The sequence below is a fragment of the Pezoporus wallicus genome, unplaced genomic scaffold, assembly GCF_028554395.1.
Source record: "Pezoporus wallicus isolate ANWC-B61680 ecotype Strahan unplaced genomic scaffold, APGP_CSIRO_Pwel_v1 contig_3815, whole genome shotgun sequence".
NCBI classification, from domain to species: Eukaryota; Metazoa; Chordata; class Aves; order Psittaciformes; family Psittacidae; genus Pezoporus; species Pezoporus wallicus.
The window spans coordinates 3,305,061-3,368,907 of NW_026637911.1; the positions used below are offsets into that span (position 1 = coordinate 3,305,061).

Below are 63,847 nucleotides of genomic sequence, written 5' to 3' on the forward strand. Positions count from 1 at the left end.
ATGAGATGCAGTGGTCGTGCCTTGCCTTTGCAGCAGCACAGTGCTGCAGGGGCCAGCCAGACCTACATTGAAACTCCCTGCAGAAAAAAGGCAGCCTCACAGCAAGACCTCCTTAACCTTGCAAAGATAAGTGCTCAGCACGAACCTGCCTCCACTCCTTGCTTCTGTGCTTTGTTGAGAAATGAAAGCTGAAGCCCATTCAGGTATGCAGAGAGAAACACTGAATAATTTTGGTTGGAAGGGACCTCTGTGAGCGCCCGGTCTGTCTCCCTGCTCAAAGCCAGCACAGGGTGAGGTGGAACAAAACTGAGAGGCCTGGGGATCAGGGCTGGAGCTCTGCAACCAAAGGGAGGGAATTGGAGCCCCCTGGCCCTTCAGCTCTCTGCAAACAGCATGGATCAGTTGGAAAGTGCCATAGTAACAAGCACAGCAAGAACCCTTGGGGCTCAGTTCGTTTCATCCAGGGGCTTCAGACACAATTAAGCCTGTTTAATGGAAACAATGTTTTTATAGACACAGCTAAGATAGGGAACATGAGGCCTTTCCTGAATGACTTAAGTTGCAAAAAATCTCACTATTGAAAACTCATGGTTTAAAATTCATCTACTTTAAATAGGGCAGTTTTTCCATTATAGGTGTGCCCTGGGGAATGGATGGATTAACATTGCATTTCCAAATGTCTACAGCATCCACAGCTTCTGTTAATTTCATTTAAGAATAAGACTGCTTAACATTCACGAAAATCTGGCCTTCAGCAATAAGCCTGAGGGGATGGATATTTTTTGCAGCAAGCAAGTGATAGGAATGAGAGCAGAAATTTGGGGTTTACAGCAGGGAAGGGGGCCAGGAAAACTGCCAAGCAGCTCTGTAGGGTGGCTCTGCTCTCCTGCCTTCCCTTTGTTCCACAGCCGGCCACCACTGGTCTTTATACATAGGTATAGAGGGGTGAGCCTGTGCTACCTTTATGAAGTTCAACAAGGCCAAGTGCAAGGTCCTGCACCTGGGTCAGGGCAATCCCAAGCACAAATACAGGCTGAGGGAGAATGAACTGAGAGCAGCCCTGAGGAGAAGGACTTGGGGGTGTTGGTTGATGAGAAGCTCAATATGAACCAGCAGTGTGAATCTGCAGCTCAGAAAGCCAGTAATGGACAGGGCTGCATCAAAAGGAGCATGACCAGCAGAAGGAGGTGATCCTGCCCCTCTGCTCTGCTCTCATGAGACCCCACCTGGAGTACTGCATCCAGCTCTGGTGCCTGCGACAAAAGAGGGACATGGACCTGCTCCAGAGAGTCCAGAGGAGGCCATAAAGATGATCAGGGGCTGAAGCACCTCTGCTATGGAGACAGGCTGAGAGAGTTTGAGTTATTCAGCCTGGAGAAGAGAAGGCTCCAGGGAGATCTTAGAGCAGCTCCCAGTGCCTAAAGGTGCCTACAAGAAGTCTGGAAAGGGACATTTTACAAAGGCATGAAGTGATAAGGCAAGGGGAAATGGCTTTAAACTGAAAGAGCGTAGATTTCAATCAGCTATAAAGAAGAAATTCTTCACTACAAAGGTGGTGAGGCACTGACACAGGTTGCCCAGAGAAGCTGTGGCTGCCCCATCCCTGGCAGTGTTCAAGGCCCAGGTTGGATGGTGCTTTGAGCAACCTGGACTAGTGGGAGGTGTCCCTACCCGTGGCAGGGGGTTTGAACTAGGTGATCTTTAAGGTTCCTTCCAACCCAGACCTGTCTATGATTCTATGATTCTATGACTCTGCATCTCTATGGTGAAGAGGATCGCACGTCTGTGTGAAGAACATATGGCTGAACAAGGGCTGGCCAGCCAGAAAGAGCAGGGCAAGTTTCCGTGTTTCGTTGCTCTAAACCAAAATACTGATAGTAATATGCAAACTGCAGCGCTGTCAGCTCCAAAAACCTCATGCAATTAAAAAAAATCTTATTACTGCATTTTAGAGATATTGCTCCTTTCAGATGCCACTAATGATGCCCACCTGTATGATTTTCCGCACAGCCCATTAGTTTTTCCTGTAATGAACATTCAGATCCCTTCACAGTGGCAATTGGGCAGAAAAGCCATGCAATATTACAGGCTCTTGCAATTCTTTAGCAAGCATTGCAACACTGTGGCTGGCTTGTTACATTTGCAGAGAGACCTTTTGCCTCAGTAGCGTGCAAGTCTTAATGTCATGCTGCCGGCCTGACGGATTAATCCAGACATTGTGATCTGATAAGAGGTGATGCTCACAGGGAAACTGGGGTATTGGAGTGAGATCTAATACTCGATGTGTCCTTTACCGAGGTGGTGCTATGCACAGACTGCTGGGTAGTTCTGCTTGTATGATCAGTTTTAAAATTTGACTTCACACTTAATACCCAGAGTAGGATATTTTTACAGAGAGTTCATGTGTATCTAAATAGGCTTCTTAGAAGTGTCCCTCTGTGGAAAGTGTGGAGGGCTAATTGTGATTGAGAATTAGTATATATCTAAGGCCATAGTTTACCTGTAATCTAAGACATCTGCCTGTTTTTAAAGGGCAGTGAACAAATACTCCTGGGAGCCTCTGCCTCCCATCCAGTCACTGGGTAGTTCCCTCATTAGATTTGACATTTTTCGGATTTTCACTTTCAAGTTATTAATGATTTTATACAAGAAGTAAAACACACAACCAGGTGAGAATGCTTGAAAGGAATGCCACTGTCACCAAGGCTGTAACTGTTACAAAGTCATAACATTTCTTAATGTGACACCCATGTGTATATCACACTAGCTGTTTGCTGGATTAGCCACATGGCTTATGTAGCTCTATATCCTTTCCCTGACAGTAATCAGTAGAGGAAAGGGCAAGAAATGTCCTAATCTTGATTAGCTGAGGATTTGGGTAAACTCCGACTGCTTTCAAAATTTCAAAGTGTTGCAACTCTGAATACCCATGTTAGTATTCATGCCCTTACTGACTCCTACAGAGATTTCGCCTTTGGTAGCAACTAGTAGCTGGGAGTCTCATGGCTGAGCTATCCATCTTGAGAAACAAGCTGACTTCTCATCTCTCCTGAATGTGTCACATTTTAATTTCTCCAACTGTTCATTTCTTCTTGCACGATGAGACAGAATGGAAATCTGTACTACACCTTTTCTATATTCTCATTATTTGATGCATTTCTGCACTCGTGTTTCTGTGCTTAAGCAGACTTTTCCATCTTCAGGCTTATCCACCCTAGAAATTGCTGCTGTCAATTCAGTGTGAATTCAAAATGCAATGCAATTATGCACAAGCTTCTTGTGTGGCCACCCTGGCTCCACACTTGGAGGGCTTTCAGAGTATTTCCAGCTTACTTCTGCACATGGACAGCACATTGCAGAAGTTCCAGCTTGCTCCCCATAGCTCAGATCTTTTCCCACCACACCTCAAGAAGCAGGGCAGATGTGCTGAGGTGCAAACACACAGCAACACCATCTGGGCAGGACAACCATGCCCCCTGGTAACCTCCACCGCTATCCTTGTGCAGGCAGCCTCCCCAAGAGGTTGTTAATGATCACCCCTAAAGCTTCCTTTAACCTCCTCTGACTCTATAATTCCTGAAATAGGGTTAAGTGCCGTCATTGGTGCATAGGGATGGTTGGGCATAGTGCAAAAGGAGGGACAGAGAGGGTTGTAGAAAGATTACTTAGCTGCACTTTTACAAATTCTGGGTAATATGGAAGATTTTGTTTTAAGCAATCAAAAAAGGAGAAGGTAGGACGGAAGTGTCCCTCTGTTTGTCACCTCCGCATTAGTTGTGCAGTCAAAAACTCTTTGGTATCCTGCCTGAAGGAGAATTTTATAATATGGGCAAGTTTGGAAGGAACCTGGGTATAATTCCCTAGCTTTTAGAGCATTAGCATGTCCCAGGAGGGACCCTGCAGAGCTGTCAGCTTTATCTGTTGCTTGATTGGTTTTTTTCATTTACAGATTATCCTAACATTTGAGCTATGAGAGCGATGGCGAACATTCATCCTATAAGGACTTTCCCCTTAAAGGCAAGCTCACAGAGTAAAAGGTCTCCCAGGCTCTGCAGTGGGCTGGCAGCAGTTTCTGAGTGACAGCCAAAAATATGTTCTTGCAGCAGTGTTTCCACATTGATGGCACTACAACAGAGACAGCTCTGCTAGAGACAGAGGAGGCAAACCCACGCTTTGGCAGAATGCAGAGTTCTGCCTGCCTAGACGTAAGGGTAGCTGTCATCTTTGCAGTTTTATTTGTCTTTGCCTAAGGCAGCGATAGGAATTATGTTCATAGGGAAAATAAAAATAGTCTTAGTAAAAATACTCTAGGTCTTTATCCTCTCACTTTTATCCTACCCAAGAGTTAGCCACATCACTTTGAAAAGCTGATACTCTCTGAGCACAGCTCAAGCCCTATATAGTGTTGGGTGCTGTGACTAATTACTGAGTAGTTACAAGTGCTGAAAAGAAGGAAGAAGAGAATCCCCCTGAGCTTCCCAACATTTCAGTCTTGCTTTAGCTGCCATGGATCTAGCACTCTTTTCAGCTGGAGCCAAGAAGAGGTTTCAGATGACTCCAGCAAGCCGACTAAAGTTTCAGGGTAGCACATGCCTGGGAGGACATTCTCTTCTACCTAGCTAATTCCCAAAATACAATCAGCAGGCACCGACTGAGCCCAGGGAGCCTCTCGTGTGTACAGTGCCTTACCCTGCCGGCTGACCTAGTTGTAGATGCAGGGAGTCGCACACAATGCCAAGCCTGTTAAGTGACTGCAGGTTTCTCCACACAAACAAGCAAACAAGAAATTAAAGAAAAGCTTCAGCTGTGCTGATAAGCTTGTAGGGGCACATAGGGCTTGTTTGTTTGGTTCGGGGTTTGGTTTGGCCTTTCTTTGAACCTGGTTAAGATGGAAAGCTATAGTGAGCTTCAGTGAAGAGCACAAGGCTGACCCACAGGTCCCTGGCCATCTGGGGCTTGCAAAAGCCTACACAGCATTAGTCCTGCTCTCTATGTCACATCCTGCAATGCCCTGGAAGTGTTTGCTCTATCATGCTGCTGTCTTAGAGAAATAAAAGGGAAGACTGAAACCACCTGTGTTATAACGCACCCCAAAGGCATCACAAGCTTTCTGCGAGATGAGCAGCACCAGTGACGTTTCCATGCCTGCCTACCTGTGATTTCCATATCACTGAACATTAAAGACACTTTGAGGAACAATAAAGAGACCTGAATTTCAGAGGAAATGTGCATAGCAGTTTGTGAGCAGTTGCTCCGTAAGGACTACATCATCTTTAAAGGATCAGCTACGAACTTAAAAGTGCTGGTCTAAATCATTTCCACTTCTAAAAGCACACAAATACAAAAATGGTCCTGTGCTTGCAAACACAGCTTGTACAAGCCATATGTGCTTTAGGAACATGCCATGTAAGTATTTTAGGATGGCATTTAAAACTAATTTCAGTAATACTAGAAAAAATCTTTTCAGTAATAAAACTTTATTTTCAACATCAGGCACAGTCTGCATAGGAGCTTATGGTAATTTATGGTGATGCTGGAGAAGCAAAGTTTGCCTCTGGAGGAAGCCCTTGTTTGTAGCCTATAACACGGATATACAAAAACTGGTTTTATGTTCTATTTTGAAAGATTATTTGTGAATACTTTAAGAACTGAAGACAGGATTTATGCTCCTCACAGAATGAGAAGACATTTCTTTGCTCAGTGCTATTACTGCTCAAAGAGCCAGGCACTTCATTTGTTGCCCTGACCTTTTTCAGAATATATTTATCATATTATTTGCTTGTCTAAAATATATCTTCAGGCAGAGGGAAGCAGCCTCATCATTTTATTTTATTAAAAAGAAGGCCCATGAATTTTCCTTCTCAGTTTGGCTGTAGATATGAGGTGAATGCTGTGTATGCCCCTTGATACTGAGGAGAAGACTGAAATGCATGGGTAACGTTCAGGGAAGTGATGCTTAAGATGTATAACTGCAATAAGCTGGAGCAAATAAAGCTGATCTGCACACAAATATTCTCTTAATGAAAAGGCAGATGAAGGAAGGCAGATGAAGGAAGATTTTGCTCTGTTACAGATACATTTTTCAGGATCCTAAAGAGAATCACAGGCTCTTTCCATAACATTTTCTGTGAGACATAAATGCTCTAGAAACCATTCTTTCTACAAAAGACGCCAGCATGGATGGAACTGTGGGAAGTGGGAAGAATCTCCTTGTCATCAGCAGGACAAAAGACCCACGCAGAAGTGCTTTTTATTTGTAATATATTAACACTGCGTAAACATTAATGGGCCATGGGTGCTGGAGCCAAATCTTCAGGACCAGATCCAATGACTGCAGGTGTTACCCTGACAGTGCGTCCACCAGCTTCAGCACAAAGTCTTCTACTTGAGCAGCTCCACCATGCTGGATAGGAGAGCCTGGGGTCTCGACTCATACCCACAGACCTACTTTTCCTACACGACCAACTATCATCCTTTCATTCCTTTGCAACACAATTGCACAACCACAGCAAAGGTTTGTGCTCTCCATGACGGTGCTGTCAACAAAATGTCTTTTTGCATGGCTTGCAGGTCATATGCTCAGAGATCTTTAGTGGAACATGTCTCCAAGCCCACTGGTGGTCAAAAAGAGTTGGAACAACACTTAGGTATATGGTTTAACTTTTAGGTTGCCTTGTGTGGAATGAGGAGTTGGGTTCTGTGAACCTTGTGGGTGCCTCCCAACTCAGGATATTGTGTGATTCTATGTTTCTACTTTTCCCACTTCCCAATATGTGACTACAAGAATATTAGTGCAACAGTTTGGTGAAAACTTCAAGATCACTGGGTGCAAGAGATAAGAAAAGGACTTAGGTTATTTTTTGTCTTAGCTTTTAATCATTCTCAAAATACCAAATGACATTGCTCATTTACTATTCAATGGAAGTATCTGTTAGAAAGGAACAAAGAAGCTAATATTCAAACTCAAGCTGTCTTCCTGTGCATGTTACAATGGCTGGTTGGGTTTTTTTACAATCTGCCTTCTCTGCTCTTGCCAGTTCATCCTGCCTTGGAGGTCTCTACTCAGTTCTGTTAGTAACTGATCAATGGCCTGCTGGAGCCTGGATGCAAACCATTTGCAGGATGACCCCCACAGTGCCAGCAGTAGCAGATGGCCAAGGGCCAGCAGTGGGAAGAGGTGTCCCTTTGTCTGTAAAGAAAATCATAAGGCAGGAACAGTGAATCAAACCAGAGCTATTATCATATCTTAGGCAATGTTTTTAGAAGGACATTTATGTTGGAACTAGATGATCTTAAGGTCCTTTCCAACCCTAACTATTCTATGTTGAGAATAGAGAGATCTCTTTTTCTTTTCCCCTCCTGAGGATGTGTGTTAAAACGTATAAAAGTTGTGGCTTTTTGTATTTTTTCATTTGCAAAGTTATTCTCAGAGGAGGGCTTTTTACGCATGAGCCTCTTCAGTACAAGATCTAACTAGAGGGTACTTAACTCTGCACCTCCAGTGAAGAAGGCACTGTTTGTTTTATAGGAGGATGCAATTGCAAGGTTTAGATTTTTCCTAACAACTCAGTAGCTGCATTACAAATAAGACCTCCACTTATATTGCCCATATTTACATAATCTAAATATCACCAAAGAATGTAAGCTGCAAGAATCTGGGCATAAAGATGTCAGAGAAGTTCCTTTATTTCACTTTTTGCAATGCATTAGAAAAACCCAGTCATGCTAAACTGTTCTTTTCTGCATATTACATTTTAAGCACAATTAACATTCAGGGTTCAAATCTGGAAAAGATTCAAAGAACCATTTCTGTCGTGGGCTTCTTTGAATTCATTCTTTATGCATCATCTGTAACCACTAAATCCTCAGTATTTGTCTCGTGTATGTACAAAACTGTAATTGCCCCATTGTGAGCCAAACCAATGTTTTCATACAACACAGAGTACTGAGATGATACTCATTATCACATTAGTACTGATTGTGGATACCACTGAAATAGCTTTCATTAAATTAACCACTTGAGGAAACAAGATGTCATCAGACTTGTCAACATGACTTATTTCTGTAGGATCTGTTTGTAACCTCATGGCTTGCAAGAGATGAAGCTGAAAAACAAGAGAATTCTATCTGCAGCTAGCACCACACATCTGAAAGTATACCTTGAACTTGGGCTTCAATCATGTCTGGATCTGTTATGGCAAGTTTAACTGCAGTGTAGCCTTTTGGGCCAAATCCTATTTCAGTAAAATTAGTGGCTGTGATAGTAAAATGAATGTATCTGAATTTGAGCACTGAGGATCACCTGTGCTTGAGTATGACTTTTCCTTTTTTTTTGGAAAATGTTTCTCTCTATAAGCACAAGTATTCCTATTAACTCCACCTGCAAACTTTTCTGGTTGATACTTTCCCTGCAGTGAGCTGTAACTTTCACATAATTGAGTGAACACATCCATATTTGTTTGCAGAGACAAATATGAGAGAGATATTGCAGAGACAGCTTATATCCCATGTTTAGAGCTTCTTAACCTAAACAATTGCAAAAGGGGAATTTAAATGTTTCCAGTGTCAATCCCAACTGTACTTTCAGGGATCTTCCTCCAAAGGTATACAAAGCACAATGTAGCTCCTTAAAACTCAGTATGCTTCTTTCCAAAGAGCCCACCTGGTGATGCGGGGACATGAATGACTATTAATACATTCACTGCTTCATATTTTATCTCCTGAAAAACTGCATATAACTTGGTTGACTTTGCAGTTATTGTAGTGGATACTAATACTGAGGGGTTTTATTATTGTTATTTAAATAATGTTTTATGTAATAGTGTTCCAGCATGTCAAATTCTAAGCACATTCCTAGCAAGGAGCCTCTGTAGCTCATAGCTCCTCCTCTCACAGCTTAGTTGCTTCAGTTGATGCTGTGACTGCCATTACAGTGACACTTTCAGAGCATCACTCAAGCACATTAATGCAGCTCTAATTACTGATATGGTTACTCTGCCAATATAAAAGCTCCACTGTACCATCCAGATAATTCTTCACGGGCATTTATGTTTATGTATTCACTCACAGCACGAAATCACTTGACCTTTAGTAAAGTTTGTTGCTTTATCTCTCTGTAGCACACTCTATATAGTTGTCTCAAAATTTATTCCTCACAGGTCTAAAAGCCATCATTTCCACTGCCTTACTATGAAAACCTAAATGTCTGATCTGGGGGTTGAGTTGACTTTTTCATTCTTGTTTTCCCCTGCAGCTTCTTTGGAATATCAGGATTCTGATCTGCCTCCAACTCCCAAGCAGTTAAATACTACTTTGGGCAGTCTTTCTGCTTTTAAGGGTATGATTTCAGTTTGCTTGTTCTGAGACTCTTGCAGCACCAGTTGTTATATAGTATGGGTAGATATAACTTTATATTTTCATTGGAATCTCACTCATTTATTCTCAATTCTGCAAGTACTGGAAGCTTAACATGTCATTAGTATTCCCTGAGGTCTTCTGAAAAATATCAGCTGAATTATTATAACACAAGGAAAATGGGTACCTCTCAAATTTGTCTCAAGTTTCCTTCCTATTAGGGCACGCAAACTATGCGAAAACTTCATTTTTGGCTTTAGCCAAAAGCAGTTGCACATAGAGCTGAACATTAGTGAAAACTAATTACACCGTCCTTGGCTTCCTGGCAGTGGAAGAAAAGAGGAGTTATCAGAGGAGGATGAGCCAAGAGAATGACCTGGTTTTCCAACGTCGTGCACAGGGAGAGACATAAGCCGTGGCTGATGAGGAATGCTAATGGTATCGTGCAGCTGGCATCTCACGCTACAGCAAGCAGCCGCAGTGACAGCTTGGTACCGCCATCAGAAGAAATCTGCACCCATCTAGTGGGAAGCAGAGCTGCGTGCTTTCTCATCAGTGTCCTAAGGGGTTTCACTGCAGCACTTTATTACTACCTTTATTTTATTCTTCACTCACTGGGTCATTAAGGATGCCGTCTGAATGCGCAATTTAGGTCTCCCATATGAGACTCTGACAAGCAGAAATAGTACACAGGCCCACAGCTTTGTGGTATCACTGTCCCACAGTTCACCTAAGGTGTGGTAGAACGAGACAATTCGATCCATGGACAGCAGCAGTAACCATGTCTGCTTACAATGATTTATGGCGGAAATTCTAGCTGACCTCATCACAGCCCCATCGCCCTCCTTCTCCACAGCTCCAGGTTCTCTCCAGATCCCCTAACACCCTTTTCCCATGGTAGCCCGCCAAGGGCTGGCTGGGGAGACAGCAGTGCACACTGTGGCTACTCCAAGCCATGGCTGTCTGGCTAAACAGAGCAGATGATCACTGACATCCTGCTGACACCTCATCTCAGTGCAAGGGGCCACTCTGCTGCAGAAAACAATGATGAATCAGAATGTGAGTTTCTTCCAGTGCCCTCCCACCAAAGATGACTCTGTTTGCTAAATAAATCCTTTCTACTTGGAAGAAAACACCTAAAGGCAAGACCTGCTGGAGGGAGGACTTTTAACGTGACTTCTGAGAAAAAGACAGGTACTACTCTGGAGAAATGCAGAGACTTTGGAGTGCTAAAACCACAGAGATGTATCCGGCTGGAGCCAAGGGGAAGGTATAGTGAGTATGATGGATTGCCTTTGCTGCAAGGATGGACTGCTACTGTCAGTATTGGTATCCTTCCCTCAAACTGAATAAAAAGCATCTGCCTGCCACTTTCTGGTGTTTCTGCTGGAAAACTGAAGTTTAGAAATATATCATCTGTCAAAAATATTTATGAATCTTGCTGTGATAAATGCAAGGGTGATGAATAAGTACTATGCAGTTTTGCGACAGAGAAGCAGAGCTTTCTGCTTCAGGCAGCTTCAGGCAGCCCCAGCCCAGTCATGCAGAGTTTGTTGAGGGCTCTTTGATCTAGACAGAGAACCTCAAGGAAGTGTTATCCCAGCTAAAAGATTGTCAGCAGACAGGATGTCATCTGGATGACAGAAATATTCTTCTGATTAGAATTTAGAAACCAGACAGCTTACAGAGACAGCGACGAGACAGAGATTTAGAGTGAAGCGTACCAAACACAGCAGTGTCTTAACTGTGGTCCTGCAAGTGGAATTACCCGTGTCAAATCTCCCTGTCGTGGTTGCTGTTTTCATTCAAGGTGAACCGATGTATGAACACATTGTATGGACAGCAGAATAAGAAGGATGATTTGAATGCCTGGTCCATTTTTCTCCCCAGGAGTCATAGAATCATAGAATAGTTAGGGTTGGAAAGGACTTTAAGATCATCTAGTTCCAACCCCCCTGCCGTAGGCAGGGTCACCTCACACTAAACCATGTCACCCAAGGCTCTGTCCAACCTGGCCTTGAACACTGCCAGGGATGGAGCATTCACAGCTTCCTTGGGCAACCCATTCCAGTGCCTCACCACCCTTACAGGAAAGAATTTCCTCCTTATATCCAATCTAAACTTCCCCTGTTTAAGTTTTAACCCATTACCCCTTGTCTTATCACTACAGTCCCGAATAAATAGTCCCTCTCCAGCAACCCTATAGCCCCCCTTCAGTTACTGGAAGGCTGCTATGAGGTGTCCACGCAGCCTTCTCTTCTCCAGGCTGAACAGCCCCAACTTTTTCAGCCTAAAATGCTAACATGCTCTTACATCCCCATTTCTACATAGTCCTTAGCAGGAAGGATAATACATGGTTGCAAACTTAAGATTTTACTGAGAACAACGTGGTAATTGGGGTGGTATGTTTTCTGAGTTTGCCTTTGTCCCTAGTGATCACCTCCTCCTATCATCTTCAGGGAGATCAAACTGTCGAGAAGAAGCATCCTCTGCACAATAAGGAATACGAGAACATAAAGCTCAGAAAATGGGGGAAGGTACTAGGATCAGGAAAAAAACCATGAGGAAATAGATAAATAGAAGGAAGAAACATTTGGGAAAATGTAAGAAGACTTAGAGATGTGTCTGTGTGTCTGGTGGGGCTGCAGCCAGGTGCAGATGGGAGGAAGTATTGGGAGAGTGAAGGAGGTTTAGAAGGGGGTAGATAAGTGGTAGGGTGTGACTGGGACAGAGCACCCCAGTGTTGGTGGCCCAGGGCCTGGCTTGTCGTTACTAAGGTAACCACAGAAAAGATAATTAAATGCCTCCTTCTATAACCCTTTATGTTAAGAAAGGAAAAATTTTTGTCTAAATAACAACCAGAATTTGCTGTGTTTGCATTATCTTGAAACCAGGAAAACAATGAAACTAAGGTGGAACAGACCTGTCCTTTGATGATAGGAGGAAATTCAAATATGAGTGAAAAATATGAAGATACTACTTTTTTAATAAATCTTACAGTTGAATTTCTAAATTCCCTGTGGCAATTTTGTGTTGCTCCTTTTTGTTTTATTTCTTTAAAGACTTGAGGCTGTTAGGGTAGTTTGGCATGTTAAAAAACTCAATGCTTTTTCCGCTGTAGAAGTTGACTCTGCAGGAAGACTGCCCAGAGTCTTGGAGATCTAGTATTTTATGCGTGCCCTGCTTTTACCACCATGGAATTTCAAAATTGAAATATCAAAGCCGACATTCACAAGGTAGCTTTAGTACCTTGAAGAAATGGTAAAATTTGGGCAAGCCATTTTTAGTTAAGTGCAGGCACTTAGGTTTTCAGGCAAGGAAGGAAAAGGGGTGGTAATGGAAATTCAGAGTGCAGAGCAGTTGAGTAAGCTCCACAGCAAGCAATGTTGCAGTATAAGGGCTAACAATTCATAACATCAAATATTTGTATTGTCAGGGACTGCCTCACTTCATTAATTTGCAATTACCATGATAAGCTCATGATAAATTGGGGGGGGGGGGCAAATAATCATTGTCCTGTTAACCATTAGAAGAGGGATTATGTTAAAAATGCCATAAGAACATTTAAATTCAGACATTTTTCTTAAGGTTATATATTCATTAGGTGACTGTAAATCACTAAGAGGCAGCATAATTAAGATTTATTTAGTTATGTAATGATGAGAAATACATAAAAAATTCTTAGAGTTTAAGATTTCTTTGTGAAAATGATGACTTGGGAATTGACAAGGATTTATTAGATGAAAGTCATTCATGGAATGATTTTTTTCTAGACTTTAATATCTCCTTTTGAAACTTATCAGTTTGGCACAGTTTAAGATATGTTACACATATTAAATGCAAGAGTATTATTATAACCATTAGCATTGGATAATAAATGGTCTGTTGTAAGAAATAATTTAGTATATCATCAAAGCAAATAGTGGTACTAATTGCATTCCATTTATCATTGGCCATGTCAAATCTGGTGTGGCATTTAAATGCAGACTGTGTCTGAGAATTAAATGGAAGTCACTGACATTGATTATGCTTATGATTATGTTTACATGCAGCAAAATCTCAGAAACACAGTGCCTAGATATTATTATAATCATTCATTTCAACTCTGCTTCTATTACACAAAATGGTAAATATTTCTTAGGTTTCTGAGAGTAAACCTCAGCCCAAATCCCCGTTCCATAACTAGAAAAATATCAGGATGTCTTGAGTAAAGGACCACGTGGGAGGTGGTAACCTTAAGCACACACTGCTTTAGGCATTGTTTTCAAGTGCAGCTACCTCTCCCTCCAGCTCCAGTGGTACCTGAGCTGATGTGGGCATCCATCTCAGCCAGGGGAGAGCAGCAGCTTCCCAGATGTTGTGCTGGGTCCCTGCCCCACACTTCCAGGCAGTGGAGAAGGGGAAACAAATTCTAAATTATGTAAGAAAATTATACAAGAAAATTAAAACAAGAAAGTTTTATTTGGTTGGTTTGTTATTGTTTTGTTGTTTGGTGGGGGTGGTTTTTTTTGTGGTTGATTTGTTTGTTTGTTTTTTGGTTTTAATGAACAGCGTTATACATCCCTTTGGAAAACCATCTTTGACACACACAAAAAAAATATCCAAATCCCAGTCTCGGAATGCCCGGCAAAGTTAATGGCCCATGACTACTTTCAGTGGTGTTTTTCATGAGCAGATGCAGAGTAAATGGGCAGGGAGCAGCTACTGCACTATGTTTACTGGTACCAGTAACTGCTCCTCAAATCAGACCATCTCTCCTCATTGCAATGGTTGAGCTTGCTGGGGCTGGATGGTTTGCCGGTTTTCAGTCCCCTGGCCTGGAAGCTCTCTGCAGGGGCATGACCCTGGCCTGACACCATTGCTGGGACCCCCAAGGACTGCCTGGGGCTGAAGGCTGAGCTCAGCTCAGTTCAGTGGCTCTCAGCAGCTCAGTCCTCCTGCTCCATCTGCAGCCCCACACAATGTCTTCCCTGGGATCTTGCCTTGGGGTTTTAGAGATGTTAAAATGAGTTGAGATATCCTGGCTTAGCACTTAAATCTTCTGGTTTGAGCGTGCACACTGGGCCGAAAGTTCTTGCTGCTGAAACCAGGCATGACAAAGAGGATCAAGTACTAACCAGAAGTACTGCCCCAGCCTTGCCTGGTACTCACTTCATGTTCGGCTTTCACTTGCATTTCGAGCTGATTAGATCTGGAAGGTACTATTTTGACCCACTGCAAGGAAATGGAGTGTAATAAAAATAACCCAGCCCCGGCTGCTTTGCTTTGCTGACCTTCCTATTGCTCCTGCAAATCTGGCTGGCAATAGCAAAGCCCAGGGATAGCACTGCCATGGTGTCCTGAGCAGATGATATCTGTAGCTACTGTTTCATTTCCCAACAATGTTATGTCTGATTTGGGACATATCCCCACATTCTTCAGCCAGGGATGGCTAAAGTCCTAAATGAGATCAGGGGTCTTAATGCCAGCAAAATTAAAAAGGGATTTCCTTCCCTGTTTTTGAGGACCACAGAAAAAGAAATTGCAAGCCACAAATCTTAGAGCTAAGGGCCAGTCCCTAGAGGGAAAGAGCAGCAGGTACATAAACACAGTTTTCTAGAGGTGAAGCTCAGACTTGGTTGCATGCAAATAGGGTCTCAAAAGCATGTTGACAGACAACCCATTTGAAGGCCCCAGATACCAACAGCATCACTACTGTAGTGGTCTAATGACCAAATGCAGAGGTCCAGAGCCTGTTCATTACTGTAGATAAGTGACATGGATCCTGCAGATCCTTCTGTATGCCCTTAACTGTGTTACATTGGTAATTATTCCATGCTGGTCACTACTGCCAGCCTATCATCTATGGGGTTTATGGGGCAAAAAAAATATTCTTCTTGAAAGAGCCTGTCAAATTCTAAGTGAAAAATGCACGTGTTAGAGAAAATGCAGGTGCAGGGAAAATGAGTAGTGCATATTTTATTCATCTTCCTCCTGCTAACACTGGCAACACTATTAATGCAAGCAAAGTAAACAGAATTTATCTTATATGGGTCAAATATTTTATTTCAAATGTATTGTCACTTGCTTTGAAGATAGTGAAAGATTTTGCTAGGGTTTTGTCTAAGAGTCCTGCCCTTTTCACCCTGGTGGGAAAGGCCTCTGCTTTGACTTGTGGTTCTCTCATCCCCAAAATGTGTGAGACAACATCATCAGTGACACAGAAAAATGCAGGTGCACATTTGGAGGCATCACAGACAGCACTGGAGTGCAATCTCAAGAGAGCACTTTCCTTCTCACTGCTCTTGAATGACAAGGGGAGATCACCGCCACCTCTCAGAGCTGGGAGGGTGATGAAAGACATTGGCAAGTGGGAAATGCTTCTCCAGGGGTTAGCTGGAAATCTTCCTCTTGAAGACTGACAGTCTTTACTCTTAACGAAATGCCCCACCAGCCATGGAAGCTCAGCAAAGATAGAGGCTGCTGGGGCACACTATGTCTAGAAATCACCAGAATAACATGTGCGTGTTCTGGAGCTGTCCAGCTGTCCAAAGCTGGAAAGTGACTGACAAGAACAGCTAGCAAGCTAAGCAGCCTCAAACCACTCTTAATTATTGCATAGAGCTGGGACCATATTTAGGGAGGGCTACTTATGCAAGAACTGAGAATAAACATCTGGGAACAAAAATTCCTTGCAAATGCAACAAAAAAACAACCAAGAGAGTATTCATTTGGAAAAGTTAATAAAAAAAAGAATTTCCCTGTTTGGTAACCACCAGTAACAGCACACAATATGTTTATTTTTAACCTCCTTGCCTGGTACACAGACCACTTTATCCCGCTTCAGTGTTTGGACTGTTGTGTTTTACGAGTTGATAGTCTTATCGCTGCTGACTAGTTCAATCTTCTGGGAACCAACACCTCCTGTTTATCTGCAGAGGCAAGCCCCATACCTCTTCTCAGATCCAGAGATATTTGTAATGAGTAATGAGAACAAAATACATACGTTCCACAGAAGCCCAGCCCTCAGCCTACAGCTGATCCTTCAGGTTTTAGTGAGGAGCCATGAGACATGGGTAGCAGGAACTAGAATGGGTGTGATTAACACACAACTCAACATCTATCATGTAATGAGCCCAATTAATTTCTAACCTGGGCTGAACTTGGGCACATTTCCTAACACTAAAAAGTCCATATCATGTTGCAGATACTTAAAACTTTCCAGTTTTCTTTACCAGTTCATGTGGAGTAGGCATGCAGGTGGCTAGACTCTCAAATAATGCTCATATTTGAATATTCTCTTCAGTAGTCCTTATTTAGTAGCTCAAATATTTAGTTGACAGACATTTTCTTTCAGTCTCTGCCCACCCAGTCTAGATTTTTTTGGAGGTGAAAACATTCTAGCATTGGATTTAAAGGAGCTTATGGTATTTTGCTGGCTACTCCTAAACCAAGACTGAATTTTTTCCTCCTTTTTCCTTCCAGCCTTGATTTTGTAAAACAACCCAAATTTAATTTTATTTACTTGTGATATCTTTAGTGTTTTGAGCTAGTGATTCCATTAATTTTGTGTAAACAACTTAGCACAAGTATGAGATCTATTCTGTAACTATTCTCCATAGAAATTACACTTAAACTCACTCTTCCGAAGCCAAACTAATCCAAACTGAAAAGCTGGGACCTTATTTCTGCCTCAGTTGTTTTGATTCAGCAAACTGCTCAGTAAATATAGGTGAGAGGCAACTGCTCCGTATGAGTTAAGGCAGAGATGACTCTCCTCCCACCACCTCTGGGCTTTTAATGATCATGAATCATTCCTCCAGCTGGTTATCAGTATTTCTGTCAACTGGACAGGAGAAACTCCAGTGTGCAGCAATGAAAAGGGTCTGAAGCTCAGAGTATCAACTGACATTACTTCCATGAAGTCCTATTTATATAGATTGTTTTACTAAAAAGAGGGACTACTGGAGCTCTAGTACTTCTACAGCACTGTGGGCACGAAGGGTTCAGAGCTGTCACAGCCTTCATTTTCCTTTCCTTGTGCCTCCCTGTGCACAGGCGTTCCTGCCCTAAGCAGCTCAGACAGAAATATAATTTGGACTGATTCTTTCCTCGCACTGCAACAGCTGAGTGCTCTGGCTGGATGGCCACACAGCATTAACTACACTGGCACCAATTGCCACTGCATGTAAGAAGAGCCAGAACAGGGAGCATATTGTCAAGTTCAAGCATTCAGAAATGGAAACAACCTTTTCCCTACATCCAGAGGTGGACTGCTATTTGTATTTGTCTTCTGTTGTGTTAGGTTTTCAGTAGCTAGGGACATTTTAATCTCAATGGAAGATGAAATTCCTGTGTAATCACCTAATTCCTGCACCTGAGGCATTAAGAAAAAATACTGCTGCAGGAGTTGGCAGCAGTGGGGGAAGAGGAAGAGGAGATGGAGAAGGAAATAATCTCATTCTCTCACTGCAGGAGTGGAATCCGACCCCGCTGCTGATGCCTGGTGATAGAGGGTGCATCAGAGAGGGGGAGGAAATGGAAGAACCAGAGGAGAGAAGAGGTAGCCTGTAGGAAGACATAAAAAGAAGGAAATACTTGGAATTAGCAGGAAAGGTCACTGGGCTATGCAGCTTCAGACATCTGTCCAAACCAATCTGAAACTCCTGACCGCTGGGTTGCCTCACCAGCGAGTATTTTTTTGCACTCTAAAAGATGAGGTGGGGAAGAGCGTCCTTCCTGCTCTGGTTTATCTGCGTCATAGGAATAACACCTGATTTTGTCTACATCCAACTGTGAACAGTGCTGAAAAGGAAGTGTGGAGGCAAAAAACCAGAAATGTGGTAGAAGTGCCTCACAGTTGGAAGTAAGGGGAACTCACGGCTGGACACATATTTTGTGGTCTGCTGCCTTTTTATCTTTGGGGAACAAAATGCAGATTGTTACTCTAGTAATCTATGAAATGTGGATATGGAGCTGTACAAGGTTAGGAATCCAAGTACTAAAACTGAGGGTAGAGAAATGTTAAAGAGGCAGAAGTAAATTTTATGTTAGTTTTTTCACATTTTCCCTCTCCAGACAAAACAGGACTGTTGTCTTGTGTAGCACTGTACTAAAAATATACATATATTGAGCTGTGGCATTAGTTTTCTAGTTCTGCATTAGTATCACCAGTGGTAGTGAAAATACTGTATAAAGCATTCACCCATCAATTTGTGTTCATTTTGTGTACAGTGATTACACAGTTCAATCTTGTACTGTCCCAAACAGTGTGCCACTCTGTTTTTTTTTTTTCCCATTAGATTTAAGAGGATGAAGTTTATGTTACTGTTGTCAAGTGTTGCTTCCTCCATACGAGCAGGAAATCCTCACTCCCACCATACATTTTAAAATAGCTGACAGTGCCCCCAATTAATTGCATATCAAACTGAAGTTCTTCTTCCTGTCCTACGTGACTGTCCTCCCCTCTTAAATAGTCCACCTGTTTTCTTACTTCTGGTAAGAATATTAAAAACATCCCCTACTTACCAAAATAAAAACTCTTTCGGGAAGATGAATGTAGATGAGGAGGCAGTAACTATTGTGTCAGTTATATCACTGCTGGGATATCTTTGGATATTACCATCAGGAGATGTCTTAGAACACAGATAAAAACCAGTTCATCACAGAACCAGTACTGACTTTGTCTTTTCCCTGATGGATCACTTTTTGGCTGCACCTAAATGCCTCCAAACTAGTCAAGTCTTTTTTCTAGTTTAAATCCCTTCCAAAAATGTGTTTTAAAAAAATCTACCTTCCTAAAGAATACAGCTTTCTGGATTGCTCCTCTGTGTATATCACTGTAACATGTGCCCTCCCCTCTAACCCTTGTCCTCCAAGGACAACCCTTCCTCCTTTCATTACCTGTTAATGATTCACATTTATTGTGCATTGTCCAAATCTCTCTTCCTGAGTCTCCATAGATTTTGCGGTTTGGGTTGGAGGTTTTTTTGTTTGGTTTAGTTTGTTTGGTGTTGGGTGTTTGTTTGTTGGTGTTTTCTTTTGTTTGGGGATTTTGGGTTGTTTTTTTTTAGTATACTCTTGATTCTTCCTCCTGCACTTATATTCTGGAATAGGAACCCAAATAAAGGGTGCAATACAGATCACACCTCAGAAAAGAGTGATGTAAACCACTCCATTTTTAGTCCTCAGTGCAAGGTTTGCTGCAAGTGTATGTGAGAAGTCTTCTGACTTTCTAATCAACGTGCCTGCTTTGACTGACTTCATCCATAACCTACTAGCACTGTTACCAGGAAAGACTGCAGTGAGACTGCATATATTTATCAGTTCACTTCCTCCTCATCTAAAATTATTGGCAAAAGGGAAGGCGACAACAGATGAAAAGAGTAGACAAGCTCCATTCCTGCATGCTGTGAAACCTCAGTCTCACTTTTTTTTCTGGAGATGACAGGTGTGTATCTATTGTCCGTTATTCCGAATTCTGTCTGCTAGAAAATTAAACAAACCCAGCTTTGCTTTGGAAAAAAAAAAATACACAAACTGTATGAATACACCTTTCTAAAAATAAAATTAACGTGTCCTGAGATGAACAATTACTTTTCTGAACAAGTATATCATTTGCTGGTCTCAGTGAACTACATTACTATGTATTTTATTGTCCAGAAAGAATTTTGATTACTGGAATGAGTTCTTAAAGAACAGCCCTGTGTGGTTTTATAAGATTGACATGGCAGAGTGGGGGTGGCAGGTCAGGGTGCATCCTCAGCCCCACCATGGGACAGTTCTGTTACCTCTGACTGAGGCACTTGATGTCTGAGTGGCTCTTTTCTACTTGCAGCTGGCGCTTCCTCACAAAGGTGTTATGAAAGTACTAAAGGCTTCGGGAAATGCTGAAGGTGTCCCAGTGCTTCAGCAAAATTCCATTAAATATGTGGGTCAGCTAAATCCTTCAGTTCAAGTGCTTATGTAAGTACTGTAAGACACACGAAATTCACTGAGGCTGCCAGGTATGCAGTGTGGTTAGAGCTTCTACTGAGCATTATTAACAGATTAGCAATGCTCAGTGAATCAGTGCAAATTATTCGGATGCTGTTAACTTGGGGAACCAGACTCCTGGCTGGCCACTAACACTTGGCTTCCCTTCCCACCTGCTCAGCTATGTAGTGACACAGGACGATGAGTCTTGGGTTTGTGGAAACCATCCCTGAAACACAGGCTCAAGTTGGCACCTGAACTCACGAGCCCGCAACCGCCTGCCCTGCGTCCCGAGGGATAACTGTAGTCGAGCCCTGCCTGGCCCCTGCCGTCCGCAAGCACCATCGACAGACCCCGGCCTCTCCCGCCAGAGACGGCGATCCGCCTGGGCCACCAGCCCCGCCGGCCGGGTCAGGTAGGGCCAGGTCGGGTGGCATCCCTCGGGCCCAACCCCGGCCGCAGAACTAGGACCGCCTTGGTGCCCCCACCTGGGGCGGCGAGGCCGACGGCCATCCCCACGGCCCGCCGGCGGCACTCGACGCATGCCCAGTTCGCCGCCGCCGGAGGGCTGGTTTCGGCGGCGGCGCCTCCCGCCCGCGGTGCGGTGACGCGTGGCTCCGGGTCCCTCCCCACCCGCCCGCCCTATAAGAGCGTTGCGGCGGCGGCCCCCTTCTCCTCGCCCCGCCGCTCGCCTCGCAGCCTGGTAGCCGCGCTCCTGTCTCTGTGCACAGCTGCAGCAGCCCCGCTCCCCCCGGCCCGCTCCGGCTCTGTTTCTCTGTGTCTGTGCCCTCTCGTCCGAGCGCTGCGCTGCGCTTCCCCAGTCGGTCGCCCCCGCAGCCTATGGCCCTGGAAGGCGCCGCTGCCGCCGCCTGTATTTCTGCTGTAGGTTCCCACATCCCTCTTTAAAAATTCCGCCTAAAAAGAGAAGACGATTTACCAAATCTTTCAGGCCGTTATCTCACGTGAGTACCGCTGCCGGGGTCCCAGCCAGGATGGGGCCCGCCCCGCAGTGGGGGAGACGGCGGGAGGGAGGGAAGGGGCGGTGACACCCACCCTGAGCTCCGGAGCGAGCTGGGGCGTCCTTTGACACCAGTGGCGGGAGGCAGTGGAGGAGCTCTTCGCTCCCCGGGGCTTGGGAGGGACAGGCCATAGTTCCCCAAGCGCGAGGCGGGGAATGGGAGCGGTGGCCGCAGCACTCGGGAGGGGCAGCCGGCGGGCAGCACTGCCACCGGTCGCCGTGGCGGTACCGGGCGGGGAGGGGGATGGGGATGAGGCCGGTTCCTCCTGCTGCCCTTTCTCCGCCCGGCGGCGTGGGGCGAGACCGGCTGCCACCGGCGGCGGCAGATGGAGAGCGGCAGCATGAGTCAGAGCCAAGGCTCCCCCCCTTCTCCGGCGCGCAGCGAGGCGCTGGGCGATGCGGGGCCGCCGCCCGGGGAGGAAGCACACGGGCGCCGGGGTCGACAGTGCCCCGGAGTGTGTCTGTGGCGGCGGGTGGAGGGGGTCAGCGGCCGCCACGCTAACATGGCGGACAGCCCTGCGTGAGAGAGGCGGCGAGGCGGGAGCAGGAGGCCGGGAACCGGGGCGAGGGCTGTGCTAGGACCGCTGCTCGTTCTTCTCCCCCAGCTCCGCAGGGCACGGGAAGGTGGCGGGGCCTCCGGCTCTGCGGGGAAAGGGGGCTCGGCGGCCGCCCTAACATGGCGGATTCCTGCGGAGGGGGGCTGTGTGGTGTCTTTTCCCCTCAGCAGCCGGGCAGTGCCCCGCGGCGGGATACCCGTACCCCTCGGGCGTTGCTACCTCTCGCAGTGAGGCTCTTCCTGTGGAGGGGGCGAGGGGCATCCTCGCCTGGGCCCCTCAAGGAGAGGGGCTGCTCCGGACCTCGGCATGCCGTCACCGTGCTCTGTGGCAGCTGCCGGGCTCGGGAGCTCCATGCGGGTCCCGGCAGATCCCGTCCTCTCGGGTGCTCCCGTACGCAGGATGCTCCTTGAGGCCGGGGGGAGTAGCAGTGTGACATGCTTCCGGGCTGGCCTGGGTGACAGGGGTAGAAAGGCTGGAGAAGTGCTTCTGGCACGGCTGCGGCGGCTCCTTGCCTGCTTCTCAGAGGCCATGTTGTGTGTCTGTAACCGTAACTATCCATCCGGGCTCCCGCTGTCACTCTCGTCTTTGCCTCTCACCTGAGGGGTGCCCCCACGAGGCCTCACCCGTTCCCCTCGGCACGGTGCACAGGGGAGCACACCATGGATCAGGACAGCAGCGTGAGCTGTCAAGGCACTACACAAGGGGCGAGGGCATTGCACAAGTGACGCTTTCCGGGACGAGTGCTGGGATGACGGGGCAAATTGCCTTCATGCCATGGGTCCTCCAGCCTATGGGAAGTGGAACTCTTCCCTCCTGTTAGAAGTCCCCCCCCCGTTTGCTGTGGATGTTTGCTGGTCATCTCAAGGACACGTTTCCCTCTCTGCTTGGTCAATGTGTTAGTGTAGCAGCAGCAGGTTTGGTGCTGCCAGTCCTTCTGGAAGTCTCTTTGTTAAGCCTCAGCCTCTTTGGTTTAGCTGCCTCCATCAGTCCTTGTGGTCTGGTCAGTCACTGCTGTACTGGTGGCTCTCGGAAAATATGGAGAAAAAGGTCCAGTCACTGCTCAGTTGCTGGCTCTGTGTGTGTAAAACATGTGCACTTGGATGTCAGGGTATCCTGAGCATGAGTGTGTGCTTGCTGCAGTGCCGTTCCCTCTTTGGTGAGAGAGAAGTCATCAGAGATGGCTGTTTACTGGTTGTAAGAGAGCTGAAAGTATGGTGTGGGAGCAGGGGACTCATGCATGTGTAAGGGGCACAGTGCAAAAGCAGGAACGTGGCTGGTGTGGCCCATGAGGATGCCACAATGACTCCTTACTAGACAGCATTGCAGGTCTTTTCCAGTCAGCAGTATGGGCTCATCCTGAGTTCAGGAACGTGCGTCTGTCCTGAGGGAACCTGGCTTGTGGTGAGGAGGGAGGAAAGTGAATTTAAATCAACTTTTGAGCCTTTTTGAAGTGCATCTCCTGCAGTGCAAAATCCTGCACAGCTAACACGTGCAGTAGGCAGGAGAAGCGCTGCGTTTCAGACCTCTGCAGCAGTCTCCTGTGGCTGAACGGAATTTGATCGTGTAGTCCTAGTGGAATGTAGCCCCCCTTGAATGAAGACACCGTGTGGTGTCCAGTAAAGCGAGTTAGACCTGCCAGCCCTCCCAGCCAGATGCATGGCTCCAGCATGGCGGTGGGTTGGGGTGGGAATGCTTGCCCCACTTCTGCCCTCACCCTGGCTGTGGGATTTTTGGCTCTGAGGACGCTGCACTTGCCCGCTATTCTTCCCTGGATAATGCGTGAGGCAGCGGTGTTGGGGGGGGGAGGTGGGGGGTTGTGAATAATGGTGATGGTAGGAGGGGTTTGTTCCAGTCTGGACTGGTCCAGTCTAGTTCTTTCCTTCCTGTCACCGTGTGAACAATGCTGCTGCCGCCGTGGCTGATGCCTGCGACACGGCAGCCCCCTCCCCGTGTGCTTCAGGCTGTGGTGAGCTCCTGCCCTGCCTGCCGTAGGCTGTCCTACTGCCCCTATCCCTCCCGCAGGGCCTTCAGTTCGGGGGGAAGCCTGTTAAATCCCAGAAAAAGAGGGGTCTTGACAGGACTTTGGGAGGGGGATGGTGTTGTTTGGTGGCAGACACCAATGGGGTTTCTCCGGTGGGGGCAATCTTACGGAGGCAAGAGGTGGGCTTACCGCCTTTCAGCACTGCAGCCTGCCCCCCAGGCAGGCGACTTGTGTCTCTCTGTGCTGGAAGGCTGATGCAGGTGTGTTTGCAGCAATGCTGTGCTGTATGGTCTGGAAATGATTCCATCCCTTCAATTATAGGGAAGACGGAATACTCTGGGAAGGAATTAAGACTGTCCCTTCCTGAAAGGGAGGCTTAATTGTGTAATGGACTAATTTGGGTATAATGGCATATTTCAGTTCAAAATACTGTTGATGTAGCACAGGAACGATTGTGTTGTTGCTAGAATTCCTCAGGGACCTGTGCTTCCTTCAGGACCTGCTTTCCCTTGGTGACCACCTTGCCGTTACACCCTGGCCACTATTTGGGAAAGGCCTATTGTAACAGAAGAATAGCTGGAATTTTTGAGCACCAGAGTAACTTTGGTGCCTCCAACTCTGTCAGTTGGTGTAAATGTGCAAGGCCATAATATTGCAAGATTTTTAGGGTTTGGTTCATGAATATTTCAATCTCTGGTCACTAAAGTGTCTCCTCAGAAAGAGAAAGATATAGTATTTGAGTATCTCAAAGGAAATGAATCTGTGCCCAGTTTTGCAGGTCTGTCTGCATCAGACATGGGGAGCTGAGCGAGCTTGGTCCTGACTGGCAGGCCTAGGGCTTGCTGCAGGATGCAGTTGGTCCAGCAAAACTATGTGCTGTGGGTGACTGAGGGGTTATTTTCTTCCTCAGGGGACTGTTACTATTCATGTACGAAGTACAGCATGTCTGGTTGAGCTGCTGTCAAACTTGAGACACCTGCTAGTAGAGTATACTAATAGATGATACATAAATAATACATACATGTAGGTGTCACTTGAGTATTAAAAGGCAAAGCTACCTTGTCAATTATTCCTGCAACTCGAAGCTCACTGTTTAGCAAGAATGCTTTTATAACTACTTCAAGGCCCTTAAGCAATGAACACTTCATTGTGGCCACTCACTTAAGCTATTTTTCTCAGACTGGGTTTGTCCAAATAGGTTCTGGACATCTAACATACTTCTGCTTAAAATGGTAGTCCTGCTCTGTTGCAGTACAGCAAACCAACTCCTTGTGCTGGTTATAAAGCAGAGTAAAATTACTGTGATTGGAAAGGCTCAAATAGTACAGTTTTCCTCTCTGAATATTTAATATTGTCAAATCTACATGAAAGAAGGCAGTCAGACTATTTTGTATACATTTATGTAGCTCTTTCAGATAAATTTTTCTTGTTTAAAAGAAATTCTGAAGGGCAATTACAACTCGGCACAGCTCATAGTTGACAGTTGCTACAGAAAATGATCAGATTTCTTTCCAGCTCCACAGGAGCTTTCACTGCACACTTCCTTCTTGGGACATATGAAAATATTTACTGGAATAGTACTGCAGGTGATATTTGTCTGAAGCATGACTTTTTAAGTTTTTGTACTAAAGGTCATGCACTCTCCCTAAAAGCACCTGTTTTTAACAACTTGTTTTGTTGTGAAGGTAAACTTAATTCACAATCACTGGAAAATTGGTATGAGTTCTTGCATATAATCAGAGTAGCACTAGAAAATAGTGGAGCTACTAGTTAATTTTACGAAAGGGAAATGTTGCTGACTTTAAATGTGTACATGCTCTGAGAACTAACTTCTTGCTTTAATGGAAGATAAAACATTGTTCTACACTAATTCTAGCTGGCAAAATTCCTTAATATCTCATAATTTTGAAGCACTGAGGTTTAATGTTATATGCTTCAAAATGTTAATTTATATGGTAAAGCTGAAGAGATGGGTCTGTGGAATTGCATTCAGTCTGCAATTCAGTGTTTTACAGAGTACACTCATTTAGTTTTCTAATAGCAAGAACAAGTGGAAAAATGGACTTCAGCAGCTTGCTTAACTGTAATGCAGTTGAAAAGATAATCCTTTGGGTTAGGTGATTCCCAGAAGCCATTTTTTGTAGGCAACACATGTCTCAGTTAAATAGCGAGAGCAGCAAAGATTTATTTCTACAGTAGTTGGTACATTACACATTTCATGCCATAGACCACAGTGATTTTGTAGAAACTTCGTTTTATGGTGGGTTTACACATGACCAGTTCTGTACTGTATTTAATTCCACGAAAATGTCAGTTCCTTTTAGAAGGAATAACTACTCAACAGGGCTGGTTAATGTTTTCTTGACTGCTCTTTATGTTCATTGTGCTGTTCTGAGTACAGTACAATGTACTGAAGGTTTTGCCTTCATTTGAGCAAGCTAGCTTTGTACTTTAAAATGCTGCTTTGGCGTTGTGTGTAGTAGCCCTTAAGGGCAAGCTGAAATGTTTCCTCATTCCTGAAGGCAAGCATAAGTTTCTTTCTTTTCACTGTCTTGCTTGTCTCTAGATTTGTCTGTATGGTGTTCAGTTTCACTATATAAAGCAGTATTTTTCACCCACATAGCTTTTTCACCCACATGGTGTGTTCATTCACAGCAGAGGAAGAAAGAACATGGCAAGGGAATTCTAAAATAGAAAGGAAGTGGGGTTACAGGGTTAAAAATGCTTCTGGGAGGGTAGTCCAGTATTAAAGCATATTACCCTAAAGCAGGTTCATGTACAGCTCTTTGAAAATCTTTCAATTCAGACTTTGAAAGATAAGTACAAACAAGCACTTTCATGCGCGTAATTCATGTGTTTTAGCACTTCTTCATATGTCTGACTTGATCTGACTCAGAGTTCACATTCGAATCTTGAAAACTGAGCATTTTGATAATAAACTTTCATGGTGGGGTGTTGCAAGCCTCCTTAAAAGCATTACTGAAAAGACATTTGTTACATGTTGTAAGATAAAACTTTTATTTTGTTCTAGCTTGGAAATTCATTTTTGTATGTATTTTCTCCCACAGGGCAAAATCTCTGATCAAGTTTACAACTATCCAGAGGGTTTAGGAGAAGTGCTTTATAGAGAGCAGTTCGACTTCAACGCTGAGCCACCTTGGGAACCTAGCTGATGATAGTAGGGTTCCATCTCCTAACTTGTCCATGTAAGTATCTTTTGCTTTTCATCTGTATGCAGGAGGATAAGCTCTTCCAAAAAATAAAACCAGCATGTATTGGCTTTTTGGTAAGTAAGGGTAACTGTCTCAATGTTTCAATCAAAATTAAAAATACTGGCATGTGTATATGTGTGACTTTCCTTCAAGTGGAGTCTATAATTTTTACTCAAACAATACTTTTCTCAACAGAGTTATATGATTAATTTCTGAGAGACTTAAACATGCTTGAGTAAACTTTATTAAATAGTTATTTTTCTGAATTAGGGCTGTTTGCTACAGAAATCCTAAAATAAAATGCTATAACTTCAGTCTCAGTGATAATTCTAAATTCATGAATTGACACTTCATGACTGTTAACATTAAATCATTATTTGCTGTGGGATTTCTTAGGGTATTTTATGCTGAAATAGTAAGATCTGCTATTGTAAACAGTAACTAATGCTGATCATGAAGGGTGTGCCTTCCCAAATGCCTGTCTCCATTATTTACAAATTAGTATCCACTTCCACAAATAGTTGCAGTTGAGCTACAGTAGAATGTGGAATTGTGTTGGATGGAAATTGTATACCAAATTAAATGCCTTTGCATGTTTAAGAGACAAATAATTATTCAAGAGAAACAAGACCCATGATAACTGAAAACAAATGAGTGCACATAGCTGTCTTAAGGAGCACAGAAAACTCTGGAATGCATGTGGTTATCCTATTCTGTTAACATGAAGCAATAGCTTTATGTGGTTTTAACAAGAGCCTTAAATGCATTTATATTATCTGGGTTAAGTTGATTTTATATAGTATTACCTTTTTTTCCTGTCTAGCTGAAGGCATTTTTGTTTGGCTTAGTACCTATAAATTATATAATGTTTTTTAGTGTAAAACTTGAATGAGAATGCTTAAGTGCACCTGAGCCAGGTACCTTTTAAAGACCACAAAGAGTCCAAATGCAGGTTGCATTGGTATGTTTCCCAATAAGGTACTTAATATAGATGTCTATTCTTTGAAAATACTGCAGTAAGGGAAGGATGTGGTTTATCATGATAAACCAGCTTGATCTTCAGAGGTAATGCTCTTTTTTGTTTTGTTTGAAAATTACTGGATTAACCACGTATATCTGGTTCTATGTAGATGTCTGATCAAGTGAATACAGTTAACACTGAAAGTTCTCTGAATATCACTGTTACTTTGTGTCATGTGATTTTTGTAAGCAAAAGATCAGAAAAAGTTGTTCCTCTTGTTCAGTTTGAGTTCAGGTCACTCTTGTATGTGGGTAGAACTCCTGCATGATGTTTTACACTTCAAAAGGAATAAAGTAAAGTAGTAAAAGGGTAAGAAAGGCAGAATAATTGTTAGGAGGAGGGAGTTAATAAAGTAGGAAATCTGAAGGCACTATAAATGCATTTAATTTCTAAAACTGCTCTGAAGGAATTTTGGCTTTGACCAGAGTTTTTCTCCTAAAGGAGAAGGCTGTTCTGCTACCTTCATTGAGATAGTTTTTTCTCTAAATGTGCTGTGGCAAATAGTGTAAGGTATAGCTTATCCTAGAGTGGAAATATCACTGGATTTACTGTATTTGTAGCTGAATGTTCAGATGAGCTCTACATGGTTATTTTGAGCTTGGATCTATTATGTGTTCAGTAATAATATGCTGTATGCAAATATAAGTAGCTCAGTATTGAATGTAATCATGTAGCAGTAGTCTGTGAGTGTCTGTCAGTACCTGTTTTAGTGTGCTGAAGCGCAGGTAATTCCCTCAAACATAGCTAAGATGTAAGTTAGCCAGCTAATTAGTAGTTTGAGTCCTGTTTGGCTTGAAAAGTAATTTAATGAGGAAAAAAATCAATTGAGATTTTAAATGTAATTTTTATATTCCAGCGGAACTCAAATAAAAATCTCTCTGAAGATGTACTTACTACATTCCCACTGAACTTGCCTCCTTTTTATAGTTCTCTCCCTCCCATTTTTGTTCTTGTATTACACTGGCCAAGGAAGAACATGGGATTTAGTTCTGTCTTTTCAGGCTCTGGCTTCCTGAGCAATCTGGCAACTGTGGCCTGAAGTCTCGCTCCTTTTAAAATCTGTTCTATTTATTGCCACATCTGATTGATCAGAAATTTTAAGGAATTGCCATTGGAAATCTGATCTATTAATGAGCCCTTTCCCACTCTAGTGGAAGCAGTAGTTATCTGGACTGGGTAGCCTTTAAGTCTCTCTTGACTTTGTCTAAATGGGACTGGGTGGCAATGAGGGTACAGGAAGCAATGGGGAAGCTAACATTCACTAAGCAAGTGAGAGAAGAGGGAAGTAGCTGCTTGTACTGTCATGAAGAAGTGCTGAGATAGTACCACAGAACTGTCCATGCACTTACAGGACCACTCATTTTTGTAAGCTTTACTAGCTTATTGGCTTTGAATAATGTATTCAAACTTCAAGAAAACAGAAGGAGGTTCCTGAAGGCATGGCTGCTGTAGAAAGTGTCAGATCGGGCATTATTTATTATCTGCCCCCTTTGCTTGCTCACTTAAGCGGAGATGCTCTTGTTACATTGCTCATTTAACTGTGTGGAATATGCCTGAGAGAATGATAGCATGCAACTAGAGCTGTAGTCTATGACCCTCAGTGGATTTGTACTCGGAGGCAACTGGGGTAATGCAAAATGTCCACTGTCATTGTGAATAAAGACTCCTACTTCAGCATTTTCAGCTGGGTAGTGGCTGCATTCAGCTAACAATGATAAAGATGTAAGTTGGTGAAATGGCATCTTGGATTAAAGATACTCCCATTATAAATAGTCATTTCCTGTGCTGAAAACAGAGGACTCGTGTTTTTACTTTTCTAGTCTTCTTGTTCTGTACTTAATTCCAAATGTTAGTGACAGAATGCTTCTACTTTATCTTTTACCCCTGAAGAATCAGTACTTTAAGGCATGCAAGATGAATGTACTTTATCTCTTCATGATTTTTGCATTAGCATAATTAATATTGTAAGTATTTTCTTTAAGACAAGTAGTTGAAAGATGTTATTGGAAGCTCATTCAGTTTGCAGGGATTGCTCTTCGAAGAGGAAGTTTTAATGAAAGAACCAGACCTCAAAGGTGTGGGTTGTTTTTTTTTTTTGGCCAAACAATATGTAAATCTGACAGTGTAAAGAAAAGCATTGAAAATTGCTTGTTATGGATGCTTGCATATAACAAGCACATGTTTTGTTAGTCACTTTTCAGAGCATTTTATTTTCTTCATACCATTTTATTTTACTCTTCTGTTCTCTGCATTAATTGCTGTGTTTAAATATGTAAGCTTTTATCTTCAAGTTCTTCATCTGGGAAGTCATTGTGTTAAACCCTAAAGAGCCTGAGGAACTAACTCTTACTTCAAAGAAAGCAATTGCATGCCTGTGTAGAAGTCTCATAGTCCTTGACAGCTTTTGTTTGCCCTAAAATGTATGTCCTGGAGCATTGTGCCGACTAATATTTCAGGTGGTAAAATGGGTTGTGTTACCACACTAAGTCTGTCAAATTATGACTTGCAGCAAGTCAGTACTTCCAGCAAGAACTGAACTCTGTACTGTAATGATTTCTGACTCGTCTTACAGGTACAGAAGTCTTAAACCATCCTCTCAGTTTCCTTCTGTATGTATTTATTTGATCTTTCACAAACTTTATCATTGATTCTCCTCCTCCCTCAGGAGGTGGGGTAGTCAGAACAGAGTAAGGTTATAGCACAATCCCAAATCCTTCTGCAGGTGTTATCTACTCCCTTAAAGAAACATTTCTCATGTATGCACTGTTTTCTGGGGGTGTTGTAGCCGTGCTGGTAAGAATTTGGTTTTCTGTTTGTAGAATGTTCTGTCTTCTTCTCAATAAGACTGAAAAGATGTCATTTATTCCAGAGCAGGAGAAACTGGAGAGAAATGGGCTGTGACTCCAAGGACAAACAGTTAGTGTTTTTTCTTTATTAGATGAATTTTGCTAAAGGAAAAAGCTTAGATGCTGTGGACATGCTTAGAAAAAGCAGTTGCTGTTCAGGAGCCTGGGTGAGGTTACACTAGGTTGTTTCTGGCTTACTGCAAGCTATTTTATTAAGTCTGTACTAGCATATTCCTTTTCATCTCTGCCTCTTGACCATAAGATACCTTTGGATGGATGAACTATAAGAGAAAGCTGTTTTAGGAAATAACCTTAGTCAAAGCTAATTTACCAGATAAGTGTTCTTTTTGTTGTTTCTGGAGAGTAGTTAGTGGTAAAGAGGCCTTCTCCCATGCTTCTGTTAAAGCAGTTGTCCCACTCAGGATCTCCCCTTAAGTAAAAGGGTAGCTTTAGGGGGAAAAGCATTCTCCTACACCATCTCTGTTTGAAAGCTATATACACCACAGTCATTAACTGTGGAAAAAAGCATTCTTTTAAGAGTACTTTAAAATCTTAAATCTACTCTGTTGTAACTTAGATGAACAACAAAACTTGAAGTAAAAAAGCCTAGCTGTTGTTTAGATCCAGCTTCTTCATTTGAAATACGAGGCACAAGCAATTAGCCTGGGGGGGGGGGGGAGTATGTGTCTCCTGAATCTAAAAACCTGCTCAGTGCTGTGACTGGTTCCACTGGGACCTCTCAGCTAGGCACATCCATCAGAGGTGTTCGTTAAGTGGAAGGGACTCCTGGCAGTCTGCATGCTTCAGATTGTAGGAAGTTGCTTGTAGTACAAAACAGGCCCAAACCCACCAAAACTTTAAAATCTAAGTGGCACCCCTATGTATATATAGTAAGTAAATCCTTAAAATGCTTCAGTTTTGTCTTAAGGCTGTTTAACAGGTGTGTACAAAATGTCAGGGAATTGCAACCTTGTGATCAGAAAGGCAGCATTTGTCCAACTTGACTTAAATACTAGAAAGAAGCTCATATGAGGCGTCTGCCAGCAGTCACTTGCATGTGTTCAGTTGCAGGTATTGCAGTATTTACTGGTTGGGCGTGAATGGGAGGGGGAAAGAGGAAGTGGATCATGGAAGTTTATTCCCTACAGAGTTACTGTGTCAAAATGTTGCCATTGGGTTTTGTTGAACTTTTTCTAAAGTCGTAGGGCAGATTTGATGTGTCCTAAAGGTGCTATAGATCTAAATACAGCATGAACTTAAATTTTCCTTTAACACCCCTCTGTCACAAAAGGATTAAAAACTTGCGGGTTTTGGTTGATGGATCTGCTGAATGTGGAAATTGCATTGTTCTCGTGTGTGTGCACCTTGGTTGGTTTACTTATTCCTCTCTTTGGGTATTGCTTTTCTTGGAAGAAGACAACAGAAGTTTAATGTGTTTATTAACACATTAAACATAATGTGTTTATTAACACAACCAGGAAGCTTGAGGATGCATAAAGTACTTTTAAAACTTAAACATTAGGCTGTTTAAGTCATAATATAAAGAAATTTATGCTAAAAGAATTAAACTTTGCTGTTAGATTTTTTTTCTTCTTTTGATCTTTGTGTTTTGAATACTCCAGAACTATATCAAATTTTCAGTACAACACTGATGCAGCTTTTCTTTCCAGGGGAAAAAAAAATACCCAAACCAAACCCTTTTTGATATTCTGCTCCTGGAAATGATGGATATTTTATGGAGGTGAACGTGTTGAGGACTTTGTGCTAATCAGCTGCCAAATCAAGGATACTGATGAAGTACCTGTTCAGAGGGTGCCAGTAACTACAGAAACATGATGTGGTGTTCATGCTTGTTTCACCGATTCCAAGTCAAACTTGGTTCACAGCCTTGTGTTTTGTTTGCTGGTGGGTTTTATTAAGGAGTTTTAGCTGTTGCTCACAAACTTAGATGTGGCTGGCTGAAGACATTTTTCCTGGTTATTACCACTACCATTACCACTATTCATTGTTTTTATAATTGTAATTTACTTAAACCCTTACATCAGTGATAATTATCTTGCTCTTTCATGATTGCTTTGAATCTTCAGAATTCGCTTAAATAAGCATATGACTCACCATATTTGTGAGACAAGTTATGGTCTTGCCCAACATACTTGTCTGTTATCGTTCAGCTTCTGGGTAGAATGAAAATGCTTGCTGCCAGAGTTAATTCACCTGTCAGTAAATGCTTCTTGTAAGAAACATAGGTGGCATACTTGAGTTACATAGAAAGCACACAAAACCGATGGCTCTTTTCCCTGTTACTTGTGTAATGACAAGCAGGAGCAACTGCTGCTTAGTTGTCTTGGTATTAGCTTGAGCAAAACTAACTTTGTTCATATTATTAACAGTGTTAACCAAACTTACATTGCAAATTGTGGATTTTATTTTTTACTCTAAGGAGGTGGTGAAAGAAACACGAGACAGTGTTAATACCGTGGGCTTGTGACTATTTGAAGCCAAAATTATCTTGTTTTGAGAGTTTTGGTGAAGCTAACGCATACTATGCAACGTCTTCTGAGACACTGAAGAGTCTTGGGTGTTTGTGTAAGGAAGGAATGGGGCTAGCTGGCTGGTTTTGGTCAGTTGTGCTAGTCATAAAGTGATGGTTGAAACAAAGGAAGTCGGGTCATTTGGTTGCTATAAACTAATAAACTGCTTTTAAACAAGACCTGCAACTGTAATGGAATGTAAACTGCAGATTGCTGTATTCATAAAGTAGGGCTGACGAGTGTGTACAATCACCTGTTTGTGGCTTTCTGCTGTCTGATTTTTGAGACCAACTATTTAATCAATATTCTAAGACTGTATATTTCACACTGTTTTCTGTCTAGGGATTTCACTGATTCAGGTTGTCTTTTGGAGACCACTGCTTGTAAACAACATCTGATTTACAGTGAAGGTCTGAGGGTAAACAAGATGCAAATAAGGCTGGGTTATAACTGTTACTTTTAACACCATTTACTGAGATTGTCACTTTTAAAACTACTTCTAGCTAGTGACATCTTTCTGTTAACCTTTACTGAAGTAAAGACTTCCAAGTATTGTAGGCGATCTTATGAGCAGAACAACAAAATGTCTAGTAAATACAATGTATGAAGGCAATGGTTATGAATTAGCATCTAAACAAAAAATTGAATGTTAACGTAAAGATGTGAATCTTAAATATCAATGTTAACATTTAATAAACTACAAGTTTTCTTTAACAAATCCAGAAATATATTCAGTTTTCTAGTTGCACACTTGGATACTAACGTCACTTAAGAGGCTACACTTAAGAATAGCTGAACTGAGGTGTTTGTAGAAGTATGCTACACTTGTGGTATTTTCATAGTTTGCATAAGCTCAGCACCGATCAGTGTGCCAATCATCTGGGATTCTTACGAGCAGCCTTGCATCAGTGGTTTCTTATGTCTTTAAGTTCGTATCAGATTTAAAATATGTAGCTTCTGTTTTATTCAGTAGATTTGCTCTGTCCTTATCCCTGGCAAATGGAGGGTGAGCAGAATAAAAAAAATCTTTGGTCTGGGGTGTGTGTTACTGTTTGTAGTACATTAGATGTAAAAAGCTCTTTCTAACTTTGAAGTAGTGACACAGTATGCTCTATGCCTCTTATTCGTTGTTTTATGTTTCCTTTTACAGTTTGTTGCATAATTTAAGGACCCGGATATAAGGCTTGGAAGCCCATCCCTTGTGTTTCTTGGTTTATGACTGTCGGCTTTGTGGAATACGGCTGAGATGAAAGGATTTCTTGAGGATGCAAATTACTCCATTGGTCTGTTGGATGAAGGAGCAACTCTTGCAGATGTTATTGACAACTGTATTTATGAACACACTCATGTAAGTTTTGGGATTTTTTTTTTTTCAATTTTCCAAATCTTCTCATTTAGTTATCCTAAGTTTTCAAACTTAAGGTAAAGGTATCTAGCACTGACCTGACAGCAACAGAGGAACAGTTGCTAAAACTCACCTGATGTAGTTTCCTCTTAATTTTTTGCTGTTTGATTGCCTCGGGCTGAATTCTTTTGGGGAAATTTGGGCAGTGATTATTACCTCTCTGAATTTAGCCAGCAGGAAAGTAATCTTGCTGATGTAATAACATACAGGTTCCCACCTCATTGTTTCTAGAGATTTTGTGATCAGCGGGATTTAGACCAGGAACCTGAAACTGGGCAAGTGGGTATCACTGAGATAAACTTTTTTTTTTTGTCTCCCTAAAAATATACCAAAGTTTAGACAAAGATATATGCTGAGCCACTTTAAAGCCGTGTTTAACATTTCTGTGGTCCATCATCATTGTATGGTTATGCGTCTTCCCATGACCCTTCTCTTCATTGAAAATGGGTACAAGCATGTTGTGATTTCTTTCAAGAAACTAAACCCATTACAGTTTAGAAATCTACTGGAAAGAAACTTAAATAATTCTGTGTATACAATACTAGTTTTATTGAATAAAGCTACACTCCTTACGAGGCAAGAAGATGTGGTAGCCTTTGTTTTATAGACAAGGTTGTACAAAGAGCGAGCTTTACAAGTTTCAGTAAGCAAATCCTGTATCCTTAATGTGCCATACCTGTGAGTTGTTAACGTTCTCCTTGGTTTATCAGAGCTAATGTTAAAGCCGTGCTCAACTATAGTACAACAAATAGCTAAGTCCCATGGCCTTCTGAACTCAGGTGTAGGGTTCCCAAATCCTGATTCCTAATATTCTTTTTCTGTCTAGCAAATAAATAGGTAAACTACTGGCAACATGTCATGTCTTCAACCACTGACTGGCTCACAGAGGATAGCTGCCTCCTGCTGCTTTCATTTACTCCTTTAGCTCAAGGGGTAGAGGCCTGTGCCATGGATCTAAAGCTCCAGATCCCATTCCTGCTGGTGACCCGTACAGGGGGTCAGTATGCTTCCACCCGATGGAATTTCTATTTGTGTTTTTTAAACAGAAATAAAGACATTGTATACAATAAGCCACAATTTAGTTTCATATCTGCAAAGTCAAGTGTTAGAATTAACATTTGATGTACAGTCTTAATTCAGATTGATTGTTTACTTGGTGATGGTCTTTGCTATACAGTAGGCCCTTCCTTTACAGGAACTTTACTGAGTGTACTTTGTAAACAAAGAGAATCATCTGTTTGAATTTCAGTCCACTACATCCACACCGTGACTTGAGAAAGACTATGGTGGCAGATGCACAAAGGGGGCTATTAACAACAAAAGTGTGCATTTTCTTAAAGATTATGTATTTGACTCTGCAGCCTTAACACACTGAGTTTAGTTCTTAAAATTCTGGTTGAACTTTGTGCTCCACAGCATGTGGAGAACCGTCTCAAACTTGACTTCCTGAATTAAAATACTATCAAACAAATTTTCAGTAAAATGAGCTATTAGCTACCTGTTAAAATAAGGGGTAGTGCATTAGAATTTTTTCCTTATATAATAAATTATTTTGATTCTGTGGAAGCTTTTGTCCCAGTGGATTTTCATCCTACAAAAAATTGCAGACATCTGAAATGACAAAGTTGGAAGAGATTTGTAACATACTGTGCTTAGAGAAAATCAGCATTTGGCATTTAAGTAGTATCTTTTGTTCAGGAACCTCAGAATATTGTCTAAAAACATTTGTAATTTCTCTGAAGTGGTAGGTATCCCCTCTTTGGTTTTTAACTAGTTCAAATTGCTAGGTGAAATAAAATACAAAAGCATTGTTCAAGGTCAAACCTAAAAGTTAATAGCAGGTGAAAAAATGTATATAATTCTTTAGGACTATTTCATGGGTTGTTTATGTTTTGACAGCAAACCCTTAATTTCAGACATTTTATTTTCCTGTTCTTCCTTTTTTAGACTGGAAAAAGAGCATTTTATGTTGGTGATCTTGGAAAGCTTGTAAAGAATAACATACAATGGCAGAATGTGATGGCACCAATAAAACCATTTTATCCTGTAAGGTGCAATTCTACTCCAGGTGTACTCGAAATTTTGGGAACCCTTGGCGTTGGATTTGCATGTTCCAGTAAAGTAAGTTTTTCTTGTCTGTGTATCTGTGTGCCTGATTTTCTTCCATATGTCTGCTGTTTTAAAATCAGCTTTTTTCTATTAACTTAAATGGTGAACTCCTGTGTAACTGCCTGTAGAAAATCTATACTTCTGCCCTAGAAGTGATGGATAGTTTTTTCTTTAGTGTATTTTACACCTTAGTACATCTAATAAATAATAACTTAGCACATCTAATAAAGATTCCATGAATATGGTGCACTGGACTGTGTCAAATGCTCCTGCTCTGGTATGCTCCTGTTTTTCAGTCTGAAATGGCATTGGTACAAGACCTGGGCATTTCTCCTGAAAACATAATATATACAAATCCTTGCAAGCAAGCTTCTCAGATAAAGTATGCAGCGAAAGCTGGGATAAACATCATGACTTGTGACAATGATATTGAGCTGAAGAAAATTGCACGTAACCATCCAAATGCCAAGTAAGTGTTGAAATTCTGGCTTTGCTGCTTATGTGGGGGAAACATAATTTTGCCTGTATTCTGGGTGGTTGGAGTTGCAAGCAAGGTACACGACCTCTTTAATGCAGTTCACTTCTATTTGCTCTTCTCTCTGTCTCCTTTGAAGATAGCTTTTTTTGCAACTGTTTCTCTCTACTGGGTCTTCCTAATATGATAATAAAGCCCTTGTTTGGGGAGAAATATTACATTTTTATTTCAAACGGCAATCTTCAGGTAAAGGTTTCAGTGCTAAAAGTTCGGAAGTCTGGCACCTCATCATCTGCGAGTACATCTTCCTGCTCTGTTGTGGCTTCAGTATTTTCTTTCAGGGTAGTCTGGGTATTAGTGGCTTCAGCTGAAGTCAGGGCTGAGACTGTCAGCACGTGAGCATGCACACTGGGACCTATTGGGCTTGGGCATGCTCTGCAGGTGTATTAAATACACCTACAGGTATTTCCCCACCATTAAACAGTGAGAAATGTGAGTCCAGTTCTGTTTTCAGTCACTTCGGTATTGGCTGCAGCGCTTTCTGTGGGGAAGTGATCAAAGCTGATGTTCTGGTGGTTACATATGAGAACTGTATTTCTGCCAATGCATCCTGTCTCTTTTGGACTGACAGGTGCTTGTGTCATTGAGCATCAGGTCCCTCATATGTGAATACTTTGGCTGTGGCTACACCTGTAAGAAATGTGGAATCAGTGCCTAAGTGAATGTTGCAGTGCTTTCCAGTGATTAATGAGATAAAGCTTCCCACAAATGCCATCAGAGTACACCAAGAAGCTGAATTCCTGACATCCTTTACAAAGCCCTTGGTTTTAGATTGTCCTTCAAGTGTCATGTCTTCTCCCAGAACTCGGCTGTAGTTGTAGAATTGGGAAGATTCAACCAAGCTTGATATCTGGAGGCTGCTTAACCCACCTAGGTGGGTTTTTTACTGTTACTCTTCAGACTGCTTCAAGAATTAATATTATCATTACTAGGGATTACACTTCATCCTCATGGAAGTCCGTCGGTGCTTTGCATACTGGGAAGTACTTCCTGTGCAAAGAATGTTATGTGTAAAATGCTGGCCTTGACATCCTCCATGCATCTGGAAGGCTTAGTAATGCTAAAGCTGTCCCCTAATGTCACTAGTGTTCCCAGTCATCACTGGTGTTCTCAGTGTTAAGTTTTACATTGAGTTAGTTCTTTAGCAGCCTCTTTGGATGTTTATTGTAACATCCACAGCAGAAGTTAGGATGCAGATTTTTCTTGAGTCAGAGAAATTGTAAAGCAGGGAGAGAGAATGAAGGAGTTTGAGCTGGAGAAAACCAACATGAACTTGTTATTACTTTTCAAGGATCCTATAATCTAGTATTTGAAAAAGTTCCTGTTTACCAAGGACAAGAAACTCAATTTCTGCCATTTGCCATCTAAATTTTATAGAAACCCAATCTCCAGCTCTCCTACTGGGTAGAGATTTCTTCGCTTGTTTTATTACAGTTCTCTTACTTGAGTCATTGACAGTTTGCTGAAGTGACAGCTATGAATTTTCTTCTTTCTTTTCCTTGGTCGTAGTTTCAAAAAGTCAGAGCCTTCACAGAGCCTTGTTCTTCCTGTGTGTGGTTGTTACAGCTAGGTTGGCTTTTTGTGGATGAATCTAATTGTGCTTTGCCCGAGGAAATCCTGTTTAGCTGTAATTTTCCTTCTCATTTTCTAAAAACACTTGTAGCTTTCTGCACTGAACTTAATAATGGGCGGGTCTCTTTTTATAATTGAGTTTTATTCCTTTGGGAGTCTTAGTAAGTTAAATGACTGCAATTTCTTTTTTAAAGAAAGACACAATCTCAAAAGTCTTTAATTTCTTCATATTTGGCTTTTTCAGACAACAATTAACTACTGAGGTTGCTAGTGTAGTAAGAGCTCTAGTAGAGGCATGGTTGTTAAAGTATCAATGCTTCCTTAAAAATAAATAGAAAAACCCCAGTCACACATCATGCTCTAGCTCTGCACTAACTGCTGAAACCTTGGAAGAAGAATCCTACTAGTTTCAGATTTACGTTTTTAGTGGTTTGCACAAGAAAAGTATCTTGACTCACTTATAATGGTGCCATAAAAACTCATCAATAAAACTTAGGTGTCTTTAAGGAATGGTTTTGTCTAATCATAATGTGGTTATAAACCACAGTATTTATGTATTTGGGTTTTATTTTGGGGGGGGGGGGGAGGGTTGTTTTATTTGGGTTGTTTGTTGTTGGTTTTGTTTGGTTTTGTTGTTGTTTTTTTTTTTACATTCTAGAGTTTAACTTCTGGCACTTTTTTCTTCATTACATGTAGCACTTTTCAAAAGTGTTTTACAAAACACTGACTACAGCTTTGAACAGAATTGTCTGTGCTAGTGGGGAAGGGCAGGGAGGTTGTCAGTTTCTCAAGATGAATGGTATAAGTTAAACTCAGCAGGATTGCTGGGCAGCCTGTGTGAGCACTTAGGATTGCTTTATTTGCTTTTTACCAAATGAATTTTAAAAACATCATGGGATGTTTGGAAAGGGCTTTTAGAAGTCAAGGTAGCTGTTGGGCCAGCGTAGCTGTCTCACTGCATGAGACTATAAAAGATGGTACTTGGTGCCTTCCTGCTCCACAAGTGTCCTCGCAGAAGGAGCAGGGGACAGGTTGATACCCCCACCCAATCCCCGTGTGCTCAGCTAGGCGGGAGGTGGAAGGATTTGGCCAACGTGTGCTTTCAGTGTGTCAGCCTCGTGCCTTCTGCTGAGTTTAACCAAACCTGATACCTGACTGCCTGAAGGAGAATCTCCGTGATCTCCTTTGGGCTAGGAAGGAGGACAGATAGGAAAAGCATATTACAGTCTTAACAGTTTTATGAGGAAGTATACTTTATAGAAGGTAACATTCTCTTTTATTACAGCACTCAACAGACTCTTGCTGCTGCAAAAGAGTCTTAGTTGCTGCATTTCGAAATCCCTTGTCCTTGTTGGCTCCATGTTTTAGCCCCTAATTGCTAGTTTTTTCTCTGTACAGGATTGTTTTTATTAGGTTCCCTTGACTCATCCATCGATGGAGCTGGAGTACTGACAACATAATCAACACACTTCTGATCTGACAGTCTTCAGGCTTCACATGTGCTGATGATGTAAACCAACTGCCCCAATCATCTTCCCCTTCTCTTAGGCTCTTACTGCACATTGCCACAGAAGACATTACTGCTGATGAGGAGATGAATATGAAGTTTGGCACCACCCTGAAGAACTGTAGACACCTCATGGAATGTGCTAAGGAGTTGGGAGTCCAAATAGTTGGTGTCAAGTGAGTAACTTTATTGTTCTCTGCTTGGCTGAGCAGATGTTTGTATGATGAATTCAAGGTGCAGAATACAAAAGAACTTTTTCCCCCTTTGGCACTATTATACAGGGTGAAAAAGAATAAAACCATGAAGCTTTTGGATCATTTTTGAGCTTTTGTTTGCAAGCAGAGCACTAATATACAAGCAAAAACTAGCATGAAACAAAGTAATTATCACAGACATCAAAGCAATTTGAAATTCTCCTGTCAGCATAAAAGTGAAGTTTAGAAACTATTTTCTAACCATATTCTTGAACTTCTGTGGTAATTTGATCTGTATTTTTCACACAACAAGCAGCATAATACATAAGTGCCAGTATAGCATTGGAATAGTTTGGACAGACTTTGAGGTAAATGTAGGCTTGGATTTTCTAAGAGTTAGGTCCTGTGTCACTCTGATCATATCAAGAAAAAATACGCGGCTCCAAGTTTTTGACTTGCAGACGGCAGGAATGAATCCTGGTGTTCAGAGAGCTTCCAAGTGATCAGTAATATTTTAAAGTTTGATAACTATTTTATTATATGGAAGTAAAATGCCTGTAAAAGTCTTTGTTCTGTCTGCCTTCAGCTACTAATGTGTCATGTGCTCATGAATGTTTTTAAGAAAGGAACCAAACAAGTAAAAGAGGGTGGGTTATCAAGACAATAAAAAGTATTTAAAATGGAAGCCAGGTTTTGAGGATTTTAGACAGATTTATATCAAAACAGTTCTTTAAATTGATGCTAAGCAATAAATGTACTATAAAGTTTTAAAACCAGGTAAGCTTAAAAAGTGACCTTTGCCTCAAAATGGCATTGCCATGAACTTGGAGTAGAGAGTATTGTGGCTCAGATGTGTGTGTGTATGCTGTGTCCAGAACCAGCAGATCATACTAGTCTTTAGGAAACCTGTGGGAATGTTAGCACTTGCTTTTAGCACCTCAGTTACTACCAGTATTATAGCAGTACTTAAACCTTATGGACAAAGAACCAGAGGGGATTCAGGAGCTTGTGGGGGGCATCAGTACTGCTTCTGATGACATGCTCACCACACTGTTGGGCCTTGCTGTGGAATAAGGACCTGGGCTGGGTGAAGAGGATTCAGAATAGGGTGGCAGTGGGACATACCTCACCCTTCCCTGAATGCTGAAGAGAGTAAATAGTGTGCACTGGACAGCCCTAGCTTGGAGAAGAAAACTGGATAGCTTAGGAGAGAGAGTATACAGGCAATGCAGTACAAAGTAGGTTAAGAGAGGGGAGATTGAACACAGATACTGCATTAGCATTTGGCAGCCACTGAAGAATAAATCTTAACCACTTTGATAGTGAATGCTAAGAAATAACAGATTTACTCAACCTTTCAAAGATGAGAATATTGTAGGACATTCTTAACATCAAGAGTAAATCCAGTGGTTAGAAGGTGTTAATCTTTTGAGCTTATTCTTTGCACAGTTACTGTATTATCGTCTAAGCTTGTCTTGAGCCACTTGGGAATGAATTACTTCCAGTGCTGTTTTAGATGGTGAAACAGTTTGCTTTGTCTGAAAGCTGCACTATTCAGTGTACTAACTGAGGTTTTATTTCTTTCAGATTTCATGTTTCAGGCTCTTGCAAGGAACTGCAAACCTACATTCATGCTATCTCTGATGCTCGGTGTGTGTTTGACATGGCTGTAAGTAGATGCACGCACACATGCAATTGCTGCAGTAGAGGATCCATTCTGTTCTAATCATTATTTCCAAAATATATCAGTGTAAGAAATGGAAGTTCTAGTGAGGGACTAAGTACTGTATTATGAAAAGTGGTAGAGGTGAAACAAACTTCATAATCCTAATTGTGGACAAAGGTCCACAAATGGGAATACTGTCCCACTGACAGGCAGTAGCCTTGTATACTGTTTGCAAATAAAAAGTTAGTTTCCCACTTCTGTTAAAAGATTTTCAAATTCAAATCTTAGTTCTGCAAATACACAGTTGATGTTTTCAAGTTATATTAAAATATTAAGGATTTCTACATTGGCATTTATCATCATATAACCACTAATTTGATGTAGGTAATCTCAGATTAATAACTTAAGCATCGTAAGGAATAAAAGGGTTATGTTGGCGGTGGGCTATCCAAATTTGGATGGAAAGCAATGGATTTATTGGGTGCTTCAGATGACTCTTGTGAGTCTTATGTTCTGTGTGTATCTCTTGTATTGCAAAATTCAAAAATCCCTTCTCTGAACATCTGTCTTCCCCTGAGAAGCTTATAAACTAAATGGAGAAGACTGCAAGTCTTTACCCTTGTTACTGCAGTTAGTGCATTAGCTGTGACTGGTGACACACAACAGAACTGAAGTTCTCACTGATCTTCGTGCAGTTTCACTGCAGCAGTTTTGTCACATCAGCACTTTCCAAAGACTTGCATTAGACATATTTGTAAGTTCCTAAAATGTCTTTTGTCAGAATGTCCCACCCTGCTCAGCAAATACTGTCTGAATATAACAAATGCCACAATATGGGAGCTGATGTTGCTGTGGGACTTGAGAATTGTGCAGCCAGCCTCTGCTGACATCCCAGTGCTGTCACTACCAGGTTTAATGGAGCTATGCTAATTTTTATGATGCTGTTACTCCCTCACTAGATGTACTCTGTTCAAAAGTATAAATACCTAGAAAACAACCACAGTAAGGAGCAGCAAAAGAGTGTTTTTACAGTTGTAGTTGGCTGTGTACTTACATTCTGCCTACGCATTTTAGGAAGAATTTGGCTTTAAGATGAACATGTTGGATATTGGTGGGGGCTTCACAGGTTCCGAACTTCAGCTGGAAGAGGTATGTGATGTATTAGAAGTTGGAACTCCTTTTTATTTAGGAAGTTTAAGTGTTTAACCTTCAAACTGCAACTAACATTGATAGCTGAAACCTACTCTAAATTCTGTGTTCCAGTTCATAAGATCCTAATAGTTGGATTTATATTCCTTATCATGGGTAGTGAAATCAGTCATTGGAGGTCCCTGTTCACAGTGGGTGAATGCTGACTTGAACATGTCATGTTTAAATTACTACCCTAAGCCACTTTAACAATTCAACATCTTTGGCAGTTGACTGTTGTTGTCCAACTGGTTACCTTGTTTTGTGGTTTGGGCCAGGGTTGCTTAACATGCTTTAGATCAAAACCGTATTGCTGCTGTATGAAAGTTGCTGGTACTTTGGTTTGGCTGGCCTTTGCTTTGGCCTAAATGGGAGCTGTTAGTGCGCAGCGGCACATAAGACAATAGCCTGTTTTACACTGTCATGTTGTCTTCAAGACAAACTTCTTGAGTGTAGGACAGCAAAAATGATTCAGTGAAAAGTTATTAAGAGCTTTTCTTTCTTTGTTTTAACTGTTCTGTTACTTGCCCAGAACGCTTGTTAATCTTCAAATATCTGTTTTAGGATTCTGTCCTAATACAACAATATTGAGAACTGATAGGAGAAAGGCCCTTTCCTTGTTCTTGTGGATTACTATGTAATTTTGCACTATCTGTTGTGCTGGACAAACTTCACAATTACTTGTGGGGTCTTGTGTGTACCACAGCTTGCACTTTGTCTGCGAGGAGGGCCTGTGCAGTACTCAGACTCATGGTGCTCAGTGTAGAGAAGAATGACCCATTTTTTAAACACTTCTGTAAATTCTGGAACTGTGCTAAGACCATCTCTCAGAGGAGAGGAACAGCACAGGCCTGTGGTGTGCTTACTAGAACTGTTGCTGACTGAACGTGTGTGTGTGTCTGATACATAAGTAAACTGAGTTTCTTTGGTCTTACCTTTGACTTCCATTTCTAGGTTAATCACGTCATCAGGCCATTGCTGGATGTCTACTTTCCTAAGGAATCTGGTGTTAATGTGATTGCAGAGCCCGGGTGTTACTACGTTTCATCTGCATTTACACTGGCAGTTAACATCATTGCGAAGAAGACTGTTGAGTATGATAAACTTCTTCCTTCTGGAGGTAAGGGTCATATTTATCTTCTACATATTATGAATCAGTATAGAATTGCCCTCTTCTGGTCAGATTGGACTAGTTTGTCTTAGTGCGTATTTAATTCATTCCCTTACATTTGCACTATAATCTGCCTTTGGGGTTCTGACCATACCTTATCTGTAAATGTCACTTTCTTCGTTACATTTATGTAACACTTGTTTCCTTGCAAGGTTTGACTTCTCAATGGTTAAACCTATATTGGGTGCTTTTCAAAATGTATTAGGAGGTCCTGTGTTAGAAGAACATAGAGACAGCCACTTCTTTGTTACAGGAGAAAAAAATGGATTTATATTCTTAACTGATTATTAGTGACCGTATTCATTTTATTAAACCTCACACTTAATGTTGTAACTGAATTTATAATCTGGTCTCACACAGATTACTCTGCTTGTATATACGGAACCCCCTTGATAGGAAAAGCAGTTGACTTAAGTTAGATTGCAAAAGGACTACTTATGACCAAAAATGCATGCAAGACCACTTCTTTTTTACTTCCAGTGGAGCAAACCAGGAATGATGATGAACCAGTATTTACATATTACATAAATGATGGTGTTTATGGTTCTTTTGCAAGTAAATTGTCTGAGAAACTGAATACTATCCCAGAGGTTCACAAGGTGAGTCCTTCTGTATTCTTCAGAGGTAGTCCTTACTAGCCTTATATTTTGTTGTATATTTAACTCTTCATATGTATATAATTATTTATACTATTATAATAGTATATATTATATTGTAGTAGTATACTATTATTTAGAAAATTATCCTTAAGTATATTTGAAAATTGTCTTATTCAATAAACTGAAGCCTGAATTCCCTGAATCATTCCCATACAGAAATACAAGGAAGATGAGCCTCTGTTTGCAAGTAGCCTTTGGGGTCCATCCTGTGATGAGCTTGATCAAATTGTGGAAAACTGTCTTCTTCCTGAGTTGAGTGTTGGAGATTGGCTGATCTTTGATAACATGGGTTCTGGTACCTTAGGTGAACAGTCTACCTTTAACGACTATCAGAGGCCACTGATTTACTACATGATGTCTTTCAGTGACTGGTAAGGAAATTGTCTTGATAGTGGCAAGATTGTTTTTACTTCCCGCGGGTATGCTTACAGCCAAATGTAAATCATATTTGATGGTGAATACAGGAAGATGGAACCGAGTACAAGAAGGTGCGTTTTTAGTTCATGGGTGTTTGGTTTTTTACTGATGTCTGACTTTGCTTAGACTAAAGAGCTGTGACACCATGCCTGCTTCGCTTCAAGGTTGGCAAGGGAAAGCAAAATAGCTAGTGCTGACTGTGAGCACAGTGGTAACTGTCAAGCCTTTTTTACTGTTTGACATGGATTTCTGAGCTTTCCTAATACTGGTAATTGCAACTTGTGTACACTGTTAGCACTATCATTGTAGGCAGGAAGGGCAGTGAGGCTGTTGTGGAGATGGTGAGAGCCGGGGAACCTGTTCCAATACTGAGGCAGCCAGAGCCCTGTGCTTCCGCCAGTGCAGTTGTGGCCTTCCTGTGCCTGCCAAGCATGGCTGGCGGTCCCTGCTGCTGAGACCGGGGCCAACCTGCCCAGGGCAGCAGACTTCTAATGCTTCTGATATGAAATTGTACATGATAACACGTTATTGCAACTCTCACCATTGTCTGCTGCAGGGATGAGATGCAAGATGCTGGAATTGCTTCAGACACATTGATGAAGAACTTCTTCTTTGTGCCTTTGTGCATTCAGCTGAGCCCAGAAGACCGCTTTTCCACTGCAGCTTAAACAGGCATTAACGCTTCATTTAGACCTGCAGTTGCAAGTCTGTAGTTTGTCTGGTCAACATTCCAGTGTGGAAGAAATGGAACAATCTTGAATTCAATTCATTCTCTTCAAAACTTGAAAAAAATTAATAATAGCTAATGGGGACCAGGCAAAACAAGCTACAGCTACAATTCACGGGGGGTGGGAGGGTTAGATAATGGTGTCCAAATTAAAAATCAAGTTCATTCAACCCCTGAGCGTTTAAATATGCAACAAAATGGATGACTTAGTGGAGATGGAAACCCATCACTTGGGTTCTTCAACAGTTTACATACAAGTACACAGTTTTTATACTAAGGATTCCTGTTAGAAAAGTCTTGTAAAGTTACTGTCTTTCGCCCAGATATATCAAATGTCAGTGGGAGACCAGTGTGACTTCATTAGATGTTTAGTGTATTTAGAATGTGTAAATTTGTGCTTTGAACTGTAGTTTAATAAATGTAAAATTGCATCATAGTATTTGTTGTATTTGACCCTTGATGTATCCCCTGTATGACTGCAATAAAACTTTGTGTAGATTTTACTGTTTTTCAGGCTAACTTTGGGAGGGGCTAGGCAGAAGAGGCAGCTACACAACAGATGTATCAGGAGTACTTTGAGAATCCTTCTGTGGTCTAGTCCATTATTTCAGCTTTGTATTAAACTGAAAAAAATGGAGGTTGATTAAACCTGCATGAAGTGAAAGTCATACAAGTTCCCAGAAGGCAAACACGTCACTTGGGGTGTGTTTTTAGTGTGTGACACTGGGTTCAGGTCTGAACACCAAACAGCAAACCTGCACTAGACACATGTACAGATGGAGCGGTGCTCTTAGCCAGCCCCCAACTAGTGTCCCCAAGGCAGCATGGGTTAGTGCAGCTCTGCAGGTTGGCACAGACCCTTTAGCTCTGTTCTTTTCTTTCTAATGGCAGTTATTGAATAGTCTGGCTTCAGACTTCAGCTCTTTCTGTACAGTGCTGACCCATAAGAGAAGGGCTACACCAGTCTTCAGCACTCTCTTGCACTCGATGCAAGTATTACCTCCACAAAGGAAAGGTAAAGCACACCACTAGAAGTGCAGGTGTCAACTGCAATCAGTAACTGGACTGCTGACACAGTTCAGAGCTTTGCTTTGTTACTGGAGCCTCCAGATTTTCTAGAGGTCTTATTTTTCATTTTAATTTCCCCACTTGCAAACTGGGGGAAGGAGAAGGGTTGTCACAGCTTTGAAATGATGCACTAAGCTCTGGATCCTGCAGTAACGGAGACTTCCTAAACACTTCAGTTGGAGGTAATACTTCTACCTTTGGGTTGCAAGTGTATTATTTTACATGAGTGCCAGCTGGTGGGAACTGGAAAGTAAAGAGTCTCAATTTAGACTTGTCAGAACAGTTTTACAAGCCAGCTAAAAGAGGTACAAAAGGGCTTCTGTGTTGAAGATGCAACCTAAAAATTTCTACTGTAATTAAGTGTCAATGTAGGAAAGGGAGTAAATAGTGATAGTGGGAAAGCTATGTGGTTTTAGTTTTTTCTTTAATGTTACCAGCAATACCCACATTTCAAGAAGTGATATGTGCTTGTCTACCAGTTGAGGTCTCAGTCTAGACAAAATGGGGACTGCTGCATGGTTTTTGGTTAAATACAAGCAAGCTGCCTAAGATAACAGGATTGATAGAGTGATCAGAGAAGAGAAAGTCATTGTACTTGAAGACAGTTTGCTATTAAAAACAGCCTAGAGTTTGAGCGCAGTATGTATTTCAATTTGATTTGCACAAGTTGCTGTTCATGTGGTAATTGTCATTCAGCATTTTACTTGGAAAATGTGAATTGGTTTCTATATAGTGCTTGGAACTAAGGGAGCCTGGGTGTGCCCATTTCCAATGGAAGACCCAAGGCTGCAACCCAAGAAAACATGTCACTGGTAGTGCCAATTATCCCTTGGGAACAGGAGAACGTGATTCTATGTTCTCATGTGCCTAAGCCACTGCACAGCTGCCTTATGTTGGTCAGAATAAAAGCAGGTGTCTTGGATTCACTATGGGCTGTTGTACCTCTTCACGTATACTCTGTGGCCTGCAGGCTGTGCTAGGAGTGGGCTGGCCAGTGCTGGTACTGAGAGCAGGGAATGAGGGATCTCTTTAACCCAGGACTGTGGGGCTATGCCCTGAGAGCCTGACACAGGGGTGCATGCCTGGGAGTGGTGTGCACCCCTGGACCCCCCCCCCCCCCTTACTGCAGTCCCTGTCCCTGGAATAACAAGCTCTCACCTTACATTCTAATCTCTTTGCAACTAGAGTCTTTAATCTGAATTAGGAGGATTAATAGGATTGCCCTCTCAACTGCTCAGGACAAGGCTAACGGCATTTGTCAGCCTGAGTGAGAGAAGAGCAGCTTTCGGGGAAGTGGCAGCAGGACCGAGTTCCCCCGCCTTCCTCCTGACCAGCTCCTCCTCCTTGACATCATCATCTCTCCGCTGAGAGCTGCAGCTCCTGTCACAGGGGTCTTCCTCCAAACCGTGTTTGTTGCCATTCCCATAAACTCTATTGGAAGTAGTGCTTGAGTGTCCTCTGATTGAACTGCTGCAGTGGGCAGTAGTGCAGGCCACAACCTCTGCTAAACATGCGTCGTGTAACAGCTAATGTCCTGCTCTGCTACTTCAGTACATGATAAATACTTAGTGTCAGTCAAAGATGGGAGGAAAAACTAAGGCTCAAGAACTCGTCGCGTGACTTGGTGAGTCCCACTCGCACATTTTAGATCCTGACTGTGTGTTTTGCTCAGCCTCTGAACATAAGCCTTCTTCACAGCATTAGGAGAAAAGTGCAGGTGTTTGTGTCACCAATTTATGACACTTGTCAAATGGAAATACCAGCTGTTAAGGTGGTGAAGCAGAGGGGAGCTGATGCTTCAGGTCTCAGCAGTGGCAATACAGCCTGGGGTCACTTGCGCATCTGTGTGAATGCAGAGATGGCAAAGGGCTGTGCTGGGCAGCAGCAGCAGAAGCGATGGACTCCAGCTTCCACCCAGCAAACCCCTTCGAAAACCCCAAGTACCCAGTGAGCCCTATGCAGCTGTTGCTTGGACGCAGCGTCTGAAGTGTGGCACTGGAGCAGCTGCTGGCTCCCGTGTCCTCCCTGCCAGCACACGGAGCTCCAGCCGCCTCCATGGGACCTGGCGGGGGCCAGGGGAGAGTACAGCCCCAGTCCTCCGTGCCCCCCACCGGCTCAGCGCTGACCCCGTTACTCAGCGCCGGTTGTGCGTGCTCCAGCAGCAGCTGTGGCGGAGGTCCCGGAAGGGCAGCTAGGCCGTGCGGCGGGGCTGCGTGCTCCAGAGCAGCCGGAGAGCCGCACCCTCCCGCTCGCACACTGCAGCTGCCGTGTGGTGTTTAAACGCGCTCCTCCGCTGCCCCGGACACGGCTCTGGATGTGCCAGCACTGCCGCGGGGTGCGCGCTGAGGCTGCCCCTCTCCAGCCCCGGTGGGAGGAAGCCCCCGCAGCTCGGTCTGAACCAGCGTCTGACCCTGGACCAGAGACCTCCCGGGGCCTCTTCCCCACGGAATCACGGTGTGATCCTGCGACAGCGGGTCAGGAACCCTCCTCTCAGCTTGAGCTGTGCCACTGCCTGAGCGGTGCTGGCTCACCCAGCTCAGCCCCGCTGGAAGGTGCTGTGGACAGGGCTGGCTGGAAAAGCCGTTTCTGTTCCAAGTTGCCTGAGGATTCAAAACATTCCTGTTCTGCGTGGGGCTGGGGACTGACCTACCCATGCCAGTACCACCTGGAGGGTGGGGATGTGCGACAGGTTCTGGGACGCAGGATGGGGGACTTGGTCTGCCACACACACACGAACATTCCCATTGGAAGTTTCACTTCGAACAAATTACTACTATTTTCCAACAATGAACGCCTCAACAGCAAGTTCCCAGCCAGCTCCAGGTCCCGAAGCCACGTCCAGGTCCCTGGGTCACCGATGGGGAGGCCGAGGAGTGAAGATACCTCCTCCTCCTCCCTCTGTCCTTGACCCTGAGGCACCCCCCGCTGCCCGCTCCCCTGCTTCGTGTCCTTCCTGCAGGATGGACGTGCCTGCTGGTACATCCCCTCCATGGGCTGCACGGGGCGAGTGACGGCAGCTGGAGACAGGGCACAAGAAGGAAGGAAGGACATTCCCCCGCAGGCAGGCCGCTGGGGCTGTGCTTATCCGGCCCGGGAGGCAGCAGTGGCTGCCGTTCCTCTGAGGGGTGCAGCTGGGGCTCACGCTTCCCGTCTCCCCCCACCGGAGCCGCTGCCGCGTGGCAGGCACGGGCGCCTGCGGGGCCATCTCCGTCCCTCCCTGCGTGCGGAGCCAGCGGCAGCCAGGCCTCACCTCCCGTAACCCCGACAGCCTCGATCAGCACAGCTGAAATTTTCCACTTGAGACACATGCGAGACCAGAATAGATTTCCAGGCCGGTGGTTTTCCCCTTGCTAGCTAGAGGAAAGCCAGAGCAACGCTTTGCAATGTTTGCGCTTAATGCATCCTCCAGATGGCTTCAGGGAGTCCCTGTTGCACAGGCAGCTCCCCTGTTGCAGGGGAGAGCCCCCAGGTTCCAGTGTGCCATGTCTGGGGCCTGGCTCAGCCACTGCTCCCCGGCAGTCCCAGCCCTTCATCCCCGGGGCTGGTGAGCCGGGTTCCGTGGAACCACAACGCAGTTCTCCCACAGCCCGGAGGCAGCAGCTGTCAGGGCGGGTGGGATCCTGCCGGGGTGCGTGCAGGCAGCGGAGGGATGGGCTGCCAGAGGCAGGGACAGGAGAGGGATTCCCATCTCCAGCTCAGCTCTCAGAGCAGCGTCTTCTTTGGTGGCTCGTGAAAAAATCAAACCTGCAAAGTGAAGCTGGTTTGGCTCAGTGCATCTTGGTGGCTGCTCCCCTGCTCCTGCCAAATCTGTAGTCTGCTTCTCGCCTGTGCTGCGAAGCGCTGGACCCTGCTGCACCCACAGCACACCTCATCCACATCCACATGGGCACCCACCGCCGCGAGCTGCTGCTGCTCCATCTGCATGGAGCCAAGGCTTCACAGGGTGCCGCCTGCCTGGGCATTCTGTGCAGTTCACCCATCTCAAACTCAAGCAGGCTGTCAGCAAGCTGAGAGAAGCCACCCGCAGCCTGCATTGGCATGTGAAGCCCAGCAGTACTCTTGCTGCCCACTGCCCATGCCCAGCTCTGGCTCCAGGCTGTGGTGCTCAGCTCTCCTCTATTCACTGGTGCTGCTCACCTGGCTGTGAGCACCGGGGCTGTGGCTATGGTACAGCCCTGCGCAGCCACACAGACCACACAGTCACTGACAACCATGAGGCAATCATCCTGCTCAGAACAGGGAGTTTCTTTGGCATTCAATCTTCATTAAGCCTACAGCCAATTATGTTGGATGCAGCTTGAGCACTGCAGGAGACCACTCCAGATGTGCCGTGGGCAGTGGGGGAGATGAGAGAGGGGACGTGGTACCACCGGTGCTCTCTGCCACGATGGAGACCCTGCAGTCCATTGTGGCACCTTCCCCTGCAGCAACAGCTTTTCCCAGGAGCTGGTGCAGGTCCCAAGCCATGCCCTAGCCCTTCTGCTCCATGTGCTGCCCTTGGCACTGGATGCATGGAGATAGGGCAGCCAGAATGGCTTCAGCTGCCTGCTCCCACTGGGCACATTTTCTGTGTGTGAACTTTTATTGCCTTTGCAGTAACTACTGCAGTCACTACAGGAGATCCCCCAACTCAGACTGATACTGTCCCTTCAAGCTCCTGGGGTTTGCGTCATACTGCGACTACTTCACCTTAAAACATGCTGTCTTGCAAACTGTCTCTGTTTTACACACACACATAACGCTCGGCTCTGGAGCACTCCTGTGCCATGTCCCTGTGATGGACGTTTGATAAACCAGTCATTTCTTTACCCAGTACAGTTCCCAGCTTTGCAGGGTGTCAGATATAAGGTGTACAATGGAAGGGTAAAGTTGAGGACATGCACCATGACGTATGAAGCAGCTGGTCTGGAATAAGCTAAACTCAAACTAGCTGAAGGCCCTACAGTGATCAGAAGGCATTATTTCAGCATTAAAAAAGATGGTTAATTTTTTAAAGGAAATTCAGGCTCTCTTGCCCAGATGAGCAAAGTGATAAAGGTGGCAGAGCTGTGGTGCTCCAGATGGGAGCACAGTGTTTGGCTTGGTACCTAGTTCATCATTCACATGAAGTTTCTATGCAGTCTATAAACCACAGGACAGGATGAGCAGAGGCCTGTTAAATGATTCTAGCTTCTGTGGGATTTTTTAAATCAGCAGTCATGGGGTTTCACAACAGATTTCCAGGAGGCCCTTTTGCCTCTGTCCTGTGCTTGTGGAGAAACAGCCAAAGAGCTGGTGAGGTGGTGGTCTGCCTGTCTCCCTCAGGCCTCTCCAGAGCTGTGAGCGACCATGTCTGCAGGCATTCCCAAAGGATGGTGGATAGACACTGAGCTCTCACTCCTGCTATCAGTGCTGTCAGTCCACAGCAAAGGCTTCCCCACCTGGAGCAGAGAGGAGCTGCTGGACATTCACATGCCCCAAGCAGAACACAGGGCTGCTCCCGTGGTAGGCACCCTGGGAAAAGACTGGTGCCTCCAGCCTGCTCTGTGGCTGCTCCTGCCCAACCAGAGTCCTTCCAGAGCGTGTCTGGGAGTGTGCAAAGGGAGCATGTCCTCAGCCTGGCAACACAAGTCCTACAGAGGGGCTCACAGCAGGTACCGCAGGTACCTGGGACAGCCACAGGCTCCTCTCCTGAGCATCACTGGCACCAGGCTGCAATTGGAAAACAAAAAAAGGCTTCAGGAGGTGAGTGTAGAAGGTGCCAGTTCTCCAGGCAGGTGACTGGTGCTCCATGTGAGGACTCAGCTCTTCCCATTGCAGTGGCAGCTGCAGGGCACGCTGTCTTTCCAAGACTTGTAGGCTCTGTTCTTGAAGCCAGAGAGGAAACAGGGAGTGAAACGGCACCTTTGATAAACTGCTGGGGACAAATGGTCCGTCCCCTGCTCACATTGAGTAAAAGCAAGTTCCAGAGAGTCCTGTTTATTTTGGTGTGCTACTTCCAGGAAAACCCTCTCCCCAGTGGGAGTAACAGGAAAATGTCATCCTAAACTGGAAGTCAAATCCAGTATTAAAAGAGTGGCAACAAAATCCAAGTTAGGCCCAAGGATGGGCTGTTTTCCCCACACTTGGGCTTGCCCCAGCATACCACAGTGTACCAGCTCACCTCCTCCATCGCCTAGGCAGCTCAGAAAGGCCACGCTGACCCTGCCAGCCTGAAACCACACTGTTGCCCTGCTAACAGGGCAAGAGGGCTGGCATCCACCCCACCACAACTGATTCCATGTGGGAGACAGCCAGGGAGCAGAGGTGAAGAGAAGCCTCCGCCAAGGTGGGTGCCCACGGTTTGCTTGCAGCTAGGCTGCTGGGAGGGCACCAGGACTATGTGCCCTACGGCTGAGCTCCCCCCGAGCTGCCAGCAGCACCCCACAGACACACGGGGATCAGCTTAACAAGCCACCTTGGGAAGCCTCACCAAGACAGGCTGTGCCTTTTTCTTCCTTCCCAACAAACTGCCTCTGCAACATGAGAGCATCGCACCGGGACTCACATAAACAGAGCGAATGTGGCCCCTGCGGCCTTTCACCCACTGACCTCTGTTTGGAACGCTCCTGCTTTTTTCCCACTGCTGCAACCCAACACCTTTGGGTATGTCTGTGTGCACAGCCACTGCATTTGGTAGGCCTATATGGTGTTTTCTTGATGTATATTTGAGGCCAGACATATAATTGTACTGCTGAGAGATTAAAGATGAGAAAAACCTTTCCAGGATGTTCAAGCTGTATAAATAATCATAATAAAACGTCTTTATAAATCTGCATATTTAATTCTGACAAGCTCCCTGCTACTCAGTATGAAATATAGACAGACTGTGACTTAAGTATTTCCTCAATAAACAAACTAGCAAATGAGTAAGGTAAATAGGTAAGTCCAGAGAAACAAATGCTTCTTATAATTCCACTTAAACACGCTTTTATTTTATGGAAGCAAGAAAGGAGTACTTAGAAATTATTTTAACAGGAAAAATGTCTTGCCCTTATGTACTAAAACAAGCAAAGAATTATGGCTGAGATTTTCAAATCTGCCTAAGGGATCCAAGTCTCCAACTAAAACAAATAAAGTGAGCATCCAAATCCTTTAAGCAGCCTCAAAAATCCTTCTATCTGTGTGCACAGGGCTGTGTATATGAAAGTATATAGAGTTGCAGGAGTAAAGACTTAGTATTTCTTTCCCCAAAGCAACTGTTTCAAGGGATTCTGAGTATATAAATATATAAAAATGAACTCCAGTGAGCTGCGGTATTTGAAAGAGCGTTCTGTTGGTCTGTCATATGATCTAATCAATACTCATTGCTTATTTAACAAGAGTAAATTTGACCCCGAAGTTTCTAAAGCCTTGAGATCTCCAACACCCAGTGCCACCAGGATTATTTAAGGACATTTATCTAGAGTTGACAAATAGCCCTGCAGTAACCAAACGGACCCATGCACCGTGTGACTTTGGGAAGACCAGACAATGTGCTATTAACAGTCATCTCAAAGAAGGGAGAGGGTTCTGGGCATGTAGGGGCACACACACAGGTCTGCTCCTAAAAAACGTGGCTTTTCTGTGTCATCTGAGCCATCCTAATTTGGATCCATAAAGCTTCCTTCAGTGTGGGTTACTGTACTGTGTTTCTTTAGTTTAACAGATGCTTTCCAGACATGGCCTTATTTTATATACACATACACTAGTGTGTCAGCTCTGCCTTCCACAGGTATGCTGACCAGGATGGTGTGTCACTGATTTCACTATGACTCCAAGTATTCACAACACCGCTAGCTGCTCCTCTATGAGAACTGAGCCGTTAATTCACTGCACATAAGGAAACAGATCCAAACTGTGAGAGACTGTGACATGTGCTATGTGACAATGCAGCTCACATAGGCCAGAAAATAGCAGGGTGGAGGAGAAGGGGGTATCACATCAGCTTTAGGAGTTTCCAGGACTTCTCCAGAAGTGAGCAGTCCTGGGAACCTGAAAGCCCTTCGCCTGACTGAGGAGCAGGCAAAGCTTTCTGGAGAACTATTAACAACGTTACCTGCTCTATAGAACATTACAGCTTAGAACATACACAGCCTCATGAGGCTGACCTCTCAAAGCTTCCTGAAGACAAAGAAAGACAAAGGGCTCCCACCTTCCTCTTTTGGCTGTACTCATGTTCCAGCACTGGTCCCAGCCACTGCTCACTGATATGAACAGGACACATCTACTGCCTGTGCATCCAGGTTCGTTCAGCAGAAGGATGAATACACAAGCAGAAGCGTAGAAAATGTGACCCACTTTATCTGACAAAGACTTTTGTGGGCACAAGAGCCCCCCGACCCTCACTCCCTGCACTCTCTTTCACTCACTCTCACATTGATGCAGGAAATGTCTTTTTGGAAGGGCTCTGAAGGTGGTTCCTGGTAAGCGCCATGATCCCTACTGCGCAGAGCAGGACATAGTTGTTTTCTGACAGTTAAAACTGGTCCAACTGCAAAACAAACACATGTACACACACAGATGTTACAACATCAATGTTTCTTTTACAACTGGTGCCATCAAATACACAAAGCACTTCAGGAGTGCTTCTCGAAACCAACAATCTGATCAAGCTTTCTTCTGGTAAAGATCTCTCACATTCTACTTTTCAGTCCTTGCTCAAAACAGTTCACCTTACTGGGATCACCAACTGCAGACTCACACCCTCCTGCTTTCTGCCCACTATCTGCATTTTCAGCCCTTACAGAAAGAGAAATGAAACAGCATTTTGCAAGAATTTTTTTGTCCCGATACTACGGCAAAGCAGTTACTTTTCAACAGCACCCACTGAAAAGGCTTCACGGAGGTTCATGCTGAAAATGAATGCATCTGTTAAGCTTCAGCCACTCCTCTTGGTGTAAAAATAGAGCTTACCTGCAAAACCCACCTCAGGTTAAGTCAGCAACAGGAAAATACTAGAAAAATGCTGAAAGGGAAATTAAAAACACAGCAGCCACACACATGAACACCCACATGCCAAACAGCCAGCAAACAGGCAGACCTGAGCTCACTCAGTCCATCCCTCCACAAAACTCTCCTCTACACAGCTGATGCTTCTCGTTGGCCTCACCTCACCTGCTTTGTAGATTAAGCCACCTGCAGTAGCTGTCCAGGCTCCTGTTATCGGGGCAGGAGATGGAGCCAACAGAGCTCAAAGTACAGATCATGGCACGTCAGGGTAAAATGAAACATGCTTGAGCCCTGTGGTTTATATATACTAGCACTTCACTGACTATAAAAAGAGCTATAAAAACAGATGCTTGTGTTATAAGTACCTAATCTAAGATGAACTCCACCCAAAGTGACTTCAGGCACACTTATATTCACTTTGCTACTTGTACCCGAGAACAACCTTGAGCCCTTGAGGCAGGGTCAAACAGTGGACACTGGCTCACTTCCCAGATACTCACAACAAGGGTCCTTTGGAGCAGATGATTTGTACCCATGGAAAAGATGAGCAGGAGCATGCCAGCACACTTCCCACCTCCCCAGGCCTCCCTGGCTTCCTGTGCCAGTGCACTCATAGCACAGACAACACTCCACAGCCCTCTGTGGCTGTTTTGCAACAGACATATCTACACATCTACACCCTTGCAGGCATTGACTTCATCACCATCCCTTCTTCCCCGCATGGAGAGGAGACTTTGGACCAGGAGACGGATTCAGACTGATGAGATCTTCACAGATCTGCCTGCCAGCCCTTTAACTCTGGCACATCACTCACTGGGCCCCCATCTCAGCAGACCAGGGAATCTAGCACCCTTTGGAGGCTGGCAATCACTGCAGAGTTGCGGGTCCCATAACCAGCTACATGGGCTCAGGCATACTGGAGATCCTGTCAGTAAAGCAAACCCGTGCTCCCCACTTCTAGAAGAGCTTCCACGAAGTCAGTTTGACACTCTGCATGCCATTTCAAACATAGTCCCTCTCCTTGTTACTGTGTGTCATGGTTTAATTGCTGGCAACTAAGCACCACAGAGCTGCTTGCTCTCCCTTCACCCCTGGTGGGATGGGCAGGAGAACTAGAAAAGCGAAAAAACCTATGGGTTGAGATAGGAACAATTTAATAATTGAAATAAAATACACTAATAATAATGAAAAGTAAGGCAACAAAAAGAGTGGGAAGAATAAAAACCAATAAACACAAGTGATGCACAATACAGTTGCTCCCCACCCACCAACTGATACCCAGCCTGACCTGAACAGTGATCTGTCTTTCCAGGTAACTCCCCCAAGTAACTCCCCAGGTAACTCCAGGTAACTCCATCCTCATACTGGGCATGACGTGCTGTGGTATGGAATACCCCTTTGGCTAGTTTGGGTCAGGTGTCCTGCCTCTGCTCCCTCCCAGATACTTGTGTCCCTCCTCACTGGCAGAGCATGAGAGACTGAAAAGTCCTCTTTCAGGGTAAGTGATACTGAGCCACAACTAGAACATCAGTGTTTATCAGCACTGTTCTCCTACTAAGGCCAAAACAGAGCACTGCACCAGCTACTAGGGAGAAAATTAACTCTATCCCAGCTGAAACCAGGATGATGTGGCTCCAGCAGAGTGAGCATATGCAGGACCAAGGTGCAGCGTGTCTCCAAGGACAAGCTGTGGGACAAAGGTGACTCCAGCAGTGAGCTGCAAGCCCAACCTGCATATCTCCTGTGGCAAAGTGAGCCACACAGAGGAGAACCCAGGGAGTGGTGAGATGCCAGCACCCTGCTGCCATGCAGGTGGTTGGGGTGGGTTGCACCTTGCATAACCTGCATGATCTCCAGCTAAACTGCTCCACAGGGATCTGCAAAGGCCAGGGGTTTGGCACACCTGATGAAAACCTTTGGGCAAGTTTTTCTGGTCATGAGAGCAACCCCACTGACAGGGGTTCCCTCCCTGACAAAACCAACACCATCTCTGACAAAGCCAACACCATCTCTGCACATTGCGCATTTGGAGAGTAAACAGGGATCTCCTCCGCAGCCCCTTGCATAGATCTGGAACCACAGTGGAGATACTTGCACTGAGGAACACCAAGCTGGCTTTCACATCGGCTCTTGTTTAAAAAGAATAAAGTAGTATTGCTCAATCCTTATATTGCTGCCAAAAGGCTATCTATCTGAGGCTCTTATGACGTCTCTTTAAATGAAACACAAGGCTTTGATCTCTACAGGTCCCTCAAATGTCCCCTCTGCCCTTAATTCCTGTGACATCTGAAGGGGAGAAAAAAATCAATTACTAATAGCGAGTAGGTTGGTTAACAGCATGCCAATGGTGTGCTTTGTGCCAGGATGCCAAGGGCGTGGTACGGGAGCCAGGCATTTGGCAAGAGACAGCAGCCGGATATGGGAGAGCTCAAAGCCTGCCAACACATACGGGAGCGCACTGGGTGCTAGGAGCTAAAGTGGGTGCAGTTTGGTCCGTACTGTATGTAGGACATGCTACCTGCATTTTTGCACCTGCATTTTCCTGTCCAGAGACTATTTGCTTGCTTGAAGATAAACTAACAGGTACGCAGTGAAGGTGGGATCAAGTAGTAGCAGGAACAAATTAACACTGCAGGAACTGTTACCATCTCTATGTCATCTGTCACATGGGGCTGAAACTAGTCAACAGTTAAAAATTATTAAAGGTAGACAGGTTGAAAGAAAAGAAGGACCATGACTTCTATCAAAATACCTATAACAGGAGGTGCAGAAATGCTGTTACTGGCAAAGCTGTCCCTGCTGACTTCTGCACCATATTGACACATCACACAAGATGCCCTGGCCACACCACCATCTCACTTCCTTCATACCACCAGGATTTAAGCTATCAGAGGTACTCTTGAAATGCAGTGGGCATTAAGTCACTGTGTAACAAGTAAATTCTGTTTTGGCATGAAAAAGCACCCAAATGTGTTTCTAATGCTTCCGCTGGGGAAAAGCTTTTATCTGATCACAGCATGTGGCTTTGCTAGCTATACTAGCTCATTCTACAGTGCCTAGATGCTGTCTCCTTCTCCTCTTACTGGCTGGCAGTTCAGCTTCTAAGTATATGATTTTGCTAGCAGAAATTCAAATTGATCAGGCAGGTTTTATACTAAACAGTTAAATAAATCATGACATTGGGAAAACTCCAAAAATAATAAATAACACCATTCAAAGTGGTGGGACACGCAGACCCATACATCACCCTCCCAAGTAAAAAACAGTTATGTTTTCTGATATTTTTCAAGCTCCACCTGCAAATAAACAGTGCCACTTTGCCATACTCTTCCACAGCTCTCCAAAGGTTTCCATTTTCTTGTGAAATAGCCTATGTTGACACCATGCACAGGACCCAACAATGCTGCCCTTTACCAGGAGTATCAACAAAACCACCATCATTGCACAAGTGAAGAAAGACCACACAAGAAACTAATGGAAAATAAACACATGGTTACACCACGTGAAGTGAAATAGGAAGCATGATCTACACGGAAAGAATCAACAAAGCATTGCAGTATTAACTCCTAATTTCCAGTATAGAGAACTGCCAGGATTTCTTGGACCAAGACATGCAGCAAGTGCGCAATGGTTGGTTTGAGCTGACCAGACACCCATTCTGGCTGACCTTCCAAAAAGATGGATGAGAAGCAGGGTTGTAGCTGATACCATTGTTCTGTCCAGTGTCCTTACACAGCCAGTGACAGCCACAGGACCTGAGGAAAGGTCTGGCTGGCGTAAAACCTGATCCTGCACTAAAGGAAGAGAACATAAAACCTCTCACAATCTTTAGGGGATACTGAAGCAATCATTTCCTCACCTAGGTTGTTTTTGCTCTGACCAAAATAACCACCTATCCCACAGTTTTCTGTGAAACAGCTACACATGGAACATCAGAGCTTAAAAATACCCCTTGATGTCCAGTCCCAAGAAGTGGAAAATGGCTCTTCCTCATTAGTATGTAGAAGCCAAGAGTTTAGGATAAAGGAGCAACTTTATTAATTCCATATGACAAAGGCAAGATAAGCCACAGATAACAGAGCTGAATTTTCCTAAGAGCAGGGTGAAATTCAGAGGAACGGAGCTTTGCCTGGCAGCCTTGGACTGATAAACAGAATTGCAGTTACACAGCTGGCCAGTGCTTTACCAGCCATGTTGCAAATTTTCTTCCCAACCCCATGACAATTTAGCTTTCCACATTAGAAGAAGGCTGGATAGGTGGTTTTCTGGGAAATTTGAACTTAAGATATGGTGTCATAGGCATGCATAAATAACCCACAAGTGCTTAAAAATCAAAATCACAAACATCTTCCCAATGAAAAACCCAGACATGTCTGTTTTCTCCCGGGCTGCATAAAACCACATCCCCATCTTCCCTGGGAAAATGAATGGAAAATACATGTGAACTGAGAGTGATCCTTCAACTGCTTCCAGTGATAGCCAGAGAAAATCAGTTTTGTTCAGAACTGCTCACTTGCCAAGAAGCAGCTTCTTTTACCTGTCCTGGGCTGCATTAGGGGTGTTTGAGGGGGCTTTTTTTCTCCCCTAGAGCAGCAGTGCTGCTAACAGCCTCTGAAGCTTTCCATTGACCAGTGCTGAGCAGGCATGGCAGGTCTGGAACTGTGGTGACTCAGAAACAGCCACAAATGCTCCAGAGAAAAAAAAAAGGACATGAGCAATACTGCGTAGAATGCGGGTACACAGAAACTGGGGTTAGCATCACACAGGGCTGGGGAGGAACATGGTGCTGCCAGCCAAACAGGACTTGCTCTGTCTGGCATCAGACTGGTAAAGCAAACTAAACCCCATAAAGTGAAGTTTTAATGACAAGTTCTAGTTTTCATCTAATATTCTAATAAGTGATTGCAGACCCAGAACAAAGCAGGTCTTCCCTAAGGCTGGGATGTATGAGGAAATTGTGGGATGAAAAGGAAGGGAAAAGAACTTAGAGAAGACAAAAGAGGAGAGAAGCTGCCTTGTTGCTGGTTATATGCTCCACCTTCCCAAAAGCTCTGCAACTGCTCTCTGTAGCAGCAGAGACACTTTCCCGATTACTAATAAATGAGCATGAGCAGTAGCAGGGATCAGAGAACAGCCCAGCCCTGTATAACCCTCTCTTGTCCTGAGCTTGCTGTTTTCTGCCTCCGGCCACCCTTTCACCCATCCCCATTCTCAGTTTTCTCTCTTCCTTCCGTCCTTCCTTTTATGTTCCCTGCTGCCACTTTCCTGCCCTTTCAGAGATGCCTTTCCCTGGCCACCCCCTCAGCCTCAGCTGCTTTTGGACACCCACTGCATTGCTCTGCATATGAAAATGAGCTGTCACACTTTCCAGCCTCTGAAGCCCAGATTATTTTTGGGAGAAATGGTTTTGATAGTTCTGCCCTGCAGTTCACAGGCAGAGCACAAGGCAGGCCATGTCAGTGCAGGAGGAGAAGAGGAGGGTGGGTACAACAGCTCAACACACATGTAGGGCTGTGCATTCAGAAGGGACTGAAGGTCTGTGGGGAGACACGATGCTCCCATGGACTCCCATGCGAGTCAGGAGCAGCTGAGTCTCCCCACTTCCAAGGGCTGCTCTTTCCCAAGCCAAGGCCAGCTGCTAGCAATGCTGGTATGGGACATGCCACTGAGATGACAGTCAAGCCTGCCTGTGAAGGACAGGAGCAGCAAAACCCCTCTCTGCCCTCTCGCAGAGTCCCTCACCCTGTGTGTCCCTCACATCACCACCAGGCAGCACAGGCTCCCCGCCAAGTACCACAGTCAGCATCCAGACTTCACCAGAAGACCTGCCTAGAGGCTGTGAAGAGAGAAAGCATGACAGGATTTGACCTACTAGGCCCAGCCGTGCTGGGCACTTTGACTGCCCCTGGTCAGCATATAATGCAAAACTGGTAGGGCCAGAAGGTCCACGTGGATGGCAGCAGCAGAAGACAAGCACTGACATGGTGGAAACAAACCTCAGGGGTGATGTCCTGGGTTCAGCAGTAGCAGTCATTTTTCTCCTTCTTGGCAGCTGATGCAGTGCTGTGTTTTGACTTTCGGCTTGGAAACAGAGCTGATAACAATGATGTTTTGGTTTGGCCAAGGATTTTGTGAGCCTCATGCTCTGCCAGGGAGGAGGGGAAGCCAGGAGGAAGCAGAGACAGGACACCTGACCCAAACTGACCAAAGAGGTATTCCATATCACAGCACATCAGGCCCAGGATGTAACTGAGAGTTACCCAGAAGGGCTGGGACTGTGGGGTTGGAGGAGGTATCGATCAGTGCTTGGTCGGGCTGGGGGGCGAGTTATCGGTCAGCTGGTGGTGAGGTGATGTATTCTCTTCCCTTGTTATTTCCTTTATCATTGTTATTATTGGTGGTAGCAGTAGTGATTTGTGTTATACCTTAGTTACTAAACTGTTCTTATCTCAACCCGTGGGAGTTGCATTCGTTTCGATTCTCCTCTCCGTCCCTCCAGGAGTAGGGGGAGGGCAAGAAGGGGGGGAGTGAGTGAACGAGTTGCCTGACTGGGTTTAAACCACAACAGGTGAGAAGAGCCTGTAACACAGGTGGAGGGAGAATGATCAGGAGGCTTCCCAAGTGACGGGAAGAGCAGACTGAAGGGAAGAGCAGCTGTGGAGGGTTGCTCTGGAAATTAAAGTTGAAACGAGCTTGTTAAAAGAAGCAAATAAAGATGGCAGCTGGGGAGGCAGAGTTAGGAGCACTTTGGCATGGAGTGGTTGGAAAGGAACTGACAGGGAAGATCCTGAAATTGGCTGAAGAGGTGGCAGGGTATGAATGGCGCAGGCAGTGTGCAGCAGGTTCCGGCAGGCTCACTGGGAACGGCCACAGGGAGAGGCTTTCACAGAACACGGATGTCATGAGAAGGAAGGTGCATGTGCCAAGGGCACATGAGGTTGGGTAGCAACTGGGAAAGGCAGGCTGTGAGGACTAATAAAGAACTGCTGCTGGAAGTGGTGCTGCAAGCAGCAAGGGTGATCCAGCAGAATCCACAGCAACAACAGCAAAGAGACAAGAGGTCTTATGGGAAGCCGAAGTGAATACAGATAAGGAGGTAAAGCAAGGACAGGAGGAGAGAGAAGAGCAAGAAAAGAACAAATCAGGATAGCAGGAGCTGATATTGCAAGTCAGCCCGCTGCTATTTTCTCATAGTTGTACCACAGCA

At 44.0% G+C, this 63,847-nt stretch overlaps 1 protein-coding gene and 1 long non-coding RNA gene across 4 annotated transcripts; both read left to right on the forward strand.

Moving 5' to 3' along the window:
- Nucleotides 1–16,887: 16,887 nt before the first annotated feature.
- LOC130598642 (uncharacterized) lies at nt 16,888–17,902 on the forward strand. The gene is made up of 2 exons (XR_008972043.1): nt 16,888–17,601; nt 17,809–17,902. It is a non-coding gene; the product is annotated as an uncharacterized LOC130598642 (long non-coding RNA).
- A 3,082-nt stretch (nt 17,903–20,984) lies between these two features.
- Nucleotides 20,985–47,126, forward strand: AZIN1 (antizyme inhibitor 1). 3 transcript variants are annotated; one of them, XM_057408293.1, is made up of 13 exons: nt 20,985–21,269; nt 26,932–27,069; nt 32,613–32,847; nt 34,624–34,821; nt 36,826–36,999; nt 37,284–37,456; nt 40,643–40,777; nt 42,383–42,464; nt 43,536–43,610; nt 44,604–44,769; nt 45,301–45,419; nt 45,636–45,850; nt 46,453–47,126. In XM_057408293.1, exons 4-13 carry the CDS (start codon nt 34,720–34,722, stop codon nt 46,562–46,564), a joined length of 1,353 nt encoding a protein of 450 aa, XP_057264276.1. In that variant the 5' UTR covers nt 20,985–21,269; nt 26,932–27,069; nt 32,613–32,847; nt 34,624–34,719; the 3' UTR covers nt 46,565–47,126. The 3 variants fall into 3 exon arrangements, with proteins under 3 accessions (XP_057264276.1, XP_057264275.1, XP_057264277.1); XM_057408292.1 differs by lacking the exon at nt 32,613–32,847; XM_057408294.1 differs by lacking the exons at nt 20,985–21,269; nt 26,932–27,069; nt 32,613–32,847 and adding an exon at nt 35,705–35,875 and having other exon boundaries at nt 34,684–34,821.
- The last annotated feature ends 16,721 nt before the right edge of the window (nt 47,127–63,847 follow it).

Coding starts and splice junctions, on each gene's coding strand:
- AZIN1 (XM_057408293.1), top strand. CDS start 34,720: ATGAAAGGATTTCTTGAGGATGCAAATTACTCCATTGGTCTGTTGGAT. Junction 44,770..45,300: donor TAAACTTCTTCCTTCTGGAG/GTAAGGGTCATA, acceptor TTTTACTTCCAG/TGGAGCAAACCAGGAATGAT. Junction 45,420..45,635: donor CTATCCCAGAGGTTCACAAG/GTGAGTCCTTCT, acceptor ATTCCCATACAG/AAATACAAGGAAGATGAGCC.